Genomic DNA, 72089 nt, shown 5'->3' with positions numbered 1-72089 from the left:
ATGCGGATGCTGGAGTTTAGGATACTGGAGTTTAGGATACTGGAGTTTAGGATACTGGAGTTTAGGATACTGGACATGCGGATGCTGGAGTTTAGGATACTGGAGTTTAGGATACTGGAGTTTAGGATACTGGAGTTTAGGATACTGGAGTTTAGGATACTGGAGTTTAGGATACTGGAGTTTAGGATACTGGAGTTTAGGATACTGGACAGGCGGATGCTGGAGTTTAGGATACTGGACAGGCGGATGCTGGAGTTTAGGATACTGGACATGCGGATGCTGGAGTTTAGGATACTGGAGTTTAGGATGCTGGAGTTTAGGATACTGCACATGCGGATGCTGGAGTTTAGGATACTGGAGTTTAGGATACTGGAGTTTAGGATACTGGAGTTTAGGATACTGGAGTTTAGGATACTGGACATGCGGATGCTGGAGTTTAGGATACTGGAGTTTAGGATGCTGGAGTTTAGGATGCTGGAGTTTAGGATACTGGAGTTTAGGATACTGGAGTTTAGGATACTGGACATGCGGATACTGGAGTTTAGGATACTGGAGTTTAGGATACTGGAGTTTAGGATACTGGACATGCGGATGCTGGAGTTTAGGATACTGGAGTTTAGGATACTGGAGTTTAGAATACTGGACATGCGGATGCTGGAGTTTAGGATGCTGGAGTTTAGGATGCTGGAGTTTAGGATGCTGGAGTTTAGGATGCTGGAGTTTAGGATGCTGGAGTTTAGGATGCTGGACATGCGGATGCTGGACATGCGGATGCTGGACATGCGGATGCTGGAGTTTAGGATGCTGGAGTTTAGGATGCTGGAGTTTAGGATACTGGAGTTTAGGATACTGGAGTTTAGGATACTGGACATGCGGATGCTGGAGTTTAGGATACTTGAGTTAAGGATACTGGAGTTTAGGATACTGGACATGCGGATGCTGGAGTTTAGGATACTGGAGTTTAGGATACTGGAGTTTAGGATACTGGAGTTTAGGATACTGGAGTTTAGGATACTGGACATGCGGATGCTGGAGTTTAGGATACTGGAGTTTAGGATACTGGAGTTTAGGATACTGGAGTTTAGGATACTGGACATGCGGATGCTGGAGTTTAGGATACTGGAGATTAGGATACTGGAGATTAGGATACTGGAGATTAGGATACTGGACATGCGGATGCTGGAGTTTAGGATACTGGAGATTAGGATGCTGGAGTTTAGGATGCTGGAGTTTAGGATACTGGAGTTTAGGATACTGGAGTTTAGGATACTGGACATGCGGATGCTGGAGTTTAGGATACTGGAGTTTAGGATACTGGACATGCGGATGCTGGAGTTTAGGATACTGGAGTTTAGGATACTGGAGTTTAGGATACTGGACATGCGGATGCTGGAGTTTAGGATACTGGAGTTTAGGATACTGGAGTTTAGGATACTGGACATGCGGATGCTGGAGTTTAGGATACTGGAGTTTAGGATACTGGAGTTTAGGATACTGGACATGCGGATGCTGGAGTTTAGGATACTGGAGTTTAGGATACTGGACATGCGGATGCTGGAGTTTAGGATACTGGAGTTTAGGATACTGGAGTTTAGGATACTGGACATGCGGATGCTGGAGTTTAGGATACTGGAGTTTAGGATACTGGAGTTTAGGATACTGGAGTTTAGGATACTGGAGTTTAGGATACTGGACAGGCGGATGCTGGAGTTTAGGATACTGGACAGGCGGATGCTGGAGTTTAGGATACTGGACAGGCGGATGCTGGAGTTTAGGATACTGGACATGCGGATGCTGGAGTTTAGGATACTGGAGTTTAGGATACTGGACAGGCGGACGCTGGAGTTTAGGATACTGGAGTTTAGGATACTGGACATGCGGATGCTGGAGTTTAGGATACTGGAGTTTAGGATACTGGAGTTTAGGATACTGGAGTTTAGGATACTGGACATGCGGATGCTGGAGTTTAGGATACTGGAGTTTAGGATACTGGAGTTTAGGATACTGGACCTGCGGACGCTGGAGTTTAGGATACTGGAGTTTAGGATACTGGACAGGCGGATGCTGGAGTTTAGGATACTGGACATGCGGATGCTGGAGTTTAGGATACTGGAGTTTAGGATGCTGGAGTTTAGGATACTGGAGTTTAGGATACTGGAGTTTAGGATACTGGACATGCGGATGCTGGAGTTTAGGATACTGGAGTTTAGGATACTGGAGTTTAGGATACTGGAGTTTAGGATACTGGACATGCGGATGCTGGAGTTTAGGATACTGGAGTTTAGGATACTGGACATGCGGATGCTGGAGTTTAGGATACTGGAGTTTAGGATACTGGACAGGCGGATGCTGGAGTTTAGGATACTGGACATGCGGATGCTGGAGTTTAGGATACTGGAGTTTAGGATGCTGGAGTTTAGGATGCTGGAGTTTAGGATGCTGGAGTTTAGGATGCTGGAGTTTAGGATGCTGGAGTTTAGGATGCTGGAGTTTAGGATACTGGACATGCGGATGCTGGAGTTTAGGATACTGGAGTTTAGGATACTGGAGTTTAGGATACTGGAGTTTAGGATACTGGACATGCGGATGCTGGAGTTTAGGATACTGGAGTTTAGGATACTGGAGTTTAGGATACTGGAGTTTAGGATACTGGAGTTTAGGATACTGGAGTTTAGGATACTGGAGTTTAGGATACTGGACAGGCGGATGCTGGAGTTTAGGATACTGGACAGGCGGATGCTGGAGTTTAGGATACTGGACATGCGGATGCTGGAGTTTAGGATACTGGAGTTTAGGATGCTGGAGTTTAGGATACTGCACATGCGGATGCTGGAGTTTAGGATACTGGAGTTTAGGATACTGGAGTTTAGGATACTGGACATGCGGATGCTGGAGTTTAGGATACTGGAGTTTAGGATGCTGGAGTTTAGGATACTGGAGTTTAGGATACTGGAGTTTAGGATACTGGACATGCGGATACTGGACATGCGGATACTGGAGTTTAGGATACTGGAGTTTAGGATACTGGACATGCGGATGCTGGAGTTTAGGATACTGGAGTTTAGGATACTGGAGTTTAGAATACTGGACATGCGGATGCTGGAGTTTAGGATGCTGGAGTTTAGGATGCTGGAGTTTAGGATGCTGGAGTTTAGGATGCTGGAGTTTAGGATGCTGGAGTTTAGGATGCTGGACATGCGGATGCTGGAGTTTAGGATGCTGGAGTTTAGGATGCTGGAGTTTAGGATGCTGGAGTTTAGGATGCTGGAGTTTAGGATACTGGAGTTTAGGATGCTGGACATGCGGATGCTGGAGTTTAGGATGCTGGAGTTTAGGATGCTGGAGTTTAGGATGCTGGAGTTTAGGATACTGGAGTTTAGGATACTGGACATGCGGATGCTGGAGTTTAGGATACTTGAGTTAAGGATACTGGAGTTAAGGATACTGGACATGCGGATGCTGGAGTTTAGGATACTGGAGTTTAGGATACTGGAGTTTAGGATACTGGAGTTTAGGATACTGGAGTTTAGGATACTGGACATGCGGATGCTGGAGTTTAGGATACTGGAGTTTAGGATACTGGAGTTTAGGATACTGGACATGCGGATGCTGGAGTTTAGGATACTGGAGATTAGGATACTGGAGTTTAGGATACTGGACATGCGGATGCTGGAGTTTAGGATACTGGAGATTTGGATGCTGGAGTTTAGGATGCTGGAGTTTAGGATACTGGAGTTTAGGATACTGGACATGCGGATGCTGGAGTTTAGGATACTGGAGTTTAGGATACTGGACATGCGGATGCTGGAGTTTAGGATACTGGAGTTTAGGATACTGGAGTTTAGGATACTGGACATGCGGATGCTGGAGTTTAGGATACTGGAGTTTAGGATACTGGAGTTTAGGATACTGGAGTTTAGGATACTGGAGTTTAGGATACTGGACATGCGGATGCTGGAGTTTAGGATACTGGAGTTTAGGATACTGGAGTTTAGGATACTGGAGTTTAGGATACTGGACAGGCGGATGCTGGAGTTTAGGATACTGGACAGGCGGATGCTGGAGTTTAGGATACTGGACAGGCGGATGCTGGAGTTTAGGATACTGGACATGCGGATGCTGGAGTTTAGGATACTGGAGTTTAGGATACTGGACAGGCGGACGCTGGAGTTTAGGATACTGGAGTTTAGGATACTGGACATGCGGATGCTGGAGTTTAGGATACTGGAGTTTAGGATACTGGAGTTTAGGATACTGGAGTTTAGGATACTGGACATGCGGATGCTGGAGTTTAGGATACTGGAGTTTAGGATACTGGAGTTTAGGATACTGGACCTGCGGACGCTGGAGTTTAGGATACTGGAGTTTAGGATACTGGACAGGCGGATGCTGGAGTTTAGGATACTGGACATGCGGATGCTGGAGTTTAGGATACTGGAGTTTAGGATGCTGGAGTTTAGGATACTGGAGTTTAGGATACTGGAGTTTAGGATACTGGACATGCGGATGCTGGAGTTTAGGATACTGGAGTTTAGGATACTGGAGTTTAGGATACTGGAGTTTAGGATACTGGACATGCGGATGCTGGAGTTTAGGATACTGGAGTTTAGGATACTGGACATGCGGATGCTGGAGTTTAGGATACTGGAGTTTAGGATACTGGACAGGCGGATGCTGGAGTTTAGGATACTGGACATGCGGATGCTGGAGTTTAGGATACTGGAGTTTAGGATGCTGGAGTTTAGGATGCTGGAGTTTAGGATGCTGGGGTTTAGGATGCTGGAGTTTAGGATGCTGGAGTTTAGGATGCTGGAGTTTAGGATGCTGGAGTTTAGGATGCTGGAGTTTAGGATACTGGACATGCGGATGCTGGAGTTTAGGATACTGGAGTTTAGGATACTGGAGTTTAGGATACTGGAGTTTAGGATACTGGACATGCGGATGCTGGAGTTTAGGATACTGGAGTTTAGGATACTGGAGTTTAGGATACTGGAGTTTAGGATACTGGAGTTTAGGATACTGGAGTTTAGGATACTGGAGTTTAGGATACTGGACAGGCGGATGCTGGAGTTTAGGATACTGGACAGGCGGATGCTGGAGTTTAGGATACTGGACATGCGGATGCTGGAGTTTAGGATACTGGAGTTTAGGATGCTGGAGTTTAGGATACTGCACATGCGGATGCTGGAGTTTAGGATACTGGAGTTTAGGATACTGGAGTTTAGGATACTGGACATGCGGATGCTGGAGTTTAGGATACTGGAGTTTAGGATGCTGGAGTTTAGGATACTGGAGTTTAGGATACTGGAGTTTAGGATACTGGACATGCGGATACTGGACATGCGGATACTGGAGTTTAGGATACTGGAGTTTAGGATACTGGACATGCGGATGCTGGAGTTTAGGATACTGGAGTTTAGGATACTGGAGTTTAGAATACTGGACATGCGGATGCTGGAGTTTAGGATGCTGGAGTTTAGGATGCTGGAGTTTAGGATGCTGGAGTTTAGGATGCTGGAGTTTAGGATGCTGGAGTTTAGGATGCTGGACATGCGGATGCTGGAGTTTAGGATGCTGGAGTTTAGGATGCTGGAGTTTAGGATGCTGGAGTTTAGGATGCTGGAGTTTAGGATACTGGAGTTTAGGATGCTGGACATGCGGATGCTGGAGTTTAGGATGCTGGAGTTTAGGATGCTGGAGTTTAGGATGCTGGAGTTTAGGATACTGGAGTTTAGGATACTGGACATGCGGATGCTGGAGTTTAGGATACTTGAGTTAAGGATACTGGAGTTAAGGATACTGGACATGCGGATGCTGGAGTTTAGGATACTGGAGTTTAGGATACTGGAGTTTAGGATACTGGAGTTTAGGATACTGGAGTTTAGGATACTGGACATGCGGATGCTGGAGTTTAGGATACTGGAGTTTAGGATACTGGAGTTTAGGATACTGGACATGCGGATGCTGGAGTTTAGGATACTGGAGATTAGGATACTGGAGTTTAGGATACTGGACATGCGGATGCTGGAGTTTAGGATACTGGAGATTTGGATGCTGGAGTTTAGGATGCTGGAGTTTAGGATACTGGAGTTTAGGATACTGGACATGCGGATGCTGGAGTTTAGGATACTGGAGTTTAGGATACTGGACATGCGGATGCTGGAGTTTAGGATACTGGAGTTTAGGATACTGGAGTTTAGGATACTGGACATGCGGATGCTGGAGTTTAGGATACTGGAGTTTAGGATACTGGAGTTTAGGATACTGGAGTTTAGGATACTGGACATGCGGATGCTGGAGTTTAGGATACTGGAGTTTAGGATACTGGACATGCGGATGCTGGAGTTTAGGATACTGGAGTTTAGGATACTGGACATGCGGATGCTGGAGTTTAGGATACTGGAGTTTAGGATACTGGAGTTTAGGATACTGGACATGCGGATGCTGGAGTTTAGGATACTGGAGTTTAGGATACTGGAGTTTAGGATACTGGAGTTTAGGATACTGGAGTTTAGGATACTGGAGTTTAGGATACTGGAGTTTAGGATACTGGAGTTTAGGATACTGGAGTTTAGGATACTGGAGTTTAGGATGCTGGAGTTTAGGATACTGGACATGCGGATGCTGGAGTTTAGGATACTGGACATGCGGATGCTGGAGTTTAGGATACTGGAGTTTAGGATACTGGAGTTTAGGATACTGGAGTTTAGGATACTGGAGTTTAGGATACTGGAGTTTAGGATACTGGAGATTAGGATACTGGAGTTTAGGATACTGGAGTTTAGGATACTGGAGATTAGGATACTGGAGATTAGGATACTGGAGATTAGGATACTGGAGTTTAGGATACTGGACAGGCGGATGCTGGAGTTTAGGATACTGGACAGGCGGATGCTGGAGTTTAGGATACTGGACAGGCGGATGCTGGAGTTTAGGATACTGGAGTTTAGGATGCTGGAGTTTAGGATACTGGACAGGCGGACGCTGGAGTTTAGGATACTGGAGTTTAGGATACTGGACATGCGGATGCTGGAGTTTAGGATACTGGAGTTTAGGATACTGGACATGCGGATGCTGGAGTTTAGGATACTGGAGTTTAGGATACTGGAGTTTAGGATACTGGAGTTTAGGATACTGGACATGCGGATGCTGGAGTTTAGGATACTGGAGTTTAGGATACTGGACATGCGGATGCTGGAGTTTAGGATACTGGAGTTTAGGATACTGGAGTTTAGGATACTGGAGTTTAGGATACTGGACATGCGGATGCTGGAGTTTAGGATACTGGAGTTTAGGATACTGGACATGCGGATGCTGGAGTTTAGGATACTGGAGTTTAGGATACTGGAGTTTAGGATACTGGACATGCGGATGCTGGAGTTTAGGATACTGGAGTTTAGGATACTGGAGTTTAGGATACTGGAGTTTAGGATACTGGAGTTTAGGATACTGGAGTTTAGGATACTGGACATGCGGATGCTGGAGTTTAGGATACTGGAGTTTAGGATACTGGAGTTTAGGATACTGGACATGCGGATGCTGGAGTTTAGGATACTGGAGTTTAGGATACTGGAGTTTAGGATACTGGACATGCGGATGCTGGAGTTTAGGATACTGGAGTTTAGGATACTGGAGTTTAGGATACTGGAGTTTAGGATACTGGAGTTTAGGATACTGGAGTTTAGGATACTGGAGTTTAGGATACTGGAGTTTAGGATACTGGAGTTTAGGATACTGGAGTTTAGGATACTGGACATGCGGATGCTGGAGTTTAGGATGCTGGAGTTTAGGATGCTGGAGTTTAGGATGCTGGAGTTTAGGATGCTGGAGTTTAGGATACTGGACATGCGGATGCTGGAGTTTAGGATACTGGAGTTTAGGATACTGGAGTTTAGGATACTGGAGTTTAGGATACTGGAGTTTAGGATACTGGAGTTTAGGATACTGGAGTTTAGGATACTGGAGTTTAGGATGCTGGACATGCGGATGCTGGACATGCGGATGCTGGAGTTTAGGATACTGGAGTTTAGGATACTGGAGTTTAGGATACTGGACATGCGGATGCTGGAGTTTAGGATACTGGAGTTTAGGATACTGGAGTTTAGGATACTGGAGTTTAGGATACTGGAGTTTAGGATACTGGAGTTTAGGATACTGGAGTTTAGGATACTGGAGTTTAGGATACTGGAGTTTAGGATACTGGACATGCGGATGCTGGAGTTTAGGATGCTGGAGTTTAGGATGCTGGAGTTTAGGATGCTGGAGTTTAGGATGCTGGAGTTTAGGATGCTGGAGTTTAGGATACTGGAGTTTAGGATACTGGACATGCGGATGCTGGAGTTTAGGATACTGGAGTTTAGGATACTGGAGTTTAGGATACTGGAGTTTAGGATACTGGAGTTTAGGATACTGGAGTTTAGGATACTGGAGTTTAGGATACTGGAGTTTAGGATACTGGAGTTTAGGATACTGGAGTTTAGGATACTGGAGTTTAGGATACTGGACATGCGGATGCTGGAGTTTAGGATACTGGAGTTTAGGATGCTGGAGTTTAGGATACTGGAGTTTAGGATGCTGGAGTTTAGGATACTGGAGTTTAGGATACTGGACATGCGGATGCTGGAGTTTAGGATACTGGAGTTTAGGATACTGGAGTTTAGGATACTGGACATGCGGATGCTGGAGTTTAGGATGCTGGAGTTTAGGATGCTGGAGTTTAGGATGCTGGACATGCGGATGCTGGAGTTTAGGATGCTGGAGTTTAGGATGCTGGAGTTTAGGATGCTGGAGTTTAGGATGCTGGAGTTTAGGATGCTGGAGTTTAGGATGCTGGAGTTTAGGATGCTGGAGTTTAGGATACTGGAGTTTAGGATGCTGGAGTTTAGGATGCTGGAGTTTAGGATACTGGAGTTTAGGATACTGGACATGCGGATGCTGGAGTTTAGGATACTGGAGTTTAGGATACTGGAGTTTAGGATACTGGACATGCGGATGCTGGAGTTTAGGATACTGGAGTTAAGGATACTGGAGTTTAGGATACTGGACATGCGGATGCTGGAGTTTAGGATACTGGAGTTTAGAATACTGGAGTTTAGGATACTGGAGTTTAGGATACTGGAGTTTAGGATACTGGAGTTTAGGATACTGGAGTTTAGGATACTGGAGTTTAGGATACTGGAGTTTAGGATACTGGACATGCAGATGCTGGAGTTTAGGATACTGGAGTTTAGGATACTGGAGTTTAGGATACTGGACATGCGGATGCTGGAGTTTAGGATACTGGAGTTTAGGATACTGGACATGCGGATGCTGGAGTTTAGGATACTGGAGTTTAGGATGCTGGAGTTTAGGATGCTGGAGTTTAGGATACTGGAGTTTAGGATACTGGAGTTTAGGATACTGGACATGCGGATGCTGGAGTTTAGGATACTGGACATGCGGATTCTGGAGTTTAGGATACTGGAGTTTAGGATACTGGAGTTTAGGATACTGGAGTTTAGGATACTGGACATGCGGATGCTGGAGTTTAGGATACTGGAGTTTAGGATACTGGAGTTTAGGATACTGGAGTTTAGGATACTGGAGTTTAGGATACTGGAGTTTAGGATACTGGACATGCGGATGCTGGAGTTTAGGATACTGGAGTTTAGGATACTGGAGTTTAGGATCCTGGAGTTTAGGATACTGGACAGGCGGATGCTGGAGTTTAGGATACTGGACAGGCGGATGCTGGAGTTTAGGATACTGGACATGCGGATGCTGGAGTTTAGGATACTGGACATGCGGATGCTGGAGTTTAGGATACTGGAGTTTAGGATACTGGACATGCGGATGCTGGAGTTTAGGATACTGGAGTTTAGGATACTGGAGTTTAGGATACTGGACATGCGGATGCTGGAGTTTAGGATACTGGAGTTTAGGATACTGGAGTTTAGGATACTGGAGTTTAGGATACTGGACATGCGGATGCTGGAGTTTAGGATACTGGAGTTTAGGATACTGGAGTTTAGGATACTGGACATGCGGATGCTGGAGTTTAGGATACTGGACATGCGGATTCTGGAGTTTAGGATACTGGAGTTTAGGATACTGGAGTTTAGGATACTGGAGTTTAGGATACTGGACATGCGGATGCTGGAGTTTAGGATACTGGAGTTTAGGATACTGGAGTTTAGGATACTGGAGTTTAGGATACTGGAGTTTAGGATACTGGAGTTTAGGATACTGGAGTTTAGGATACTGGACATGCGGATGCTGGAGTTTAGGATACTGGAGTTTAGGATACTGGAGTTTAGGATACTGGAGTTTAGGATACTGGACAGGCGGATGCTGGAGTTTAGGATACTGGACAGGCGGATGCTGGAGTTTAGGATACTGGACAGGCGGATGCTGGAGTTTAGGATACTGGACATGCGGATGCTGGAGTTTAGGATACTGGACATGCGGATGCTGGAGTTTAGGATACTGGAGTTTAGGATACTGGAGTTTAGGATACTGGACATGCGGATGCTGGAGTTTAGGATACTGGAGTTTAGGATACTGGAGTTTAGGATACTGGGCATGCGGATGCTGGAGTTTAGGATACTGGAGTTTAGGATACTGGAGTTTAGGATACTGGAGTTTAGGATACTGGAGTTTAGGATACTGGAGTTTAGGATACTGGAGTTTAGGATACTGGAGTTTAGGATACTGGAGTTTAGGATACTGGAGTTTAGGATACTGGACATGCGGATGCTGGAGTTTAGGATACTGGAGTTTAGGATACTGGACAGGCGGATGCTGGAGTTTAGGATACTGGACAGGCGGATGCTGGAGTTTAGGATACTGGACATGCGGATGCTGGAGTTTAGGATACTGGACATGCGGATGCTGGAGTTTAGGATACTGGACATGCGGACGCTGGAGTTTAGGATACTGGACATGCGGATGCTGGAGTTTAGGATACTGGACATGCGGACGCTGGAGTTTAGGATACTGGAGTTTAGGATACTGTACATGCGGATGCTGGAGTTTAGGATGCTGGAGTTTAGGATGCTGGAGTTTAGGATACTGGACATGCGGATGCTGTAGTTTAGGATGCTGGAGTTTAGGATACTGGAGTTTAGGATACTGGAGTTTAGGATACTGGACAGGCGGATGCTGGAGTTTAGGATACTGGACATGCGGATGCTGGAGTTTAGGATACTGGAGTTTAGGATGCTGGAGTTTAGGATACTGGACATGCGGATGCTGGAGTTTAGGATACTGGACATGCGGATGCTGGAGTTTAGGATACTGGAGTTTAGGATACTGGACATGCGGATGCTGGAGTTTAGGATACTGGAGCTTAGGATACTGGAGTTTAGGATACTGGACATGCGGATGCTGGAGTTTAGGATACTGGAGTTTAGGATACTGGAGTTTAGGATACTGGAGTTTAGGATACTGGAGTTTAGGATACTGGACATGCGGACGCTGGAGTTTAGGATACTGGAGTTTAGGATACTGTACATGCGGATGCTGGAGTTTAGGATGCTGGAGTTTAGGATACTGGAGTTTAGGATACTGGACATGCGGATGCTGGAGTTTAGGATGCTGGAGTTTAGGATACTGGAGTTTAGGATACTGGAGTTTAGGATACTGGACAGGCGGATGCTGGAGTTTAGGATACTGGACAGGCGGATGCTGGAGTTTAGGATACTGGACAGGCGGATGCTGGAGTTTAGGATACTGGAGTTTAGGATGCTGGAGTTTAGGATACTGGAGTTTAGGATACTGGACATGCGGATGCTGGAGTTTAGGATACTGGAGTTTAGGATACTGGAGTTTAGGATACTGGACATGCGGATGCTGGAGTTTAGGATACTGGAGTTTAGGATACTGGACATGCGGATTCTGGAGTTTAGGATTCTGGAGTTTAGGATACTGGAGTTTAGGATACTGGAGTTTAGGATACTGGAGTTTAGGATACTGGAGTTTAGGATACTGGAGTTTAGGATACTGGAGTTTAGGATACTGGAGTTTAGGATACTGGAGTTTAGGATACTGGACATGCGGATGCTGGAGTTTAGGATACTGGAGTTTAGGATACTGGAGTTTAGGATACTGGAGTTTAGGATACTGGAGTTTAGGATACTGGACAGGCGGATGCTGGAGTTTAGGATACTGGACAGGCGGATGCTGGAGTTTAGGATACTGGACATGTGGATGCTATAGTTTAGGATACTGGAGTTTAGGATGCTGGAGTTTAGGATACTGGAGTTTAGGATGCTGGACAGGCGGACGCTGGAGTTTAGGATACTGGAGTTTAGGATACTGGACAGGCGGATGCTGGAGTTTCGGATACTGGAGTTTAGGATACTGGAGTTTAGGATACTGGAGTTTAGGAGACTGGACATGCGGATGCTGGAGTTTAGGATACTGGAGTTTAGGATACTGGACAGGCGGATGCTGGAGTTTAGGATACTGGACATGCGGATGCTGGAGTTTAGGATACTGGAGTTTAGGATACTGGACATGCACATGCTGGAGTTTAGGATACTGGAGTTTAGGATACTGGAGTTTAGGATACTGGACATGCGGATGCTGGAGTTTAGGATACTGGAGTTTAGGATACTGGAGTTTAGGATACTGGACATGCGGATGCTGGAGTTTAGGATACTGGAGTTTAGGATACTGGAGTTTAGGATACTGGACATGCGGATGCTGGAGTTTAGGATACTGGAGTTTAGGATACTGGACATGCGGATGCTGGAGTTTAGGATACTGGATTTTAAGATACTGGAGTTTAGGATACTGGACATGCGGATGCTGGAGTTTAGGATACTGGAGATTAGGATACTGGAGTTTAGGATACTGGAGTTTAGGATACTGGACAGGCGGATGCTGGAGTTTAGGATACTGGACAGGCGGATGCTGGAGTTTAGGATACTGGACATGCGGATGCTGGAGTTTAGGATACTGGAGTTAGGATGCTGGACTTTAGGATACTGGAGTTTAGGATACTGGACAGGCGGATGCTGGAGTTTAGGATACTGGACATGCGGATGCTGGAGTTTAGGATACTGGAGTTTAGGATACTGGACATGCGGATGCTGGAGTTTAGGATACTGGAGCTTAGGATACTGGAGTTTAGGATACTGGACATGCGGATGCTGGAGTTTAGGATACTGGAGTTTAGGATACTGGACATGCGGATGCTGGAGTTTAGGATACTGGAGTTTAGGATACTGGAGTTTAGGATACTGGAGTTTAGGATACTGGACATGCGGACGCTGGAGTTTAGGATACTGGAGTTTAGGATACTGGACATGCGGATGCTGGAGTTTAGGATACTTGACATGCGGATGCTGGAGTTTAGGATACTGGAGTTTAGGATACTGGAGTTTAGGATACTGGAGTTTAGGATACTGGAGTTTAGGATACTGGAGTTTAGGATACTGGAGTTTAGGATACTGGACATGCGGATGCTGGAGTTTAGGATACTGGAGTTTAGGATACTGGAGTTTAGGATCCTGGAGTTTAGGATACTGGACAGGCGGATGCTGGAGTTTAGGATACTGGACAGGCGGATGCTGGAGTTTAGGATACTGGACATGCGGATGCTGGAGTTTAGGATACTGGACATGCGGATGCTGGAGTTTAGGATACTGGAGTTTAGGATACTGGACATGCGGATGCTGGAGTTTAGGATACTGGAGTTTAGGATACTGGAGTTTAGGATACTGGACATGCGGATGCTGGAGTTTAGGATACTGGAGTTTAGGATACTGGAGTTTAGGATACTGGAGTTTAGGATACTGGACATGCGGATGCTGGAGTTTAGGATACTGGAGTTTAGGATACTGGAGTTTAGGATACTGGACATGCGGATGCTGGAGTTTAGGATACTGGACATGCGGATTCTGGAGTTTAGGATACTGGAGTTTAGGATACTGGAGTTTAGGATACTGGAGTTTAGGATACTGGACATGCGGATGCTGGAGTTTAGGATACTGGAGTTTAGGATACTGGAGTTTAGGATACTGGAGTTTAGGATACTGGAGTTTAGGATACTGGAGTTTAGGATACTGGAGTTTAGGATACTGGACATGCGGATGCTGGAGTTTAGGATACTGGAGTTTAGGATACTGGAGTTTAGGATACTGGAGTTTAGGATACTGGACAGGCGGATGCTGGAGTTTAGGATACTGGACAGGCGGATGCTGGAGTTTAGGATACTGGACAGGCGGATGCTGGAGTTTAGGATACTGGACATGCGGATGCTGGAGTTTAGGATACTGGACATGCGGATGCTGGAGTTTAGGATACTGGAGTTTAGGATACTGGAGTTTAGGATACTGGACATGCGGATGCTGGAGTTTAGGATACTGGAGTTTAGGATACTGGAGTTTAGGATACTGGGCATGCGGATGCTGGAGTTTAGGATACTGGAGTTTAGGATACTGGACATGCGGATTCTGGAGTTTAGGATACTGGAGTTTAGGATACTGGAGTTTAGGATACTGGAGTTTAGGATACTGGAGTTTAGGATACTGGAGTTTAGGATACTGGAGTTTAGGATACTGGAGTTTAGGATACTGGAGTTTAGGATACTGGAGTTTAGGATACTGGAGTTTAGGATACTGGACATGCGGATGCTGGAGTTTAGGATACTGGAGTTTAGGATACTGGACAGGCGGATGCTGGAGTTTAGGATACTGGACAGGCGGATGCTGGAGTTTAGGATACTGGACATGCGGATGCTGGAGTTTAGGATACTGGACATGCGGATGCTGGAGTTTAGGATACTGGACATGCGGACGCTGGAGTTTAGGATACTGGAGTTTAGGATACTGTACATGCGGATGCTGGAGTTTAGGATGCTGGAGTTTAGGATGCTGGAGTTTAGGATACTGGACATGCGGATGCTGTAGTTTAGGATGCTGGAGTTTAGGATACTGGAGTTTAGGATACTGGAGTTTAGGATACTGGACAGGCGGATGCTGGAGTTTAGGATACTGGACATGCGGATGCTGGAGTTTAGGATACTGGAGTTTAGGATGCTGGAGTTTAGGATACTGGACATGCGGATGCTGGAGTTTAGGATACTGGACATGCGGATGCTGGAGTTTAGGATACTGGAGTTTAGGATACTGGACATGCGGATGCTGGAGTTTAGGATACTGGAGCTTAGGATACTGGAGTTTAGGATACTGGACATGCGGATGCTGGAGTTTAGGATACTGGAGTTTAGGATACTGGACATGCGGATGCTGGAGTTTAGGATACTGGAGTTTAGGATACTGGAGTTTAGGATACTGGAGTTTAGGATACTGGACATGCGGACGCTGGAGTTTAGGATACTGGAGTTTAGGATACTGGACATGCGGATGCTGGAGTTTAGGATACTTGACATGCGGATGCTGGAGTTTAGGATACTGGAGTTTAGGATACTGGAGTTTAGGATACTGGAGTTTAGGATACTGGACATGCGGACGCTGGAGTTTAGGATACTGGAGTTTAGGATACTGTACATGCGGATGCTGGAGTTTAGGATGCTGGAGTTTAGGATACTGGAGTTTAGGATACTGGACATGCGGATGCTGGAGTTTAGGATGCTGGAGTTTAGGATACTGGAGTTTAGGATACTGGAGTTTAGGATACTGGACAGGCGGATGCTGGAGTTTAGGATACTGGACAGGCGGATGCTGGAGTTTAGGATACTGGACAGGCGGATGCTGGAGTTTAGGATACTGGAGTTTAGGATGCTGGAGTTTAGGATACTGGAGTTTAGGATACTGGACATGCGGATGCTGGAGTTTAGGATACTGGAGTTTAGGATACTGGAGTTTAGGATACTGGACATGCGGATGCTGGAGTTTAGGATACTGGAGTTTAGGATACTGGACATGCGGATTCTGGAGTTTAGGATTCTGGAGTTTAGGATACTGGAGTTTAGGATACTGGAGTTTAGGATACTGGAGTTTAGGATACTGGAGTTTAGGATACTGGAGTTTAGGATACTGGAGTTTAGGATACTGGAGTTTAGGATACTGGAGTTTAGGATACTGGACATGCGGATGCTGGAGTTTAGGATACTGGAGTTTAGGATACTGGAGTTTAGGATACTGGAGTTTAGGATACTGGAGTTTAGGATACTGGACAGGCGGATGCTGGAGTTTAGGATACTGGACAGGCGGATGCTGGAGTTTAGGATACTGGACATGTGGATGCTATAGTTTAGGATACTGGAGTTTAGGATGCTGGAGTTTAGGATACTGGAGTTTAGGATGCTGGACAGGCGGACGCTGGAGTTTAGGATACTGGAGTTTAGGATACTGGACAGGCGGATGCTGGAGTTTCGGATACTGGAGTTTAGGATACTGGAGTTTAGGATACTGGAGTTTAGGAGACTGGACATGCGGATGCTGGAGTTTAGGATACTGGAGTTTAGGATACTGGACAGGCGGATGCTGGAGTTTAGGATACTGGACATGCGGATGCTGGAGTTTAGGATACTGGAGTTTAGGATACTGGACATGCACATGCTGGAGTTTAGGATACTGGAGTTTAGGATACTGGAGTTTAGGATACTGGACATGCGGATGCTGGAGTTTAGGATACTGGAGTTTAGGATACTGGAGTTTAGGATACTGGACATGCGGATGCTGGAGTTTAGGATACTGGAGTTTAGGATACTGGAGTTTAGGATACTGGACATGCGGATGCTGGAGTTTAGGATACTGGAGTTTAGGATACTGGACATGCGGATGCTGGAGTTTAGGATACTGGATTTTAAGATACTGGAGTTTAGGATACTGGACATGCGGATGCTGGAGTTTAGGATACTGGAGATTAGGATACTGGAGTTTAGGATACTGGAGTTTAGGATACTGGACAGGCGGATGCTGGAGTTTAGGATACTGGACAGGCGGATGCTGGAGTTTAGGATACTGGACATGCGGATGCTGGAGTTTAGGATACTGGAGTTAGGATGCTGGACTTTAGGATACTGGAGTTTAGGATACTGGACAGGCGGATGCTGGAGTTTAGGATACTGGACATGCGGATGCTGGAGTTTAGGATACTGGAGTTTAGGATACTGGACATGCGGATGCTGGAGTTTAGGATACTGGAGCTTAGGATACTGGAGTTTAGGATACTGGACATGCGGATGCTGGAGTTTAGGATACTGGAGTTTAGGATACTGGACATGCGGATGCTGGAGTTTAGGATACTGGAGTTTAGGATACTGGAGTTTAGGATACTGGAGTTTAGGATACTGGACATGCGGACGCTGGAGTTTAGGATACTGGAGTTTAGGATACTGGACATGCGGATGCTGGAGTTTAGGATACTTGACATGCGGATGCTGGAGTTTAGGATACTGGAGTTTAGGATACTGGAGTTTAGGATACTGGAGTTTAGGATACTGGACATGCGGACGCTGGAGTTTAGGATACTGGAGTTTAGGATACTGGACATGCGGACGCTGGAGTTTAGGATGCTGAAGTTTAGGATACTGTACATGCGGATGCTGGAGTTTAGGATGCTGGAGTTTAGGATACTGGAGTTTAGGATACTGGACATGCGGATGCTGGAGTTTAGGATGCTGGAGTTTAGGATACTGGAGTTTAGGATACTGGAGTTTAGGATACTGGACAGGCGGATGCTGGAGTTTAGGATACTGGACATGCGGATGCTGGAGTTTAGGATACTGGACATGCGGATGCTGGAGTTTAGGATGCTGGAGTTTAGGATACTGGACATGCGGATGCTGGAGTTTAGGATACTGGAGTTTAGGATACTGGAGTTTAGGATACTGGACATGCGGATGCTGGAGTTTAGGATGCTGGAGTTTAGGATGCTGGAGTTTAGGATGCTGGAGTTTAGGATACTGGAGTTTAGGATACTGGACATGCGGATGCTGGAGTTTAGGATACTGGAGTTTAGGATACTGGAGTTTAGGATACTGGACATGCGGATGCTGGAGTTTAGGATACTGGAGTTTAGGATACTGGACATGCGGATGCTGGAGTTTAGGATACTGGAGTTTAGGATACTGGAGTTTAGGATACTGGACAGGCGGATGCTGGAGTTTAGGATGCTGGAGTTTAGGATGCTGGAGTTTAGGATGCTGGAGTTTAGGATGCTGGAGTTTAGGATACTGGACATGCGGATGCTGGAGTTTAGGATACTGGAGTTTAGGATACTGGAGTTTAGGATACTGGACATGCGGATGCTGGAGTTTAGGATACTGGAGTTTAGGATACTGGAGTTTAGGATACTGGACAGGCGGATGCTGGAGTTTAGGATACTGGAGTTTAGGATACTGGAGTTTAGGATACTGGAGTTTAGGATACTGGACATGCGGATGCTGGAGTTTAGGATGCTGGAGTTTAGGATGCTGGAGTTTAGGATGCTGGAGTTTAGGATGCTGGAGTTTAGGATGCTGGAGTTTAGGATGCTGGAGTTTAGGATGCTGGAGTTTAGGATACTGGACATGCGGATGCTGGAGTTTAGGATACTGGAGTTTAGGATACTGGAGTTTAGGATACTGGAGTTTAGGATGCTGGAGTTTAGGATGCTGGAGTTTAGGATGCTGGAGTTTAGGATGCTGGAGTTTAGGATACTGGACATGCGGATGCTGGAGTTTAGGATACTGGAGTTTAGGATACTGGAGTTTAGGATACTGGAGTTTAGGATACTGGAGTTTAGGATACTGGAGTTTAGGATACTGGACATGCGGATGCTGGAGTTTAGGATACTGGAGTTTAGGATACTGGAGTTTAGGATACTGGAGTTTAGGATACTGGAGTTCAGGATACTGGAGTTTAGGATACTGGAGTTTAGGATACTGGAGTTTAGGATACTGGACAGGCGGATGCTGGAGTTTAGGATACTGGACAGGCGGATGCTGGAGTTTAGGATACTGGACATGCGGATGCTGGAGTTTAGGATACTGGAGTTTAGGATGCTGGAGTTTAGGATACTGCACATGCGGATGCTGGAGTTTAGGATACTGGAGTTTAGGATACTGGAGTTTAGGATACTGGAGTTTAGGATACTGGACATGCGGATGCTGGAGTTTAGGATACTGGAGTTTAGGATGCTGGAGTTTAGGATACTGGAGTTTAGGATACTGGAGTTTAGGATACTGGACATGCGGATACTGGAGTTTAGGATACTGGAGTTTAGGATACTGGAGTTTAGGATACTGGACATGCGGATGCTGGAGTTTAGGATACTGGAGTTTAGGATACTGGAGTTTAGGATACTGGAGTTTAGAATACTGGACATGCGGATGCTGGAGTTTAGGATGCTGGAGTTTAGGATGCTGGAGTTTAGGATGCTGGAGTTTAGGATGCTGGACATGCGGATGCTGGAGTTTAGGATGCTGGAGTTTAGGATGGTGGAGTTTAGGATACTGGACATGCGGATGCTGGAGTTTAGGATACTGGAGTTTAGGATACTGGAGTTTAGGATACTGGACATGCGGATGCTGAAGTTTAGGATACTGGAGTTTAGGATACTGGAGTTTAGGATACTGGAGTTTAGGATACTGGACATGCGGATGCTGAAGTTTAGGATACTGGAGTTTAGGATACTGGAGTTTAGGATACTGGACATGCGGATGCTGGAGTTTAGGATACTGGAGTTTAGGATACTGGAGTTTAGGATACTGGAGTTTAGGATACTGGAGTTTAGGATACTGGAGTTTAGGATACTGGACATGCGGATGCTGGAGTTTAGGATACTGGAGTTTAGGATACTGGAGTTTAGGATACTGGAGTTTAGGATACTGGACAGGCGGATGCTGGAGTTTAGGATACTGGAGTTTAGGATACTGGAGTTTAGGATACTGGAGTTTAGGATACTGGACATGCGGATGCTGGAGTTTAGGATGCTGGAGTTTAGGATGCTGGAGTTTAGGATGCTGGAGTTTAGGATGCTGGAGTTTAGGATGCTGGAGTTTAGGATGCTGGAGTTTAGGATGCTGGAGTTTAGGATACTGGACATGCGGATGCTGGAGTTTAGGATACTGGAGTTTAGGATACTGGAGTTTAGGATACTGGAGTTTAGGATGCTGGAGTTTAGGATGCTGGAGTTTAGGATGCTGGAGTTTAGGATGCTGGAGTTTAGGATACTGGACATGCGGATGCTGGAGTTTAGGATACTGGAGTTTAGGATACTGGAGTTTAGGATACTGGAGTTTAGGATACTGGAGTTTAGGATACTGGAGTTTAGGATACTGGACATGCGGATGCTGGAGTTTAGGATACTGGAGTTTAGGATACTGGAGTTTAGGATACTGGAGTTTAGGATACTGGAGTTTAGGATACTGGAGTTTAGGATACAGGAGTTTAGGATACTGGAGTTTAGGATACTGGACAGGCGGATGCTGGAGTTTAGGATACTGGACAGGCGGATGCTGGAGTTTAGGATACTGGACATGCGGATGCTGGAGTTTAGGATACTGGAGTTTAGGATGCTGGAGTTTAGGATACTGCACATGCGGATGCTGGAGTTTAGGATACTGGAGTTTAGGATACTGGAGTTTAGGATACTGGAGTTTAGGATACTGGACATGCGGATGCTGGAGTTTAGGATACTGGAGTTTAGGATGCTGGAGTTTAGGATACTGGAGTTTAGGATACTGGAGTTTAGGATACTGGACATGCGGATACTGGAGTTTAGGATACTGGAGTTTAGGATACTGGAGTTTAGGATACTGGACATGCGGATGCTGGAGTTTAGGATACTGGAGTTTAGGATACTGGAGTTTAGGATACTGGAGTTTAGAATACTGGACATGCGGATGCTGGAGTTTAGGATGCTGGAGTTTAGGATGCTGGAGTTTAGGATGCTGGAGTTTAGGATGCTGGACATGCGGATGCTGGAGTTTAGGATGCTGGAGTTTAGGATGGTGGAGTTTAGGATACTGGACATGCGGATGCTGGAGTTTAGGATACTGGAGTTTAGGATACTGGAGTTTAGGATACTGGACATGCGGATGCTGAAGTTTAGGATACTGGAGTTTAGGATACTGGAGTTTAGGATACTGGACATGCGGATGCTGGAGTTTAGGATACTGGAGTTTAGGATACTGGAGTTTAGGATACTGGAGTTTAGGATACTGGAGCTTAGGATACTGGAGTTTAGGATACTGGAGTTTAGGATACTGGACATGCGGATGCTGGAGTTTAGGATACTGGAGTTTAGGATACTGGAGTTTAGGATACTGGAGTTTAGGATACTGGAGTTTAGGATACTGGAGTTTAGGATACTGGACATGCGGATGCTGGAGTTTAGGATACTGGAGTTTAGGATACTGGAGTTTAGGATACTGGAGTTTAGGATGCTGGACATGCGGATGCTGGACATGCGGATGCTGGACATGCGGATACTGGAGTTTAGGATACTGGAGTTTAGGATACTGGAGTTTAGGATACTGGAGTTTAGGATACTGGACATGCGGATGCTGGAGTTTAGGATACTGGAGTTTAGGATACTGGAGTTTAGGATACTGGAGTTTAGGATACTGGACATGCGGATGCTGGAGTTTAGGATACTGGAGTTTAGGATACTGGAGTTTAGGATACTGGACAGGGGGATGCTGGAGTTTAGGATACTGGACAGGCGGATGCTGGAGTTTAGGATACTGGACATGCGGATGCTGGAGTTTAGGATGCTGGAGTTTAGGATACTGGAGTTTAGGATACTGGAGTTTAGGAAACTGGAGTTTAGGATACTGGACATGCGGATGCTGGAGTTTAGGATACTGGAGTTTAGGATACTGGAGTTTAGGATACTGGAGTTTAGGATACTGGACAGGCGGATGCTGGAGTTTAGGATACTGGACAGGCGGATGCTGGAGTTTAGGATACTGGACATGCGGATGCTGGAGTTTAGGATACTGGAGTTTAGGATGCTGGAGTTTAGGATGCTGGAGTTTAGGATACTGGACAGGCGGACGCTGGAGTTTAGGATACTGGAGTTTAGGATACTGGACATGCGTATGCTGGAGTTTAGGATACTGGAGTTTAGGATACTGGAGTTTAGGATACTGGACATGCGGATGCTGGAGTTTAGGATACTGGAGTTTAGGATACTGGAGTTTAGGATACTGGACATGCGGATGCTGGAGTTTAGGATACTGGAGTTTAGGATACTGGAGTTTAGGATACTGGAGTTTAGGATACTGGACATGCGGATGCTGGAGTTTAGGATACTGGAGTTTAGGATACTGGAGTTTAGGATCCTGGAGTTTAGGATACTGGACAGGCGGATGCTGGAGTTTAGGATACTGGACAGGCGGATGCTGGAGTTTAGGATACTGGACATGCGGATGCTGGAGTTTAGGATACTGGACATGCGGATGCTGGAGTTTAGGATACTGGAGTTTAGGATACTGGACATGCGGATGCTGGAGTTTAGGATACTGGAGTTTAGGATACTGGAGTTTAGGATACTGGACATGCGGATGCTGGAGTTTAGGATACTGGAGTTTAGGATACTGGAGTTTAGGATACTGGAGTTTAGGATACTGGACATGCGGATGCTGGAGTTTAGGATACTGGAGTTTAGGATACTGGAGTTTAGGATACTGGACATGCGGATGCTGGAGTTTAGGATACTGGACATGCGGATTCTGGAGTTTAGGATACTGGAGTTTAGGATACTGGAGTTTAGGATACTGGAGTTTAGGATACTGGACATGCGGATGCTGGAGTTTAGGATACTGGAGTTTAGGATACTGGAGTTTAGGATACTGGAGTTTAGGATACTGGAGTTTAGGATACTGGAGTTTAGGATACTGGAGTTTAGGATACTGGACATGCGGATGCTGGAGTTTAGGATACTGGAGTTTAGGATACTGGAGTTTAGGATACTGGAGTTTAGGATACTGGACAGGCGGATGCTGGAGTTTAGGATACTGGACAGGCGGATGCTGGAGTTTAGGATACTGGACAGGCGGATGCTGGAGTTTAGGATACTGGACATGCGGATGCTGGAGTTTAGGATACTGGACATGCGGATGCTGGAGTTTAGGATACTGGAGTTTAGGATACTGGAGTTTAGGATACTGGACATGCGGATGCTGGAGTTTAGGATACTGGAGTTTAGGATACTGGAGTTTAGGATACTGGGCATGCGGATGCTGGAGTTTAGGATACTGGAGTTTAGGATACTGGACATGCGGATTCTGGAGTTTAGGATACTGGAGTTTAGGATACTGGAGTTTAGGATACTGGAGTTTAGGATACTGGAGTTTAGGATACTGGAGTTTAGGATACTGGAGTTTAGGATACTGGAGTTTAGGATACTGGAGTTTAGGATACTGGAGTTTAGGATACTGGACATGCGGATGCTGGAGTTTAGGATACTGGAGTTTAGGATACTGGAGTTTAGGATACTGGACAGGCGGATGCTGGAGTTTAGGATACTGGACAGGCGGATGCTGGAGTTTAGGATACTGGACATGCGGATGCTGGAGTTTAGGATACTGGACATGCGGATGCTGGAGTTTAGGATACTGGACATGCGGACGCTGGAGTTTAGGATACTGGAGTTTAGGATACTGTACATGCGGATGCTGGAGTTTAGGATGCTGGAGTTTAGGATGCTGGAGTTTAGGATACTGGACATGCGGATGCTGTAGTTTAGGATGCTGGAGTTTAGGATACTGGAGTTTAGGATACTGGAGATTAGGATACTGGACAGGCGGATGCTGGAGTTTAGGATACTGGACATGCGGATGCTGGAGTTTAGGATACTGGAGTTTAGGATGCTGGAGTTTAGGATACTGGACATGCGGATGCTGGAGTTTAGGATACTGGACATGCGGATGCTGGAGTTTAGGATACTGGAGTTTAGGATACTGGACATGCGGATGCTGGAGTTTAGGATACTGGAGCTTAGGATACTGGAGTTTAGGATACTGGACATGCGGATGCTGGAGTTTAGGATACTGGAGTTTAGGATACTGGACATGCGGATGCTGGAGTTTAGGATACTGGAGTTTAGGATACTGGAGTTTAGGATACTGGAGTTTAGGATACTGGACATGCGGACGCTGGAGTTTAGGATACTGGAGTTTAGGATACTGGACATGCGGATGCTGGAGTTTAGGATACTTGACATGCGGATGCTGGAGTTTAGGATACTGGAGTTTAGGATACTGGAGTTTAGGATACTGGAGTTTAGGATACTGGACATGCGGACGCTGGAGTTTAGGATACTGGAGTTTAGGATACTGTACATGCGGATGCTGGAGTTTAGGATGCTGGAGTTTAGGATACTGGAGTTTAGGATACTGGACATGCGGATGCTGGAGTTTAGGATGCTGGAGTTTAGGATACTGGAGTTTAGGATACTGGAGTTTAGGATACTGGACAGGCGGATGCTGGAGTTTAGGATACTGGACAGGCGGATGCTGGAGTTTAGGATACTGGACAGGCGGATGCTGGAGTTTAGGATACTGGAGTTTAGGATGCTGGAGTTTAGGATACTGGAGTTTAGGATACTGGACATGCGGATGCTGGAGTTTAGGATACTGGAGTTTAGGATACTGGAGTTTAGGATACTGGACATGCGGATGCTGGAGTTTAGGATACTGGAGTTTAGGATACTGGACATGCGGATTCTGGAGTTTAGGATTCTGGAGTTTAGGATACTGGAGTTTAGGATACTGGAGTTTAGGATACTGGAGTTTAGGATACTGGAGTTTAGGATACTGGAGTTTAGGATACTGGAGTTTAGGATACTGGAGTTTAGGATACTGGAGTTTAGGATACTGGACATGCGGATGCTGGAGTTTAGGATACTGGAGTTTAGGATACTGGAGTTTAGGATACTGGAGTTTAGGATACTGGACAGGCGGATGCTGGAGTTTAGGATACTGGACAGGCGGATGCTGGAGTTTAGGATACTGGACATGTGGATGCTATAGTTTAGGATACTGGAGTTTAGGATGCTGGAGTTTAGGATACTGGAGTTTAGGATGCTGGACAGGCGGACGCTGGAGTTTAGGATACTGGAGTTTAGGATACTGGACAGGCGGATGCTGGAGTTTCGGATACTGGAGTTTAGGATACTGGAGTTTAGGATACTGGAGTTTAGGAGACTGGACATGCGGATGCTGGAGTTTAGGATACTGGAGTTTAGGATACTGGACAGGCGGATGCTGGAGTTTAGGATACTGGACATGCGGATGCTGGAGTTTAGGATACTGGAGTTTAGGATACTGGACATGCACATGCTGGAGTTTAGGATACTGGAGTTTAGGATACTGGAGTTTAGGATACTGGACATGCGGATGCTGGAGTTTAGGATACTGGAGTTTAGGATACTGGAGTTTAGGATACTGGACATGCGGATGCTGGAGTTTAGGATACTGGAGTTTAGGATACTGGAGTTTAGGATACTGGACATGCGGATGCTGGAGTTTAGGATACTGGAGTTTAGGATACTGGACATGCGGATGCTGGAGTTTAGGATACTGGATTTTAAGATACTGGAGTTTAGGATACTGGACATGCGGATGCTGGAGTTTAGGATACTGGAGATTAGGATACTGGAGTTTAGGATACTGGAGTTTAGGATACTGGACAGGCGGATGCTGGAGTTTAGGATACTGGACAGGCGGATGCTGGAGTTTAGGATACTGGACATGCGGATGCTGGAGTTTAGGATACTGGAGTTAGGATGCTGGACTTTAGGATACTGGAGTTTAGGATACTGGACAGGCGGATGCTGGAGTTTAGGATACTGGACATGCGGATGCTGGAGTTTAGGATACTGGAGTTTAGGATACTGGACATGCGGATGCTGGAGTTTAGGATACTGGAGCTTAGGATACTGGAGTTTAGGATACTGGACATGCGGATGCTGGAGTTTAGGATACTGGAGTTTAGGATACTGGACATGCGGATGCTGGAGTTTAGGATACTGGAGTTTAGGATACTGGAGTTTAGGATACTGGAGTTTAGGATACTGGACATGCGGACGCTGGAGTTTAGGATACTGGAGTTTAGGATACTGGACATGCGGATGCTGGAGTTTAGGATACTTGACATGCGGATGCTGGAGTTTAGGATACTGGAGTTTAGGATACTGGAGTTTAGGATACTGGAGTTTAGGATACTGGACATGCGGACGCTGGAGTTTAGGATACTGGAGTTTAGGATACTGGACATGCGGACGCTGGAGTTTAGGATGCTGGAGTTTAGGATACTGTACATGCGGATGCTGGAGTTTAGGATGCTGGAGTTTAGGATACTGGAGTTTAGGATACTGGACATGCGGATGCTGGAGTTTAGGATGCTGGAGTTTAGGATACTGGAGTTTAGGATACTGGAGTTTAGGATACTGGACAGGCGGATGCTGGAGTTTAGGATACTGGACATGCGGATGCTGGAGTTTAGGATACTGGACATGCGGATGCTGGAGTTTAGGATGCTGGAGTTTAGGATACTGGACATGCGGATGCTGGAGTTTAGGATACTGGAGTTTAGGATACTGGAGTTTAGGATACTGGACATGCGGATGCTGGAGTTTAGGATGCTGGAGTTTAGGATGCTGGAGTTTAGGATGCTGGAGTTTAGGATACTGGAGTTTAGGATACTGGACATGCGGATGCTGGAGTTTAGGATACTGGAGTTTAGGATACTGGAGTTTAGGATACTGGACATGCGGATGCTGGAGTTTAGGATACTGGAGTTTAGGATACTGGACATGCGGATGCTGGAGTTTAGGATACTGGAGTTTAGGATACTGGAGTTTAGGATACTGGACAGGCGGATGCTGGAGTTTAGGATGCTGGAGTTTAGGATGCTGGAGTTTAGGATGCTGGAGTTTAGGATACTGGAGTTTAGGATACTGGACATGCGGATGCTGGAGTTTAGGATACTGGAGTTTAGGATACTGGAGTTTAGGATACTGGACATGCGGATGCTGGAGTTTAGGATACTGGAGTTTAGGATACTGGAGTTTAGGATACTGGACAGGCGGATGCTGGAGTTTAGGATACTGGAGTTTAGGATACTGGAGTTTAGGATACTGGAGTTTAGGATACTGGACATGCGGATGCTGGAGTTTAGGATGCTGGAGTTTAGGATGCTGGAGTTTAGGATGCTGGAGTTTAGGATGCTGGAGTTTAGGATGCTGGAGTTTAGGATGCTGGAGTTTAGGATACTGGACATGCGGATGCTGGAGTTTAGGATACTGGAGTTTAGGATACTGGAGTTTAGGATACTGGAGTTTAGGATGCTGGAGTTTAGGATGCTGGAGTTTAGGATGCTGGAGTTTAGGATGCTGGAGTTTAGGATACTGGACATGCGGATGCTGGAGTTTAGGATACTGGAGTTTAGGATACTGGAGTTTAGGATACTGGAGTTTAGGATACTGGAGTTTAGGATACTGGACATGCGGATGCTGGAGTTTAGGATACTGGAGTTTAGGATACTGGAGTTTAGGATACTGGAGTTTAGAATACTGGAGTTTAGGATACTGGAGTTTAGGATACTGGAGTTTAGGATACTGGAGTTTAGGATACTGGACAGGCGGATGCTGGAGTTTAGGATACTGGACAGGCGGATGCTGGAGTTTAGGATACTGGACATGCGGATGCTGGAGTTTAGGATACTGGAGTTTAGGATGCTGGAGTTTAGGATACTGCACATGCGGATGCTGGAGTTTAGGATACTGGAGTTTAGGATACTGGAGTTTAGGATACTGGAGTTTAGGATACTGGACATGCGGATGCTGGAGTTTAGGATACTGGAGTTTAGGATGCTGGAGTTTAGGATACTGGAGTTTAGGATACTGGAGTTTAGGATACTGGACATGCGGATACTGGAGTTTAGGATACTGGAGTTTAGGATACTGGACATGCGGATGCTGGAGTTTAGGATACTGGAGTTTAGGATACTGGAGTTTAGGATACTGGAGTTTAGAATACTGGACATGCGGATGCTGGAGTTTAGGATGCTGGAGTTTAGGATGCTGGAGTTTAGGATGCTGGAGTTTAGGATGCTGGACATGCGGATGCTGGAGTTTAGGATGCTGGAGTTTAGGATGGTGGAGTTTAGGATACTGGACATGCGGATGCTGGAGTTTAGGATACTGGAGTTTAGGATACTGGAGTTTAGGATACTGGACATGCGGATGCTGAAGTTTAGGATACTGGAGTTTAGGATACTGGAGTTTAGGATACTGGACATGCGGATGCTGGAGTTTAGGATACTGGAGTTTAGGATACTGGAGTTTAGGATACTGGAGTTTAGGATACTGGAGTTTAGGATACTGGAGTTTAGGATACTGGACATGCGGATGCTGGAGTTTAGGATACTGGAGTTTAGGATACTGGAGTTTAGGATACTGGACAGGCGGATGCTGGAGTTTAGGATACTGGAGTTTAGGATACTGGAGTTTAGGATACTGGAGTTTAGGATACTGGACATGCGGATGCTGGAGTTTAGGATGCTGGAGTTTAGGATGCTGGAGTTTAGGATGCTGGAGTTTAGGATGCTGGAGTTTAGGATACTGGACATGCGGATGCTGGAGTTTAGGATACTGGAGTTTAGGATACTGGAGTTTAGGATACTGGAGTTTAGGATACTGGAGTTTAGGATACTGGAGTTTAGGATACTGGACATGCGGATGCTGGAGTTTAGGATACTGGAGTTTAGGATACTGGAGTTTAGGATACTGGAGTTTAGGATACTGGACAGGCGGATGCTGGAGTTTAGGATACTGGAGTTTAGGATACTGGAGTTTAGGATACTGGAGTTTAGGATACTGGACATGCGGATGCTGGAGTTTAGGATGCTGGAGTTTAGGATGCTGGAGTTTAGGATGCTGGAGTTTAGGATGCTGGAGTTTAGGATGCTGGAGTTTAGGATGCTGGAGTTTAGGATGCTGGAGTTTAGGATGCTGGAGTTTAGGATACTGGACATGCGGATGCTGGAGTTTAGGATACTGGAGTTTAGGATACTGGAGTTTAGGATACTGGAGTTTAGGATGCTGGAGTTTAGGATGCTGGAGTTTAGGATGCTGGAGTTTAGGATGCTGGAGTTTAGGATACTGGACATGCGGATGCTGGAGTTTAGGATACTGGAGTTTAGGATACTGGAGTTTAGGATACTGGAGTTTAGGATACTGGAGTTTAGGATACTGGAGTTTAGGATACTGGACATGCGGATGCTGGAGTTTAGGATACTGGAGTTTAGGATACTGGAGTTTAGGATACTGGAGTTTAGGATACTGGAGTTTAGGATACTGGAGTTTAGGATACTGGAGTTTAGGATACTGGAGTTTAGGATACTGGACAGGCGGATGCTGGAGTTTAGGATACTGGACAGGCGGATGCTGGAGTTTAGGATACTGGACATGCGGATGCTGGAGTTTAGGATACTGGAGTTTAGGATGCTGGAGTTTAGGATACTGCACATGCGGATGCTGGAGTTTAGGATACTGGAGTTTAGGATACTGGAGTTTAGGATACTGGAGTTTAGGATACTGGACATGCGGATGCTGGAGTTTAGGATACTGGAGTTTAGGATGCTGGAGTTTAGGATACTGGAGTTTAGGATACTGGAGTTTAGGATACTGGACATGCGGATACTGGAGTTTAGGATACTGGAGTTTAGGATACTGGAGTTTAGGATACTGGACATGCGGATGCTGGAGTTTAGGATACTGGAGTTTAGGATACTGGAGTTTAGGATACTGGAGTTTAGAATATTGGACATGCGGATGCTGGAGTTTAGGATGCTGGAGTTTAGGATGCTGGAGTTTAGGATGCTGGAGTTTAGGATGCTGGACATGCGGATGCTGGAGTTTAGGATGCTGGAGTTTAGGATGGTGGAGTTTAGGATACTGGACATGCGGATGCTGGAGTTTAGGATACTGGAGTTTAGGATACTGGAGTTTAGGATACTGGACATGCGGATGCTGAAGTTTAGGATACTGGAGTTTAGGATACTGGAGTTTAGGATACTGGACATGCGGATGCTGGAGTTTAGGATACTGGAGTTTAGGATACTGGAGTTTAGGATACTGGAGTTTAGGATACTGGAGTTTAGGATACTGGACATGCGGATGCTGGAGTTTAGGATACTGGAGTTTAGGATACTGGAGTTTAGGATACTGGAGTTTAGGATACTGGAGTTTAGGATACTGGAGTTTAGGATACTGGAGTTTAGGATACTGGAGTTTAGGATGCTGGAGTTTAGGATGCTGGACATGCGGATGCTGGACATGCGGATGCTGGACATGCGGATACTGGAGTTTAGGATACTGGAGTTTAGGATACTGGAGTTTAGGATACTGGACATGCGGATGCTGGAGTTTAGGATACTGGAGTTTAGGATACTGGAGTTTAGGATACTGGACATGCGGATGCTGGAGTTTAGGATACTGGAGTTTAGGATACTGGAGTTTAGGATACTGGACAGGGGGATGCTGGAGTTTAGGATACTGGACAGGCGGATGCTGGAGTTTAGGATACTGGACATGCGGATGCTGGAGTTTAGGATGCTGGAGTTTAGGATACTGGAGTTTAGGATACTGGAGTTTAGGAAACTGGAGTTTAGGATACTGGACATGCGGATGCTGGAGTTTAGGATACTGGAGTTTAGGATACTGGAGTTTAGGATACTGGAGTTTAGGATACTGGACAGGCGGATGCTGGAGTTTAGGATACTGGACAGGCGGATGCTGGAGTTTAGGATACTGGACATGCGGATGCTGGAGTTTAGGATACTGGAGTTTAGGATGCTGGAGTTTAGGATGCTGGAGTTTAGGATACTGGACAGGCGGACGCTGGAGTTTAGGATACTGGAGTTTAGGATACTGGACATGCGTATGCTGGAGTTTAGGATACTGGAGTTTAGGATACTGGAGTTTAGGATACTGGACATGCGGATGCTGGAGTTTAGGATACTGGAGTTTAGGATACTGGAGTTTAGGATACTGGACATGCGGATGCTGGAGTTTAGGAAACTGGAGTTTAGGATACTGGACATGCGGATGCTGGAGTTTAGGATACTGGATTTTAAGATACTGGAGTTTAGGATACTGGACATGCGGATGCTGGAGTTTAGGATACTGGAGATTAGGATACTGGAGTTTAGGATACTGGAGTTTAGGATACTGGACAGGCGGATGCTGGAGTTTAGGATACTGGACAGGCGGATGCTGGAGTTTAGGATACTGGACATGCGGATGCTGGAGTTTGGGATACTGGAGTTAGGATGCTGGACTTTAGGATACTGGAGTTTAGGATACTGGACAGGCGGATGCTGGAGTTTAGGATACTGGACATGCGGATGCTGGAGTTTAGGATACTGGAGTTTAGGATACTGGACATGCGGATGCTGGAGTTTAGGATTCTGGAGCTTAGGATACTGGAGTTTAGGATACTGGACATGCGGATGCTGGAGTTTAGGATACTGGAGTTTAGGATACTGGACATGCGGATGCTGGAGTTTAGGATACTGGAGTTTAGGATACTGGAGTTTAGGATACTGGAGTTTAGGATACTGGACATGCGGAAGCTGGAGTTTAGGATACTGGAGTTTAGGATACTGGACATGCGGATGCTGGAGTTTAGGATACTGGACATGCGGATGCTGGAGTTTAGGATACTGGAGTTTAGGATACTGGAGTTTAGGATACTGGAGTTTAGGATACTGGAGTTTAGGATACTGGACATGCGGACGCTGGAGTTTAGGATACTGGAGTTTAGGATACTGTACATGCGGATGCTGGAGTTTAGGATGCTGGAGTTTAGGATACTGGAGTTTAGGATACTGTACATGCGGATGCTGGAGTTTAGGATGCTGGAGTTTAGGATACTGGAGTTTAGGATACTGGACATGCGGATGCTGGAGTTTAGGATGCTGGAGTTTAGGATACTGGAGTTTAGGATACTGGACAGGCGGATGCTGGAGTTTAGGATACTGGACATGCGGATGCTGGAGTTTAGGATACTGGAGTTTAGGATACTGGAGTTTAGGATACTGGACATGCGGATGCTGGAGTTTAGGATACTGGAGTTTAGGATACTGGAGTTTAGGATACTGGACATGCGGATGCTGGAGTTTAGGATACTGGAGTTTAGGATGCTGGAGTTTAGGATACTGGAGTTTAGGATACTGGAGTTTAGGATACTGGAGTTTAGGATACTGGAGTTTAGGATACTGGATATGCGGATGCTGGAGTTTAGGATACTGGAGTTTAGGATACTGGAGTTTAGGATACTGGACATGCGGATGCTGGAGTTTAGGATACTGGACATGCGGATGCTGGAGTTTAGGATACTGGAGTTTAGGATACTGGAGTTTAGGATACTGGACATGCGGACGCTGGAGTTTAGGATACTGGAGTTTAGGATACTGTACATGCGGATGCTGGAGTTTAGGATGCTGGAGTTTAGGATACTGGAGTTTAGGATACTGGACATGCGGATGCTGGAGTTTAGGATGCTGGAGTTTAGGATACTGGAGTTTAGGATACTGGACAGGCGGATGCTGGAGTTTAGGATACTGGACATGCGGATGCTGGAGTTTAGGATACTGGAGTTTAGGATACTGGACATGCGGATGCTGGAGTTTAGGATACTGGAGTTTAGGATACTGGAGTTTAGGATACTGGACATGCGGATGCTGGAGTTTAGGATACTGGAGTTTAGGATGCTGGAGTTTAGGATACTGGAGTTTAAGATACTGGAGTTTAGGATACTGGACATGCGGATGCTGGAGTTTAGGATACTGGAGTTTAGGATACTGGACATGCGGATGCTGGAGTTTAGGATACTGGAGTTTAGGATACTGGAGTTTAGGATACTGGACATGCGGATGCTGGAGTTTAGGATACTGGAGTTTAGGATACTGGAGTTTAGGATACTGGACATGCGGATGCTGGAGTTTAGGATACTGGAGTTTAGGATACTGGAGTTTAGGATACTGGAGTTTAGGATACTGGAGTTTAGGATACTGGAGTTTAGGATACTGGAGTTTAGGATACTGGACATGCGGATGCTGGAGTTTAGGATGCTGGAGTTTAGGATGCTGGAGTTTAGGATGCTGGAGTTTAGGATGCTGGAGTTTAGGATACTGGACATGCGGATGCTGGAGTTTAGGATACTGGAGTTTAGGATACTGGAGTTTAGGATACTGGAGTTTAGGATACTGGAGTTTAGGATACTGGAGTTTAGGATACTGGAGTTTAGGATACTGGACATGCGGATGCTGGAGTTTAGGATACTGGAGTTTAGGATACTGGAGTTTAGGATACTGGACATGCGGATGCTGGAGTTTAGGATACTGGAGTTTAGGATACTGGAGTTTAGGATACTGGAGTTTAGGATACTGGAGTTTAGGATACTGGAGTTTAGGATACTGGAGTTTAGGATACTGGAGTTTAGGATACTGGACATGCGGATGCTGGAGTTTAGGATGCTGGAGTTTAGGATGCTGGAGTTTAGGATGCTGGAGTTTAGGATGCTGGAGTTTAGGATGCTGGAGTTTAGGATGCTGGAGTTTAGGATGCTGGAGTTTAGGATGCTGGAGTTTAGGATGCTGGAGTTTAGGATACTGGACATGCGGATGCTGGAGTTTAGGATACTGGAGTTTAGGATACTGGAGTTTAGGATACTGGAGTTTAGGATACTGGAGTTTAGGATACTGGAGTTTAGGATACTGGAGTTTAGGATACTGGAGTTTAGGATACTGGAGTTTAGGATACTGGAGTTTAGGATACTGGAGTTTAGGATACTGGAGTTTAGGATACTGGACATGCGGATGCTGGAGTTTAGGATACTGGAGTTTAGGATGCTGGAGTTTAGGATACTGGAGTTTAGGATACTGGAGTTTAGGATACTGGAGTTTAGGATACTGGACATGCGGATGCTGGAGTTTAGGATACTGGAGTTTAGGATACTGGAGTTTAGGATACTGGACATGCGGATGCTGGAGTTTAGGATGCTGGAGTTTAGGATGCTGGAGTTTAGGATGCTGGACATGCGGATGCTGGAGTTTAGGATGCTGGAGTTTAGGATGCTGGAGTTTAGGATGCTGGAGTTTAGGATGCTGGAGTTTAGGATGCTGGAGTTTAGGATGCTGGAGTTTAGGATGCTGGAGTTTAGGATACTGGAGTTTAGGATGCTGGAGTTTAGGATGCTGGAGTTTAGGATACTGGAGTTTAGGATACTGGACATGCGGATGCTGGAGTTTAGGATACTGGAGTTTAGGATACTGGAGTTTAGGATACTGGACATGCGGATGCTGGAGTTTAGGATACTGGAGTTAAGGATACTGGAGTTTAGGATACTGGACATGCGGATGCTGGAGTTTAGGATACTGGAGTTTAGAATACTGGAGTTTAGGATACTGGAGTTTAGGATACTGGAGTTTAGGATACTGGAGTTTAGGATACTGGAGTTTAGGATACTGGAGTTTAGGATACTGGAGTTTAGGATACTGGACATGCAGATGCTGGAGTTTAGGATACTGGAGTTTAGGATACTGGAGTTTAGGATACTGGACATGCGGATGCTCTAGTTTAGGATACTGGAGTTTAGGATACTGGACATGCGGATGCTGGAGTTTAGGATACTGGAGTTTAGGATGCTGGAGTTTAGGATGCTGGAGTTTAGGATACTGGAGTTTAGGATACTGGACATGCGGATGCTGGAGTTTAGGATACTGGAGTTTAGGATACTGGACATGCGGATGCTGGAGTTTAGGATACTGGAGTTTAGGATACTGGAGTTTAGGATACTGGACATGCGGATGCTGGAGTTTAGGATACTGGAGTTTAGGATACTGGAGTTTAGGATACTGGAGTTTAGGATACTGGACATGCGGATGCTGGAGTTTAGGATACTGGAGTTTAGGATACTGGAGTTTAGGATACTGGACATGCGGATGCTGGAGTTTAGGATACTGGACATGCGGATTCTGGAGTTTAGGATACTGGAGTTTAGGATACTGGAGTTTAGGATACTGGAGTTTAGGATACTGGACATGCGGATGCTGGAGTTTAGGATACTGGAGTTTAGGATACTGGAGTTTAGGATACTGGAGTTTAGGATACTGGAGTTTAGGATACTGGAGTTTAGGATACTGGAGTTTAGGATACTGGAGTTTAGGATACTGGACATGCGGATGCTGGAGTTTAGGATACTGGAGTTTAGGATACTGGAGTTTAGGATCCTGGAGTTTAGGATACTGGACAGGCGGATGCTGGAGTTTAGGATACTGGACAGGCGGATGCTGGAGTTTAGGATACTGGACATGCGGATGCTGGAGTTTAGGATACTGGACATGCGGATGCTGGAGTTTAGGATACTGGAGTTTAGGATACTGGACATGCGGATGCTGGAGTTTAGGATACTGGAGTTTAGGATACTGGAGTTTAGGATACTGGACATGCGGATGCTGGAGTTTAGGATACTGGAGTTTAGGATACTGGAGTTTAGGATACTGGAGTTTAGGATACTGGACATGCGGATGCTGGAGTTTAGGATACTGGAGTTTAGGATACTGGAGTTTAGGATACTGGACATGCGGATGCTGGAGTTTAGGATACTGGACATGCGGATTCTGGAGTTTAGGATACTGGAGTTTAGGATACTGGAGTTTAGGATACTGGAGTTTAGGATACTGGACATGCGGATGCTGGAGTTTAGGATACTGGAGTTTAGGATACTGGAGTTTAGGATACTGGAGTTTAGGATACTGGAGTTTAGGATACTGGAGTTTAGGATACTGGAGTTTAGGATACTGGACATGCGGATGCTGGAGTTTAGGATACTGGAGTTTAGGATACTGGAGTTTAGGATACTGGAGTTTAGGATACTGGACAGGCGGATGCTGGAGTTTAGGATACTGGACAGGCGGATGCTGGAGTTTAGGATACTGGACAGGCGGATGCTGGAGTTTAGGATACTGGACATGCGGATGCTGGAGTTTAGGATACTGGACATGCGGATGCTGGAGTTTAGGATACTGGAGTTTAGGATACTGGAGTTTAGGATACTGGACATGCGGATGCTGGAGTTTAGGATACTGGAGTTTAGGATACTGGAGTTTAGGATACTGGGCATGCGGATGCTGGAGTTTAGGATACTGGAGTTTAGGATACTGGACATGCGGATTCTGGAGTTTAGGATACTGGAGTTTAGGATACTGGAGTTTAGGATACTGGAGTTTAGGATACTGGAGTTTAGGATACTGGAGTTTAGGATACTGGAGTTTAGGATACTGGAGTTTAGGATACTGGAGTTTAGGATACTGGAGTTTAGGATACTGGAGTTTAGGATACTGGAGTTTAGGATACTGGACATGCGGATGCTGGAGTTTAGGATACTGGAGTTTAGGATACTGGAGTTTAGGATACTGGACAGGCGGATGCTGGAGTTTAGGATACTGGACAGGCGGATGCTGGAGTTTAGGATACTGGACATGCGGATGCTGGAGTTTAGGATACTGGACATGCGGATGCTGGAGTTTAGGATACTGGACATGCGGACGCTGGAGTTTAGGATACTGGAGTTTAGGATACTGTACATGCGGATGCTGGAGTTTAGGATGCTGGAGTTTAGGATGCTGGAGTTTAGGATACTGGACATGCGGATGCTGTAGTTTAGGATGCTGGAGTTTAGGATACTGGAGTTTAGGATACTGGAGTTTAGGATACTGGACAGGCGGATGCTGGAGTTTAGGATACTGGACAGGCGGATGCTGGAGTTTAGGATACTGGAGTTTAGGATGCTGGAGTTTAGGATACTGGACATGCCGGATGCTGGAGTTTAGGATACTGGACATGCGGATGCTGGAGTTTAGGATACTGGAGTTTAGGATACTGGACATGCGGATGCTGGAGTTTAGGATACTGGAGCTTAGGATACTGGAGTTTAGGATACTGGACATGCGGATGCTGGAGTTTAGGATACTGGAGTTTAGGATACTGGACATGCGGATGCTGGAGTTTAGGATACTGGAGTTTAGGATACTGGAGTTTAGGATACTGGAGTTTAGGATACTGGACATGCGGACGCTGGAGTTTAGGATACTGGAGTTTAGGATACTGGACATGCGGATGCTGGAGTTTAGGATACTTGACATGCGGATGCTGGAGTTTAGGATACTGGAGTTTAGGATACTGGAGTTTAGGATACTGGAGTTTAGGATACTGGACATGCGGACGCTGGAGTTTAGGATACTGGAGTTTAGGATACTGTACATGCGGATGCTGGAGTTTAGGATGCTGGAGTTTAGGATACTGGAGTTTAGGATACTGGACATGCGGATGCTGGAGTTTAGGATGCTGGAGTTTAGGATACTGGAGTTTAGGATACTGGAGTTTAGGATACTGGACAGGCGGATGCTGGAGTTTAGGATACTGGACAGGCGGATGCTGGAGTTTAGGATACTGGACAGGCGGATGCTGTAGTTTAGGATACTGGAGTTTAGGATGCTGGAGTTTAGGATACTGGAGTTTAGGATACTGGACATGCGGATGCTGGAGTTTAGGATACTGGAGTTTAGGATACTGGAGTTTAGGATACTGGACATGCGGATGCTGGAGTTTAGGATACTGGAGTTTAGGATACTGGACATGCGGATTCTGGAGTTTAGGATTCTGGAGTTTAGGATACTGGAGTTTAGGATACTGGAGTTTAGGATACTGGAGTTTAGGATACTGGAGTTTAGGATACTGGAGTTTAGGATACTGGAGTTTAGGATACTGGACATGCGGATGCTGGAGTTTAGGATACTGGAGTTTAGGATACTGGAGTTTAGGATACTGGAGTTTAGGATACTGGACAGGCGGATGCTGGAGTTTAGGATACTGGACAGGCGGATGCTGGAGTTTAGGATACTGGACATGTGGATGCTATAGTTTAGGATACTGGAGTTTAGGATGCTGGAGTTTAGGATACTGGAGTTTAGGATGCTGGACAGGCGGACGCTGGAGTTTAGGATACTGGAGTTTAGGATACTGGACAGGCGGATGCTGGAGTTTCGGATACTGGAGTTTAGGATACTGGAGTTTAGGATACTGGAGTTTAGGATACTGGACATGCGGATGCTGGAGTTTAGGATACTGGAGTTTAGGATACTGGACAGGCGGATGCTGGAGTTTAGGATACTGGACATGCGGATGCTGGAGTTTAGGATACTGGAGTTTAGGATACTGGACATGCACATGCTGGAGTTTAGGATACTGGAGTTTAGGATACTGGAGTTTAGGATACTGGACATGCGGATGCTGGAGTTTAGGATACTGGAGTTTAGGATACTGGAGTTTAGGATACTGGACATGCGGATGCTGGAGTTTAGGATACTGGAGTTTAGGATACTGGAGTTTAGGATACTGGACATGCGGATGCTGGAGTTTAGGATACTGGAGTTTAGGATACTGGACATGCGGATGCTGGAGTTTAGGATGCTGGAGTTTAGGATGCTGGAGTTTAGGATGCTGGACATGCGGATGCTGGAGTTTAGGATGCTGGAGTTTAGGATGCTGGAGTTTAGGATGCTGGAGTTTAGGATGCTGGAGTTTAGGATGCTGGAGTTTAGGATGCTGGAGTTTAGGATGCTGGAGTTTAGGATACTGGAGTTTAGGATGCTGGAGTTTAGGATGCTGGAGTTTAGGATACTGGAGTTTAGGATACTGGACATGCGGATGCTGGAGTTTAGGATACTGGAGTTTAGGATACTGGAGTTTAGGATACTGGACATGCGGATGCTGGAGTTTAGGATACTGGAGTTAAGGATACTGGAGTTTAGGATACTGGACATGCGGATGCTGGAGTTTAGGATACTGGAGTTTAGAATACTGGAGTTTAGGATACTGGAGTTTAGGATACTGGAGTTTAGGATACTGGAGTTTAGGATACTGGAGTTTAGGATACTGGAGTTTAGGATACTGGAGTTTAGGATACTGGACATGCAGATGCTGGAGTTTAGGATACTGGAGTTTAGGATACTGGAGTTTAGGATACTGGACATGCGGATGCTCTAGTTTAGGATACTGGAGTTTAGGATACTGGACATGCGGATGCTGGAGTTTAGGATACTGGAGTTTAGGATGCTGGAGTTTAGGATGCTGGAGTTTAGGATACTGGAGTTTAGGATACTGGACATGCGGATGCTGGAGTTTAGGATACTGGAGTTTAGGATACTGGACATGCGGATGCTGGAGTTTAGGATACTGGAGTTTAGGATACTGGAGTTTAGGATACTGGACATGCGGATGCTGGAGTTTAGGATACTGGAGTTTAGGATACTGGAGTTTAGGATACTGGAGTTTAGGATACTGGACATGCGGATGCTGGAGTTTAGGATACTGGAGTTTAGGATACTGGAGTTTAGGATACTGGACATGCGGATGCTGGAGTTTAGGATACTGGACATGCGGATTCTGGAGTTTAGGATACTGGAGTTTAGGATACTGGAGTTTAGGATACTGGAGTTTAGGATACTGGACATGCGGATGCTGGAGTTTAGGATACTGGAGTTTAGGATACTGGAGTTTAGGATACTGGAGTTTAGGATACTGGAGTTTAGGATACTGGAGTTTAGGATACTGGAGTTTAGGATACTGGAGTTTAGGATACTGGACATGCGGATGCTGGAGTTTAGGATACTGGAGTTTAGGATACTGGAGTTTAGGATCCTGGAGTTTAGGATACTGGACAGGCGGATGCTGGAGTTTAGGATACTGGACAGGCGGATGCTGGAGTTTAGGATACTGGACATGCGGATGCTGGAGTTTAGGATACTGGACATGCGGATGCTGGAGTTTAGGATACTGGAGTTTAGGATACTGGACATGCGGATGCTGGAGTTTAGGATACTGGAGTTTAGGATACTGGAGTTTAGGATACTGGACATGCGGATGCTGGAGTTTAGGATACTGGAGTTTAGGATACTGGAGTTTAGGATACTGGAGTTTAGGATACTGGACATGCGGATGCTGGAGTTTAGGATACTGGAGTTTAGGATACTGGAGTTTAGGATACTGGACATGCGGATGCTGGAGTTTAGGATACTGGACATGCGGATTCTGGAGTTTAGGATACTGGAGTTTAGGATACTGGAGTTTAGGATACTGGAGTTTAGGATACTGGACATGCGGATGCTGGAGTTTAGGATACTGGAGTTTAGGATACTGGAGTTTAGGATACTGGAGTTTAGGATACTGGAGTTTAGGATACTGGAGTTTAGGATACTGGAGTTTAGGATACTGGAGTTTAGGATACTGGAGTTTAGGATACTGGACATGCGGATGCTGGAGTTTAGGATACTGGAGTTTAGGATACTGGAGTTTAGGATACTGGAGTTTAGGATACTGGACAGGCGGATGCTGGAGTTTAGGATACTGGACAGGCGGATGCTGGAGTTTAGGATACTGGACAGGCGGATGCTGGAGTTTAGGATACTGGACATGCGGATGCTGGAGTTTAGGATACTGGACATGCGGATGCTGGAGTTTAGGATACTGGAGTTTAGGATACTGGAGTTTAGGATACTGGACATGCGGATGCTGGAGTTTAGGATACTGGAGTTTAGGATACTGGAGTTTAGGATACTGGGCATGCGGATGCTGGAGTTTAGGATACTGGAGTTTAGGATACTGGACATGCGGATTCTGGAGTTTAGGATACTGGAGTTTAGGATACTGGAGTTTAGGATACTGGAGTTTAGGATACTGGAGTTTAGGATACTGGAGTTTAGGATACTGGAGTTTAGGATACTGGAGTTTAGGATACTGGAGTTTAGGATACTGGAGTTTAGGATACTGGAGTTTAGGATACTGGAGTTTAGGATACTGGACATGCGGATGCTGGAGTTTAGGATACTGGAGTTTAGGATACTGGAGTTTAGGATACTGGACAGGCGGATGCTGGAGTTTAGGATACTGGACAGGCGGATGCTGGAGTTTAGGATACTGGACATGCGGATGCTGGAGTTTAGGATACTGGACATGCGGATGCTGGAGTTTAGGATACTGGACATGCGGACGCTGGAGTTTAGGATACTGGAGTTTAGGATACTGTACATGCGGATGCTGGAGTTTAGGATGCTGGAGTTTAGGATGCTGGAGTTTAGGATACTGGACATGCGGATGCTGTAGTTTAGGATGCTGGAGTTTAGGATACTGGAGTTTAGGATACTGGAGTTTAGGATACTGGACAGGCGGATGCTGGAGTTTAGGATACTGGACAGGCGGATGCTGGAGTTTAGGATACTGGAGTTTAGGATGCTGGAGTTTAGGATACTGGACATGCGGATGCTGGAGTTTAGGATACTGGACATGCGGATGCTGGAGTTTAGGATACTGGAGTTTAGGATACTGGACATGCGGATGCTGGAGTTTAGGATACTGGAGCTTAGGATACTGGAGTTTAGGATACTGGACATGCGGATGCTGGAGTTTAGGATACTGGAGTTTAGGATACTGGACATGCGGATGCTGGAGTTTAGGATACTGGAGTTTAGGATACTGGAGTTTAGGATACTGGAGTTTAGGATACTGGACATGCGGACGCTGGAGTTTAGGATACTGGAGTTTAGGATACTGGACATGCGGATGCTGGAGTTTAGGATACTTGACATGCGGATGCTGGAGTTTAGGATACTGGAGTTTAGGATACTGGAGTTTAGGATACTGGAGTTTAGGATACTGGACATGCGGACGCTGGAGTTTAGGATACTGGAGTTTAGGATACTGTACATGCGGATGCTGGAGTTTAGGATGCTGGAGTTTAGGATACTGGAGTTTAGGATACTGGACATGCGGATGCTGGAGTTTAGGATGCTGGAGTTTAGGATACTGGAGTTTAGGATACTGGAGTTTAGGATACTGGACAGGCGGATGCTGGAGTTTAGGATACTGGACAGGCGGATGCTGGAGTTTAGGATACTGGACAGGCGGATGCTGGAGTTTAGGATACTGGAGTTTAGGATGCTGGAGTTTAGGATACTGGAGTTTAGGATACTGGACATGCGGATGCTGGAGTTTAGGATACTGGAGTTTAGGATACTGGAGTTTAGGATACTGGACATGCGGATGCTGGAGTTTAGGATACTGGAGTTTAGGATACTGGACATGCGGATTCTGGAGTTTAGGATTCTGGAGTTTAGGATACTGGAGTTTAGGATACTGGAGTTTAGGATACTGGAGTTTAGGATACTGGAGTTTAGGATACTGGAGTTTAGGATACTGGAGTTTAGGATACTGGACATGCGGATGCTGGAGTTTAGGATACTGGAGTTTAGGATACTGGAGTTTAGGATACTGGAGTTTAGGATACTGGACAGGCGGATGCTGGAGTTTAGGATACTGGACAGGCGGATGCTGGAGTTTAGGATACTGGACATGTGGATGCTATAGTTTAGGATACTGGAGTTTAGGATGCTGGAGTTTAGGATACTGGAGTTTAGGATGCTGGACAGGCGGACGCTGGAGTTTAGGATACTGGAGTTTAGGATACTGGACAGGCGGATGCTGGAGTTTCGGATACTGGAGTTTAGGATACTGGAGTTTAGGATACTGGAGTTTAGGATACTGGACATGCGGATGCTGGAGTTTAGGATACTGGAGTTTAGGATACTGGACAGGCGGATGCTGGAGTTTAGGATACTGGACATGCGGATGCTGGAGTTTAGGATACTGGAGTTTAGGATACTGGACATGCACATGCTGGAGTTTAGGATACTGGAGTTTAGGATACTGGAGTTTAGGATACTGGACATGCGGATGCTGGAGTTTAGGATACTGGAGTTTAGGATACTGGAGTTTAGGATACTGGACATGCGGATGCTGGAGTTTAGGATACTGGAGTTTAGGATACTGGAGTTTAGGATACTGGACATGCGGATGCTGGAGTTTAGGATACTGGAGTTTAGGATACTGGACATGCGGATGCTGGAGTTTAGGATACTGGATTTTAAGATACTGGAGTTTAGGATACTGGACATGCGGATGCTGGAGTTTAGGATACTGGAGATTAGGATACTGGAGTTTAGGATACTGGAGTTTAGGATACTGGACAGGCGGATGCTGGAGTTTAGGATACTGGACAGGCGGATGCTGGAGTTTAGGATACTGGACATGCGGATGCTGGAGTTTAGGATACTGGAGTTAGGATGCTGGACTTTAGGATACTGGAGTTTAGGATACTGGACAGGCGGATGCTGGAGTTTAGGATACTGGACATGCGGATGCTGGAGTTTAGGATACTGGAGTTTAGGATACTGGACATGCGGATGCTGGAGTTTAGGATACTGGAGCTTAGGATACTGGAGTTTAGGATACTGGACATGCGGATGCTGGAGTTTAGGATACTGGAGTTTAGGATACTGGACATGCGGATGCTGGAGTTTAGGATACTGGAGTTTAGGATACTGGAGTTTAGGATACTGGAGTTTAGGATACTGGACATGCGGACGCTGGAGTTTAGGATACTGGAGTTTAGGATACTGGACATGCGGATGCTGGAGTTTAGGATACTTGACATGCGGATGCTGGAGTTTAGGATACTGGAGTTTAGGATACTGGAGTTTAGGATACTGGAGTTTAGGATACTGGACATGCGGACGCTGGAGTTTAGGATACTGGAGTTTAGGATACTGGACATGCGGACGCTGGAGTTTAGGATGCTGGAGTTTAGGATACTGTACATGCGGATGCTGGAGTTTAGGATGCTGGAGTTTAGGATACTGGAGTTTAGGATACTGGAGTTTAGGATACTGGACATGCGGATGCTGGAGTTTAGGATGCTGGAGTTTAGGATACTGGAGTTTAGGATACTGGAGTTTAGGATACTGGACAGGCGGATGCTGGAGTTTAGGATACTGGACATGCGGATGCTGGAGTTTAGGATACTGGACATGCGGATGCTGGAGTTTAGGATGCTGGAGTTTAGGATACTGGACATGCGGATGCTGGAGTTTAGGATACTGGAGTTTAGGATACTGGAGTTTAGGATACTGGACATGCGGATGCTGGAGTTTAGGATGCTGGAGTTTAGGATGCTGGAGTTTAGGATGCTGGAGTTTAGGATACTGGAGTTTAGGATACTGGACATGCGGATGCTGGAGTTTAGGATACTGGAGTTTAGGATACTGGAGTTTAGGATACTGGACATGCGGATGCTGGAGTTTAGGATACTGGAGTTTAGGATACTGGACATGCGGATGCTGGAGTTTAGGATACTGGAGTTTAGGATACTGGAGTTTAGGATACTGGACAGGCGGATGCTGGAGTTTAGGATGCTGGAGTTTAGGATGCTGGAGTTTAGGATGCTGGAGTTTAGGATACTGGAGTTTAGGATACTGGACATGCGGATGCTGGAGTTTAGGATACTGGAGTTTAGGATACTGGAGTTTAGGATACTGGACATGCGGATGCTGGAGTTTAGGATACTGGAGTTTAGGATACTGGAGTTTAGGATACTGGACAGGCGGATGCTGGAGTTTAGGATACTGGAGTTTAGGATACTGGAGTTTAGGATACTGGAGTTTAGGATACTGGACATGCGGATGCTGGAGTTTAGGATGCTGGAGTTTAGGATGCTGGAGTTTAGGATGCTGGAGTTTAGGATGCTGGAGTTTAGGATGCTGGAGTTTAGGATGCTGGAGTTTAGGATGCTGGAGTTTAGGATACTGGACATGCGGATGCTGGAGTTTAGGATACTGGAGTTTAGGATACTGGAGTTTAGGATACTGGAGTTTAGGATGCTGGAGTTTAGGATGCTGGAGTTTAGGATGCTGGAGTTTAGGATGCTGGAGTTTAGGATACTGGACATGCGGATGCTGGAGTTTAGGATACTGGAGTTTAGGATACTGGAGTTTAGGATACTGGAGTTTAGGATACTGGAGTTTAGGATACTGGAGTTTAGGATACTGGACATGCGGATGCTGGAGTTTAGGATACTGGAGTTTAGGATACTGGAGTTTAGGATACTGGAGTTTAGGATACTGGAGTTTAGGATACTGGAGTTTAGGATACTGGAGTTTAGGATACTGGAGTTTAGGATACTGGACAGGCGGATGCTGGAGTTTAGGATACTGGACAGGCGGATGCTGGAGTTTAGGATACTGGACATGCGGATGCTGGAGTTTAGGATACTGGAGTTTAGGATGCTGGAGTTTAGGATACTGCACATGCGGATGCTGGAGTTTAGGATACTGGAGTTTAGGATACTGGAGTTTAGGATACTGGAGTTTAGGATACTGGACATGCGGATGCTGGAGTTTAGGATACTGGAGTTTAGGATGCTGGAGTTTAGGATACTGGAGTTTAGGATACTGGAGTTTAGGATACTGGACATGCGGATACTGGAGTTTAGGATACTGGAGTTTAGGATACTGGAGTTTAGGATACTGGACATGCGGATGCTGGAGTTTAGGATACTGGAGTTTAGGATACTGGAGTTTAGGATACTGGAGTTTAGAATACTGGACATGCGGATGCTGGAGTTTAGGATGCTGGAGTTTAGGATGCTGGAGTTTAGGATGCTGGAGTTTAGGATGCTGGACATGCGGATGCTGGAGTTTAGGATGCTGGAGTTTAGGATGGTGGAGTTTAGGATACTGGACATGCGGATGCTGGAGTTTAGGATACTGGAGTTTAGGATACTGGAGTTTAGGATACTGGACATGCGGATGCTGAAGTTTAGGATACTGGAGTTTAGGATACTGGAGTTTAGGATACTGGACATGCGGATGCTGGAGTTTAGGATACTGGAGTTTAGGATACTGGAGTTTAGGATACTGGAGTTTAGGATACTGGAGTTTAGGATACTGGAGTTTAGGATACTGGACATGCGGATGCTGGAGTTTAGGATACTGGAGTTTAGGATACTGGAGTTTAGGATACTGGAGTTTAGGATACTGGACAGGCGGATGCTGGAGTTTAGGATACTGGAGTTTAGGATACTGGAGTTTAGGATACTGGAGTTTAGGATACTGGACATGCGGATGCTGGAGTTTAGGATGCTGGAGTTTAGGATGCTGGAGTTTAGGATGCTGGAGTTTAGGATGCTGGAGTTTAGGATGCTGGAGTTTAGGATGCTGGAGTTTAGGATACTGGACATGCGGATGCTGGAGTTTAGGATACTGGAGTTTAGGATACTGGAGTTTAGGATACTGGAGTTTAGGATACTGGAGTTTAGGATGCTGGAGTTTAGGATGCTGGAGTTTAGGATGCTGGAGTTTAGGATGCTGGAGTTTAGGATGCTGGAGTTTAGGATACTGGACATGCGGATGCTGGAGTTTAGGATGCTGGAGTTTAGGATGCTGGAGTTTAGGATACTGGAGTTTAGGATACTGGAGTTTAGGATACTGGAGTTTAGGATAATGGACATGCGGATGCTGGAGTTTAGGATACTGGAGTTTAGGATACTGGAGTTTAGGATACTGGAGTTTAGGATACTGGAGTTTAGGATACTGGAGTTTAGGATACTGGAGTTTAGGATACTGGAGTTTAGGATACTGGAGTTTAGGATACTGGAGTTTAGGATACTGGACAGGCGGATGCTGGAGTTTAGGATACTGGACAGGCGGATGCTGGAGTTTAGGATACTGGACATGCGGATGCTGGAGTTTAGGATACTGGAGTTTAGGATGCTGGAGTTTAGGATACTGCACATGCGGATGCTGGAGTTTAGGATACTGGAGTTTAGGATACTGGAGTTTAGGATACTGGAGTTTAGGATACTGGACATGCGGATGCTGGAGTTTAGGATACTGGAGTTTAGGATGCTGGAGTTTAGGATACTGGAGTTTAGGATACTGGAGTTTAGGATACTGGACATGCGGATACTGGAGTTTAGGATACTGGAGTTTAGGATACTGGAGTTTAGGATACTGGACATGCGGATGCTGGAGTTTAGGATACTGGAGTTTAGGATACTGGAGTTTAGGATACTGGAGTTTAGAATACTGGACATGCGGATGCTGGAGTTTAGGATGCTGGAGTTTAGGATGCTGGAGTTTAGGATGCTGGAGTTTAGGATGCTGGACATGCGGATGCTGGAGTTTAGGATGCTGGAGTTTAGGATGGTGGAGTTTAGGATACTGGACATGCGGATGCTGGAGTTTAGGATACTGGAGTTTAGGATACTGGAGTTTAGGATACTGGACATGCGGATGCTGAAGTTTAGGATACTGGAGTTTAGGATACTGGAGTTTAGGATACTGGACATGCGGATGCTGGAGTTTAGGATACTGGAGTTTAGGATACTGGAGTTTAGGATACTGGAGTTTAGGATACTGGAGTTTAGGATACTGGAGTTTAGGATACTGGAGTTTAGGATACTGGACATGCGGATGCTGGAGTTTAGGATACTGGAGTTTAGGATACTGGAGTTTAGGATACTGGAGTTTAGGATACTGGAGTTTAGGATACTGGAGTTTAGGATACTGGACATGCGGATGCTGGAGTTTAGGATACTGGAGTTTAGGATACTGGAGTTTAGGATACTGGAGTTTAGGATGCTGGACATGCGGATGCTGGACATGCGGATGCTGGACATGCGGATACTGGAGTTTAGGATACTGGAGTTTAGGATACTGGAGTTTAGGATACTGGAGTTTAGGATACTGGACATGCGGATGCTGGAGTTTAGGATACTGGAGTTTAGGATACTGGAGTTTAGGATACTGGAGTTTAGGATACTGGACATGCGGATGCTGGAGTTTAGGATACTGGAGTTTAGGATACTGGAGTTTAGGATACTGGACAGGGGGATGCTGGAGTTTAGGATACTGGACAGGCGGATGCTGGAGTTTAGGATACTGGACATGCGGATGCTGGAGTTTAGGATGCTGGAGTTTAGGATACTGGAGTTTAGGATACTGGAGTTTAGGAAACTGGAGTTTAGGATACTGGACATGCGGATGCTGGAGTTTAGGATACTGGAGTTTAGGATACTGGAGTTTAGGATACTGGAGTTTAGGATACTGGACAGGCGGATGCTGGAGTTTAGGATACTGGACAGGCGGATGCTGGAGTTTAGGATACTGGACATGCGGATGCTGGAGTTTAGGATACTGGAGTTTAGGATGCTGGAGTTTAGGATGCTGGAGTTTAGGATACTGGACAGGCGGACGCTGGAGTTTAGGATACTGGAGTTTAGGATACTGGACATGCGTATGCTGGAGTTTAGGATACTGGAGTTTAGGATACTGGAGTTTAGGATACTGGACATGCGGATGCTGGAGTTTAGGATACTGGAGTTTAGGATACTGGAGTTTAGGATACTGGACATGCGGATGCTGGAGTTTAGGATACTGGAGTTTAGGATACTGGACATGCGGATGCTGGAGTTTAGGATACTGGATTTTAAGATACTGGAGTTTAGGATACTGGACATGCGGATGCTGGAGTTTAGGATACTGGAGATTAGGATACTGGAGTTTAGGATACTGGAGTTTAGGATACTGGACAGGCGGATGCTGGAGTTTAGGATACTGGACAGGCGGATGCTGGAGTTTAGGATACTGGACATGCGGATGCTGGAGTTTGGGATACTGGAGTTAGGATGCTGGACTTTAGGATACTGGAGTTTAGGATACTGGACAGGCGGATGCTGGAGTTTAGGATACTGGACATGCGGATGCTGGAGTTTAGGATACTGGAGTTTAGGATACTGGACATGCGGATGCTGGAGTTTAGGATTCTGGAGCTTAGGATACTGGAGTTTAGGATACTGGACATGCGGATGCTGGAGTTTAGGATACTGGAGTTTAGGATACTGGACATGCGGATGCTGGAGTTTAGGATACTGGAGTTTAGGATACTGGAGTTTAGGATACTGGAGTTTAGGATACTGGACATGCGGAAGCTGGAGTTTAGGATACTGGAGTTTAGGATACTGGACATGCGGATGCTGGAGTTTAGGATACTGGACATGCGGATGCTGGAGTTTAGGATACTGGAGTTTAGGATACTGGAGTTTAGGATACTGGAGTTTAGGATACTGGAGTTTAGGATACTGGACATGCGGACGCTGGAGTTTAGGATACTGGAGTTTAGGATACTGTACATGCGGATGCTGGAGTTTAGGATGCTGGAGTTTAGGATACTGGAGTTTAGGATACTGTACATGCGGATGCTGGAGTTTAGGATGCTGGAGTTTAGGATACTGGAGTTTAGGATACTGGACATGCGGATGCTGGAGTTTAGGATGCTGGAGTTTAGGATACTGGAGTTTAGGATACTGGAGTTTAGGATACTGGACAGGCGGATGCTGGAGTTTAGGATACTGGACATGCGGATGCTGGAGTTTAGGATACTGGAGTTTAGGATACTGGAGTTTAGGATACTGGACATGCGGATGCTGGAGTTTAGGATACTGGAGTTTAGGATACTGGAGTTTAGGATACTGGACATGCGGATGCTGGAGTTTAGGATACTGGAGTTTAGGATGCTGGAGTTTAGGATACTGGAGTTTAGGATACTGGAGTTTAGGATACTGGAGTTTAGGATACTGGAGTTTAGGATACTGGATATGCGGATGCTGGAGTTTAGGATACTGGAGTTTAGGATACTGGAGTTTAGGATACTGGACATGCGGATGCTGGAGTTTAGGATACTGGACATGCGGATGCTGGAGTTTAGGATACTGGAGTTTAGGATACTGGAGTTTAGGATACTGGACATGCGGACGCTGGAGTTTAGGATACTGGAGTTTAGGATACTGTACATGCGGATGCTGGAGTTTAGGATGCTGGAGTTTAGGATACTGGAGTTTAGGATACTGGACATGCGGATGCTGGAGTTTAGGATGCTGGAGTTTAGGATACTGGAGTTTAGGATACTGGACAGGCGGATGCTGGAGTTTAGGATACTGGACATGCGGATGCTGGAGTTTAGGATACTGGAGTTTAGGATACTGGACATGCGGATGCTGGAGTTTAGGATACTGGAGTTTAGGATACTGGAGTTTAGGATACTGGACATGCGGATGCTGGAGTTTAGGATACTGGAGTTTAGGATGCTGGAGTTTAGGATACTGGAGTTTAAGATACTGGAGTTTAGGATACTGGACATGCGGATGCTGGAGTTTAGGATACTGGAGTTTAGGATACTGGAGTTTAGGATACTGGAGTTTAGGATACTGGACATGCGGATGCTGGAGTTTAGGATACTGGAGTTTAGGATACTGGACAGGCGGATGCTGGAGTTTAGGATACTGGAGTTTAGGATACTGGACAGGCGGATGCTGGAGTTTAGGATACTGGACATGCGGATGCTGGAGTTTAGGATACTGGAGTTTAGGATGCTGGAGTTTAGGATGCTGGAGTTTAGGATGCTGGAGTTTAGGATGCTGGAGTTTAGGATGCTGGAGTTTAGGATACTGGACATGCGGATGCTGGAGTTTAGGATACTGGAGTTTAGGATACTGGAGTTTAGGATACTGGAGTTTAGGATACTGGACATGCGGATGCTGGAGTTTAGGATACTGGAGTTTAGGATACTGGAGTTTAGGATACTGGAGTTTAGGATACTGGAGTTTAGGATACTGGAGTTTAGGATACTGGAGTTTAGGATACTGGAGTTTAGGATACTGGACAGGCGGATGCTGGAGTTTAGGATACTGGACAGGCGGATGCTGGAGTTTAGGATACTGGACATGCGGATGCTGGAGTTTAGGATACTGGAGTTTAGGATGCTGGAGTTTAGGATACTGCACATGCGGATGCTGGAGTTTAGGATACTGGAGTTTAGGATACTGGAGTTTAGGATACTGGAGTTTAGGATACTGGAGTTTAGGATACTGGACATGCGGATGCTGGAGTTTAGGATACTGGAGTTTAGGATGCTGGAGTTTAGGATGCTGGAGTTTAGGATACTGGAGTTTAGGATACTGGAGTTTAGGATACTGGACATGCGGATACTGGAGTTTAGGATACTGGACATGCGGATGCTGGAGTTTAGGATACTGGAGTTTAGGATACTGGAGTTTAGGATACTGGACATGCGGATGCTGGAGTTTAGGATACTGGAGTTTAGGATACTGGAGTTAAGGATACTGGAGTTTAGGATACTGGACATGCGGATGCTGGAGTTTAGGATACTGGAGTTTAGAATACTGGAGTTTAGGATACTGGAGTTTAGGATACTGGAGTTTAGGATACTGGAGTTTAGGATACTGGAGTTTAGGATACTGGACATGCGGATGCTGGAGTTTAGGATACTGGAGTTTAGGATACTGGAGTTTAGGATACTGGAGTTTAGGATACTGGACATGCGGATGCTGGAGTTTAGGATACTGGAGTTTAGGATACTGGACATGCGGATGCTGGAGTTTAGGATACTGGAGTTTAGGATACTGGAGTTTAGGATACTGGACATGCGGATGCTGGAGTTTAGGATACTGGAGTTTAGGATACTGGAGTTTAGGATACTGGAGTTTAGGATACTGGAGTTTAGGATACTGGACAGGCGGATGCTGGAGTTTAGGATACTGGACAGGCGGATGCTGGAGTTTAGGATACTGGACAGGCGGATGCTGGAGTTTAGGATACTGGACATGCGGATGCTGGAGTTTAGGATACTGGAGTTTAGGATACTGGACAGGCGGACGCTGGAGTTTAGGATACTGGAGTTTAGGATACTGGACATGCGGATGCTGGAGTTTAGGATACTGGAGTTTAGGATACTGGAGTTTAGGATACTGGAGTTTAGGATACTGGACATGCGGATGCTGGAGTTTAGGATACTGGAGTTTAGGATACTGGAGTTTAGGATACTGGACAGGCGGACGCTGGAGTTTAGGATACTGGAGTTTAGGATACTGGACAGGCGGATGCTGGAGTTTAGGATACTGGACATGCGGATGCTGGAGTTTAGGATACTGGAGTTTAGGATGCTGGAGTTTAGGATACTGGAGTTTAGGATACTGGAGTTTAGGATACTGGACATGCGGATGCTGGAGTTTAGGATACTGGAGTTTAGGATACTGGAGTTTAGGATACTGGAGTTTAGGATACTGGACATGCGGATGCTGGAGTTTAGGATACTGGAGTTTAGGATACTGGACATGCGGATGCTGGAGTTTAGGATACTGGAGTTTAGGATACTGGACAGGCGGATGCTGGAGTTTAGGATACTGGACATGCGGATGCTGGAGTTTAGGATACTGGAGTTTAGGATGCTGGAGTTTAGGATGCTGGAGTTTAGGATGCTGGAGTTTAGGATGCTGGAGTTTAGGATGCTGGAGTTTAGGATGCTGGAGTTTAGGATACTGGACATGCGGATGCTGGAGTTTAGGATACTGGAGTTTAGGATACTGGAGTTTAGGATACTGGAGTTTAGGATACTGGACATGCGGATGCTGGAGTTTAGGATACTGGAGTTTAGGATACTGGAGTTTAGGATACTGGAGTTTAGGATACTGGAGTTTAGGATACTGGAGTTTAGGATACTGGACAGGCGGATGCTGGAGTTTAGGATACTGGACAGGCGGATGCTGGAGTTTAGGATACTGGACATGCGGATGCTGGAGTTTAGGATACTGGAGTTTAGGATGCTGGAGTTTAGGATACTGCACATGCGGATGCTGGAGTTTAGGATACTGGAGTTTAGGATACTGGAGTTTAGGATACTGGACATGCGGATGCTGGAGTTTAGGATACTGGAGTTTAGGATGCTGGAGTTTAGGATACTGGAGTTTAGGATACTGGAGTTTAGGATACTGGACATGCGGATACTGGACATGCGGATACTGGAGTTTAGGATACTGGAGTTTAGGATACTGGACATGCGGATGCTGGAGTTTAGGATACTGGAGTTTAGAATACTGGACATGCGGATGCTGGAGTTTAGGATGCTGGAGTTTAGGATGCTGGAGTTTAGGATGCTGGAGTTTAGGATGCTGGAGTTTAGGATGCTGGAGTTTAGGATGCTGGACATGCGGATGCTGGAGTTTAGGATGCTGGAGTTTAGGATGCTGGAGTTTAGGATGCTGGAGTTTAGGATGCTGGAGTTTAGGATGCTGGACATGCGGATGCTGGAGTTTAGGATGCTGGAGTTTAGGATGCTGGAGTTTAGGATGCTGGAGTTTAGGATACTGGAGTTTAGGATACTGGACATGCGGATGCTGGAGTTTAGGATACTTGAGTTAAGGATACTGGAGTTTAGGATACTGGACATGCGGATGCTGGAGTTTAGGATACTGGAGTTTAGGATACTGGAGTTTAGGATACTGGAGTTTAGGATACTGGAGTTTAGGATACTGGACATGCGGATACTGGAGTTTAGGATACTGGACATGCGGATGCTGGAGTTTAGGATACTGGAGTTTAGGATACTGGAGTTTAGGATACTGGACATGCGGATGCTGGAGTTTAGGATACTGGAGATTAGGATACTGGAGTTTAGGATACTGGACATGCGGATGCTGGAGTTTAGGATACTGGAGATTTGGATGCTGGAGTTTAGGATGCTGGAGTTTAGGATACTGGAGTTTAGGATACTGGACATGCGGATGCTGGAGTTTAGGATACTGGAGTTTAGGATACTGGACATGCGGATGCTGGAGTTTAGGATACTGGAGTTTAGGATACTGGAGTTTAGGATACTGGACATGCGGATGCTGGAGTTTAGGATACTGGAGTTTAGGATACTGGAGTTTAGGATACTGGAGTTTAGGATACTGGACATTCGGATGCTGGAGTTTAGGATACTGGAGTTTAGGATACTGGACATGCGGATGCTGGAGTTTAGGATACTGGAGTTTAGGATACTGGACATGCGGATGCTGGAGTTTAGGATACTGGAGTTTAGGATACTGGAGTTTAGGATACTGGACATGCGGATGCTGGAGTTTAGGATACTGGAGTTTAGGATACTGGAGTTTAGGATACTGGAGTTTAGGATACTGGAGTTTAGGATACTGGAGTTTAGGATACTGGAGTTTAGGATACTGGAGTTTAGGATGCTGGAGTTTAGGATGCTGGAGTTTAGGATACTGGACATGCGGATGCTGGAGTTTAGGATACTGGACATGCGGATGCTGGAGTTTAGGATACTGGAGTTTAGGATACTGGAGTTTAGGATACTGGAGTTTAGGATACTGGAGTTTAGGATACTGGAGTTTAGGATACTGGAGTTTAGGATACTGGAGTTTAGGATACTGGAGTTTAGGATACTGGAGTTTAGGATACTGGAGATTAGGATACTGGAGTTTAGGATACTGGAGATTAGGATACTGGAGATTAGGATACTGGAGTTTAGGATACTGGACAGGCGGATGCTGGAGTTTAGGATACTGGACAGGCGGATGCTGGAGTTTAGGATACTGGACAGGCGGATGCTGGAGTTTAGGATACTGGAGTTTAGGATGCTGGAGTTTAGGATACTGGACAGGCGGACGCTGGAGTTTAGGATACTGGAGTTTAGGATACTGGACATGCGGATGCTGGAGTTTAGGATACTGGAGTTTAGGATACTGGACATGCGGATGCTGGAGTTTAGGATACTGGAGTTTAGGATACTGGAGTTTAGGATACTGGACATGCGGATGCTGGAGTTTAGGATACTGGAGTTTAAGATACTGGACATGCGGATGCTGCAGTTTAGGATACTGGAGTTTAGGATACTGGAGTTTAGGATACTGGAGTTTAGGATACTGGACATGCGGATGCTGGAGTTTAGGATACTGGAGTTTAGGATACTGGACATGCGGATGCTGGAGTTTAGGATACTGGAGTTTAGGATACTGGAGTTTAGGATACTGGACATGCGGATGCTGGAGTTTAGGATACTGGAGTTTAGGATACTGGAGTTTAGGATACTGGAGTTTAGGATACTGGAGTTTAGGATACTGGAGTTTAGGATACTGGAGTTTAGGATACTGGAGTTTAGGATACTGGAGTTTAGGATACTGGACATGCGGATGCTGGAGTTTAGGATACTGGAGTTTAGGATACTGGAGTTTAGGATACTGGACATGCGGATGCTGGAGTTTAGGATACTGGAGTTTAGGATACTGGAGTTTAGGATACTGGACATGCGGATGCTGGAGTTTAGGATACTGGAGTTTAGGATACTGGAGTTTAGGATACTGGAGTTTAGGATACTGGAGTTTAGGATACTGGAGTTTAGGATACTGGAGTTTAGGATACTGGAGTTTAGGATACTGGACATGCGGATGCTGGAGTTTAGGATGCTGGAGTTTAGGATGCTGGAGTTTAGGATGCTGGAGTTTAGGATGCTGGAGTTTAGGATACTGGACATGCGGATGCTGGAGTTTAGGATACTGGAGTTTAGGATACTGGAGTTTAGGATACTGGAGTTTAGGATACTGGAGTTTAGGATACTGGAGTTTAGGATACTGGAGTTTAGGATACTGGAGTTTAGGATACTGGACATGCGGATGCTGGAGTTTAGGATACTGGAGTTTAGGATACTGGAGTTTAGGATACTGGACATGCGGATGCTGGAGTTTAGGATACTGGAGTTTAGGATACTGGAGTTTAGGATACTGGAGTTTAGGATACTGGAGTTTAGGATACTGGAGTTTAGGATACTGGAGTTTAGGATACTGGAGTTTAGGATACTGGAGTTTAGGATACTGGAGTTTAGGATACTGGAGTTTAGGATACTGGAGTTTAGGATACTGGAGTTTAGGATGCTGGAGTTTAGGATACTGGAGTTTAGGATACTGGAGTTTAGGATACTGGAGTTTAGGATACTGGACATGCGGATGCTGGAGTTTAGGATACTGGAGTTTAGGATACTGGAGTTTAGGATACTGGACATGTGGATGCTGGAGTTTAGGATGCTGGAGTTTAGGATGCTGGAGTTTAGGATGCTGGACATGCGGATGCTGGAGTTTAGGATGCTGGAGTTTAGGATGCTGGAGTTTAGGATGCTGGAGTTTAGGATGCTGGAGTTTAGGATGCTGGAGTTTAGGATGCTGGAGTTTAGGATGCTGGAGTTTAGGATGCTGGAGTTTAGGATACTGGAGTTTAGGATGCTGGAGTTTAGGATGCTGGAGTTTAGGATACTGGAGTTTAGGATACTGGACATGCGGATGCTGGAGTTTAGGATACTGGAGTTTAGGATACTGGAGTTTAGGATACTGGACATGCGGATGCTGGAGTTTAGGATACTGGAGTTAAGGATACTGGAGTTTAGGATACTGGACATGCGGATGCTGGAGTTTAGGATACTGGAGTTTAGAATACTGGAGTTTAGGATACTGGAGTTTAGGATACTGGAGTTTAGGATACTGGAGTTTAGGATACTGGAGTTTAGGATACTGGAGTTTAGGATACTGGACATGCAGATGCTGGAGTTTAGGATACTGGAGTTTAGGATACTGGAGTTTAGGATACTGGACATGCGGATGCTGGAGTTTAGGATACTGGAGTTTAGGATACTGGACATGCGGATGCTGGAGTTTAGGATACTGGAGTTTAGGATGCTGGAGTTTAGGATGCTGGAGTTTAGGATGCTGGAGTTTAGGATACTGGACATGCGGATGCTGGAGTTTAGGATACTGGAGTTTAGGATACTGGACATGCGGATGCTGGAGTTTAGGATACTGGAGTTTAGGATACTGGAGTTTAGGATACTGGACATGCGGATGCTGGAGTTTAGGATACTGGAGTTTAGGATACTGGAGTTTAGGATACTGGAGTTTAGGATACTGGACATGCGGATGCTGGAGTTTAGGATACTGGAGTTTAGGATACTGGAGTTTAGGATACTGGACATGCGGATGCTGGAGTTTAGGATACTGGACATGCGGATTCTGGAGTTTAGGATACTGGAGTTTAGGATACTGGAGTTTAGGATACTGGACATGCGGATGCTGGAGTTTAGGATACTGGAGTTTAGGATACTGGAGTTTAGGATACTGGAGTTTAGGATACTGGAGTTTAGGATACTGGAGTTTAGGATACTGGAGTTTAGGATACTGGACATGCGGATGCTGGAGTTTAGGATACTGGAGTTTAGGATACTGGAGTTTAGGATCCTGGAGTTTAGGATCCTGGAGTTTAGGATACTGGACAGGCGGATGCTGGAGTTTAGGATACTGGACAGGCGGATGCTGGAGTTTAGGATACTGGACATGCGGATGCTGGAGTTTAGGATACTGGACATGCGGATGCTGGAGTTTAGGATACTGGAGTTTAGGATACTGGACATGCGGATGCTGGAGTTTAGGATACTGGAGTTTAGGATACTGGAGTTTAGGATACTGGACATGCGGATGCTGGAGTTTAGGATACTGGAGTTTAGGATACTGGAGTTTAGGATACTGGAGTTTAGGATACTGGAGTTTAGGATACTGGACATGCGGATGCTGGAGTTTAGGATACTGGAGTTTAGGATACTGGAGTTTAGGATACTGGACATGCGGATGCTGGAGTTTAGGATACTGGACATGCGGATTCTGGAGTTTAGGATACTGGAGTTTAGGATACTGGAGTTTAGGATACTGGAGTTTAGGATACTGGACATGCGGATGCTGGAGTTTAGGATACTGGAGTTTAGGATACTGGAGTTTAGGATACTGGAGTTTAGGATACTGGAGTTTAGGATACTGGAGTTTAGGATACTGGACTTTAGGATACTGGACATGCGGATGCTGGAGTTTAGGATACTGGAGTTTAGGATACTGGAGTTTAGGATACTGGAGTTTAGGATACTGGACAGGCGGATGCTGGAGTTTAGGATACTGGACAGGCGGATGCTGGAGTTTAGGATACTGGACAGGCGGATGCTGGAGTTTAGGATACTGGACATGCGGATGCTGGAGTTTAGGATACTGGACATGCGGATGCTGGAGTTTAGGATACTGGAGTTTAGGATACTGGAGTTTAGGATACTGGACATGCGGATGCTGGAGTTTAGGATACTGGAGTTTAGGATACTGGAGTTTAGGATACTGGGCATGCGGATGCTGGAGTTTAGGATACTGGAGTTTAGGATACTGGACATGCGGATTCTGGAGTTTAGGATACTGGAGTTTAGGATACTGGAGTTTAGGATACTGGAGTTTAGGATACTGGAGTTTAGGATACTGGAGTTTAGGATACTGGAGTTTAGGATACTGGAGTTTAGGATACTGGAGTTTAGGATACTGGACATGCGGATGCTGGAGTTTAGGATACTGGAGTTTAGGATACTGGAGTTTAGGATACTGGAGTTTAGGATACTGGACAGGCGGATGCTGGAGTTTAGGATACTGGACAGGCGGATGCTGGAGTTTAGGATACTGGACATGCGGATGCTGGAGTTTAGGATACTGGACATGCGGATGCTGGAGTTTAGGATACTGGACATGCGGACGCTGGAGTTTAGGATACTGGAGTTTAGGATACTGTACATGCGGATGCTGGAGTTTAGGATGCTGGAGTTTAGGATGCTGGAGTTTAGGATACTGGACATGCGGATGCTGTAGTTTAGGATGCTGGAGTTTAGGATACTGGAGTTTAGGATACTGGAGTTTAGGATACTGGACAGGCGGATGCTGGAGTTTAGGATACTGGACATGCGGATGCTGGAGTTTAGGATACTGGAGTTTAGGATGCTGGAGTTTAGGATACTGGACATGCGGATGCTGGAGTTTAGGATACTGGACATGCGGATGCTGGAGTTTAGGATACTGGAGTTTAGGATACTGGACATGCGGATGCTGGAGTTTAGGATACTGGAGCTTAGGATACTGGAGTTTAGGATACTGGACATGCGGATGCTGGAGTTTAGGATACTGGAGTTTAGGATACTGGAGTTTAGGATACTGGAGTTTAGGATACTGGAGTTTAGGATACTGGACATGCGGACGCTGGAGTTTAGGATACTGGAGTTTAGGATACTGGACATGCGGATGCTGGAGTTTAGGATACTTGACATGCGGATGCTGGAGTTTAGGATACTGGAGTTTAGGATACTGGAGTTTAGGATACTGGAGTTTAGGATACTGGACATGCGGACGCTGGAGTTTAGGATACTGGAGTTTAGGATACTGTACATGCGGATGCTGGAGTTTAGGATGCTGGAGTTTAGGATACTGGAGTTTAGGATACTGGACATGCGGATGCTGGAGTTTAGGATGCTGGAGTTTAGGATACTGGAGTTTAGGATACTGGAGTTTAGGATACTGGACAGGCGGATGCTGGAGTTTAGGATACTGGACAGGCGGATGCTGGAGTTTAGGATACTGGACAGGCGGATGCTGGAGTTTAGGATACTGGAGTTTAGGATGCTGGAGTTTAGGATACTGGAGTTTAGGATACTGGACATGCGGATGCTGGAGTTTAGGATACTGGAGTTTAGGATACTGGAGTTTAGGATACTGGACATGCGGATGCTGGAGTTTAGGATACTGGAGTTTAGGATACTGGACATGCGGATTCTGGAGTTTAGGATTCTGGAGTTTAGGATACTGGAGTTTAGGATACTGGAGTTTAGGATACTGGAGTTTAGGATACTGGAGTTTAGGATACTGGAGTTTAGGATACTGGAGTTTAGGATACTGGAGTTTAGGATACTGGACATGCGGATGCTGGAGTTTAGGATACTGGAGTTTAGGATACTGGAGTTTAGGATACTGGACAGGCGGATGCTGGAGTTTAGGATACTGGACAGGCGGATGCTGGAGTTTAGGATACTGGACATGTGGATGCTGGAGTTTAGGATACTGGAGTTTAGGATGCTGGAGTTTAGGATACTGGAGTTTAGGATGCTGGACAGGCGGACGCTGGAGTTTAGGATACTGGAGTTTAGGATACTGGACAGGCGGATGCTGGAGTTTCGGATACTGGAGTTTAGGATACTGGAGTTTAGGATACTGGAGTTTAGGAGACTGGACATGCGGATGCTGGAGTTTAGGATACTGGAGTTTAGGATACTGGACAGGCGGATGCTGGAGTTTAGGATACTGGACATGCGGATGCTGGAGTTTAGGATACTGGAGTTTAGGATACTGGACATGCACATGCTGGAGTTTAGGATACTGGAGTTTAGGATACTGGAGTTTAGGATACTGGACATGCGGATGCTGGAGTTTAGGATACTGGAGTTTAGGATACTGGAGTTTAGGATACTGGACATGCGGATGCTGGAGTTTAGGATACTGGAGTTTAGGATACTGGAGTTTAGGATACTGGACATGCGGATGCTGGAGTTTAGGATACTGGAGTTTAGGATACTGGACATGCGGATGCTGGAGTTTAGGATACTGGATTTTAAGATACTGGAGTTTAGGATACTGGACATGCGGATGCTGGAGTTTAGGATACTGGAGATTAGGATACTGGAGTTTAGGATACTGGAGTTTAGGATACTGGACAGGCGGATGCTGGAGTTTAGGATACTGGACAGGCGGATGCTGGAGTTTAGGATACTGGACATGCGGATGCTGGAGTTTAGGATACTGGAGTTAGGATGCTGGACTTTAGGATACTGGAGTTTAGGATACTGGACAGGCGGATGCTGGAGTTTAGGATACTGGACATGCGGATGCTGGAGTTTAGGATACTGGAGTTTAGGATACTGGACATGCGGATGCTGGAGTTTAGGATACTGGAGCTTAGGATCCTGGAGTTTAGGATACTGGACATGCGGATGCTGGAGTTTAAGATACTGGAGTTTAGGATACTGGACATGCGGATGCTGGAGTTTAGGATACTGGAGTTTAGGATACTGGAGTTTAGGATACTGGAGTTTAGGATACTGGACATGCGGACGCTGGAGTTTAGGATACTGGAGTTTAGGATACTGGACATGCGGATGCTGGAGTTTAGGATACTTGACATGCGGATGCTGGAGTTTAGGATACTGGAGTTTAGGATACTGGAGTTTAGGATACTGGAGTTTAGGATACTGGACATGCGGACGCTGGAGTTTAGGATACTGGAGTTTAGGATACTGGACATGCGGACGCTGGAGTTTAGGATGCTGGAGTTTAGGATACTGTACATGCGGATGCTGGAGTTTAGGATGCTGGAGTTTAGGATACTGGAGTTTAGGATACTGGACATGCGGATGCTGGAGTTTAGGATGCTGGAGTTTAGGATACTGGAGTTTAGGATACTGGAGTTTAGGATACTGGACAGGCGGATGCTGGAGTTTAGGATACTGGACATGCGGATGCTGGAGTTTAGGATACTGGACATGCGGATGCTGGAGTTTAGGATGCTGGAGTTTAGGATACTGGACATGCGGATGCTGGAGTTTAGGATACTGGAGTTTAGGATACTGGAGTTTAGGATACTGGACATGCGGATGCTGGAGTTTAGGATGCTGGAGTTTAGGATGCTGGAGTTTAGGATGCTGGAGTTTAGGATACTGGAGTTTAGGATACTGGACATGCGGATGCTGGAGTTTAGGATACTGGAGTTTAGGATACTGGAGTTTAGGATACTGGACATGCGGATGCTGGAGTTTAGGATACTGGAGTTTAGGATACTGGACATGCGGATGCTGGAGTTTAGGATACTGGAGTTTAGGATACTGGAGTTTAGGATACTGGACAGGCGGATGCTGGAGTTTAGGATGCTGGAGTTTAGGATGCTGGAGTTTAGGATGCTGGAGTTTAGGATACTGGAGTTTAGGATACTGGACATGCGGATGCTGGAGTTTAGGATACTGGAGTTTAGGATACTGGAGTTTAGGATACTGGACATGCGGATGCTGGAGTTTAGGATACTGGAGTTTAGGATACTGGAGTTTAGGATACTGGACAGGCGGATGCTGGAGTTTAGGATACTGGAGTTTAGGATACTGGAGTTTAGGATACTGGAGTTTAGGATACTGGACATGCGGATGCTGGAGTTTAGGATGCTGGAGTTTAGGATGCTGGAGTTTAGGATGCTGGAGTTTAGGATGCTGGAGTTTAGGATGCTGGAGTTTAGGATGCTGGAGTTTAGGATACTGGACATGCGGATGCTGGAGTTTAGGATACTGGAGTTTAGGATACTGGAGTTTAGGATACTGGAGTTTAGGATGCTGGAGTTTAGGATGCTGGAGTTTAGGATGCTGGAGTTTAGGATGCTGGAGTTTAGGATGCTGGACTTTAGGATACTGGACATGCGGATGCTGGAGTTTAGGATACTGGAGTTTAGGATACTGGAGTTTAGGATACTGGAGTTTAGGATACTGGAGTTTAGGATACTGGACATGCGGATGCTGGAGTTTAGGATACTGGAGTTTAGGATACTGGAGTTTAGGATACTGGAGTTTAGGATACTGGAGTTTAGGATACTGGAGTTTAGGATACTGGAGTTTAGGATACTGGAGTTTAGGATACTGGACAGGCGGATGCTGGAGTTTAGGATACTGGACAGGCGGATGCTGGAGTTTAGGATACTGGACATGCGGATGCTGGAGTTTAGGATACTGGAGTTTAGGATGCTGGAGTTTAGGATACTGCACATGCGGATGCTGGAGTTTAGGATACTGGAGTTTAGGATACTGGAGTTTAGGATACTGGAGTTTAGGATACTGGACATGCGGATGCTGGAGTTTAGGATACTGGAGTTTAGGATGCTGGAGTTTAGGATACTGGAGTTTAGGATACTGGAGTTTAGGATACTGGACATGCGGATACTGGAGTTTAGGATACTGGAGTTTAGGATACTGGAGTTTAGGATACTGGACATGCGGATGCTGGAGTTTAGGATACTGGAGTTTAGGATACTGGAGTTTAGGATACTGGAGTTTAGAATACTGGAGTTTAGAATACTGGACATGCGGATGCTGGAGTTTAGGATGCTGGAGTTTAGGATGCTGGAGTTTAGGATGCTGGAGTTTAGGATGCTGGACATGCGGATGCTGGAGTTTAGGATGCTGGAGTTTAGGATGGTGGAGTTTAGGATACTGGACATGCGGATGCTGGAGTTTAGGATACTGGAGTTTAGGATACTGGACATGCGGATGCTGAAGTTTAGGATACTGGAGTTTAGGATACTGGAGTTTAGGATACTGGACATGCGGATGCTGGAGTTTAGGATACTGGAGTTTAGGATACTGGAGTTTAGGATACTGGACAGGCGGATGCTGGAGTTTAGGATACTGGAGTTTAGGATACTGGAGTTTAGGATACTGGAGTTTAGGATACTGGACATGCGGATGCTGGAGTTTAGGATGCTGGAGTTTAGGATGCTGGGGTTTAGGATGCTGGAGTTTAGGATGCTGGAGTTTAGGATGCTGGAGTTTAGGATGCTGGAGTTTAGGATACTGGACATGCGGATGCTGGAGTTTAGGATACTGGAGTTTAGGATACTGGAGTTTAGGATACTGGAGTTTAGGATGCTGGAGTTTAGGATGCTGGAGTTTAGGATGCTGGAGTTTAGGATGCTGGAGTTTAGGATGCTGGAGTTTAGGATACTGGACATGCGGATGCTGGAGTTTAGGATACTGGAGTTTAGGATACTGGAGTTTAGGATACTGGAGTTTAGGATACTGGAGTTTAGGATACTGGAGTTTAGGATACTGGAGTTTAGGATACTGGAGTTTAGGATACTGGACATGCGGATGCTGGAGTTTAGGATACTGGAGTTTAGGATACTGGAGTTTAGGATATTGGAGTTTAGGATACTGGAGTTTAGGATACTGGAGTTTAGGATACTGGAGTTTAGGATACTGGAGTTTAGGATACTGGACAGGCGGATGCTGGAGTTTAGGATACTGGACAGGCGGATGCTGGAGTTTAGGATACTGGACATGCGGATGCTGGAGTTTAGGATGCTGGAGTTTAGGATACTGCACATGCGGATGCTGGAGTTTAGGATACTGGAGTTTAGGATACTGGAGTTTAGGATACTGGAGTTTAGGATACTGGACATGCGGATGCTGGAGTTTAGGATACTGGAGTTTAGGATGCTGGAGTTTAGGATACTGGAGTTTAGGATACTGGAGTTTAGGATACTGGACATGCGGATACTGGAGTTTAGGATACTGGAGTTTAGGATACTGGAGTTTAGGATACTGGACATGCGGATGCTGGAGTTTAGGATACTGGAGTTTAGGATACTGGAGTTTAGGATACTGGAGTTTAGAATACTGGACATGCGGATGCTGGAGTTTAGGATGCTGGAGTTTAGGATGCTGGAGTTTAGGATGCTGGAGTTTAGGATGCTGGACATGCGGATGCTGGAGTTTAGGATGCTGGAGTTTAGGATGGTGGAGTTTAGGATACTGGACATGCGGATGCTGGAGTTTAGGATACTGGAGTTTAGGATACTGGACATGCGGATGCTGAAGTTTAGGATACTGGAGTTTAGGATACTGGAGTTTAGGATACTGGACATGCGGATGCTGGAGTTTAGGATACTGGAGTTTAGGATACTGGAGTTTAGGATACTGGAGTTTAGGATACTGGAGTTTAGGATACTGGAGTTTAGGATACTGGAGTTTAGGATACTGGACATGCGGATGCTGGAGTTTAGGATACTGGAGTTTAGGATACTGGAGTTTAGGATACTGGAGTTTAGGATACTGGAGTTTAGGATACTGGAGTTTAGGATACTGGAGTTTAGGATACTGGAGTTTAGGATACTGGACATGCGGATGCTGGAGTTTAGGATACTGGAGTTTAGGATACTGGAGTTTAGGATGCTGGACATGCGGATGCTGGACATGCGGATGCTGGACATGCGGATGCTGGACATGCGGATACTGGAGTTTAGGATACTGGAGTTTAGGATACTGGAGTTTAGGATACTGGAGTTTAGGATACTGGACATGCGGATGCTGGAGTTTAGGATACTGGAGTTTAGGATACTGGAGTTTAGGATACTGGAGTTTAGGATACTGGACATGCGGATGCTGGAGCTTAGGATACTGGAGTTTAGGATACTGGAGTTTAGGATACTGGACAGGGGGATGCTGGAGTTTAGGATACTGGACAGGCGGATGCTGGAGTTTAGGATACTGGACATGCGGATGCTGGAGTTTAGGATGCTGGAGTTTAGGATACTGGAGTTTAGGATACTGGAGTTTAGGAAACTGGAGTTTAGGAAACTGGACATGCGGATGCTGGAGTTTAGGATACTGGAGTTTAGGATACTGGAGTTTAGGATACTGGAGTTTAGGATACTGGACAGGCGGATGCTGGAGTTTAGGATACTGGACAGGCGGATGCTGGAGTTTAGGATACTGGACATGCGGATGCTGGAGTTTAGGATACTGGAGTTTAGGATGCTGGAGTTTAGGATGCTGGAGTTTAGGATACTGGACAGGCGGACGCTGGAGTTTAGGATACTGGAGTTTAGGATACTGGACATGCGTATGCTGGAGTTTAGGATACTGGAGTTTAGGATACTGGACGTGTGGATGCTGGAGTTTAGGATACTGGAGTTTAGGATACTGGAGTTTAGGATACTGGAGTTTAGGATACTGGAGTTTAGGATACTGGACAGGCGGACGCTGGAGTTTAGGATACTGGAGATTAGGATACTGGACAGGCGGATGCTGGAGTTTAGGATACTGGACATGCGGATGCTGGAGTTTAGGATACTGGAGTTTAGGATGCTGGAGTTTAGGATACTGGAGTTTAGGATACTGGACAGGCGGACGCTGGAGTTTAGGATACTGGAGTTTAGGATACTGGACAGGCGGATGCTGGAGTTTAGGATACTGGACATGCGGATGCTGGAGTTTAGGATACTGGAGTTTAGGATGCTGGAGTTTAGGATACTGGAGTTTAGGATACTGGACATGCGGATGCTGGAGTTTAGGATACTGGAGTTTAGGATACTGGAGTTTAGGATACTGGAGTTTAGGATACTGGAGTTTAGGATACTTGACAGGCGGATGCTGGAGTTTAGGATACTGGACATGCGGATGCTGGAGTTTAGGATGCTGGAGTTTAGGATACTGGAGTTTAGGATACTGGAGTTTAGGATACTGGAGTTTAGGATACTGGACATGCGGATGCTGGAGTTTAGGATACTGGAGTTTAGGATACTGGAGTTTAGGATACTGGACAGGCGGATGCTGGAGTTTAGGATACTGGACAGGCGGATGCTGGAGTTTAGGATACTGGACATGCGGATGCTGGAGTTTAGGATACTGGAGTTTAGGATGCTGGAGTTTAGGATGCTGGAGTTTAGGATACTGGACAGGCGGACGCTGGAGTTTAGGATACTGGAGTTTAGGATACTGGACATGCGTATGCTGGAGTTTAGGATACTGGAGTTTAGGATACTGGACGTGTGGATGCTGGAGTTTAGGATACTGGAGTTTAGGATACTGGAGTTTAGGATACTGGAGTTTAGGATACTGGACAGGCGGACGCTGGAGTTTAGGATACTGGAGATTAGGATACTGGACAGGCGGATGCTGGAGTTTAGGATACTGGACATGCGGATGCTGGAGTTTAGGATACTGGAGTTTAGGATGCTGGAGTTTAGGATACTGGAGTTTAGGATACTGGACAGGCGGACGCTGGAGTTTAGGATACTGGAGTTTAGGATACTGGACAGGCGGATGCTGGAGTTTAGGATACTGGACATGCGGATGCTGGAGTTTAGGATACTGGAGTTTAGGATGCTGGAGTTTAGGATACTGGAGTTTAGGATACTGGACAGGCGGACGCTGGAGTTTAGGATACTGGAGTTTAGGATACTGGACATGCGGATGCTGGAGTTTAGGATACTGGAGTTTAGGATACTGGACATGCGGATGCTGGAGTTTAGGATACTGGAGTTTAGGATACTGGAGTTTAGGATACTGGAGTTTAGGATACTAGAGTTTAGGATACTGGAGTTTAGGATACTGGAGTTTAGGATACTGGACATGCGGATGCTGGAGTTTAGGATACTGGAGTTTAGGATACTGGAGTTTAGGATACTGGAGTTTAGGATACTGGACAGGGGGATGCTGGAGTTTAGGATACTGGACAGGCGGATGCTGGAGTTTAGGATACTGGACAGGCGGATGCTGGAGTTTAGGATACTGGAGTTAGGATGCTGGACATGCGGATACTGGAGTTTAGGATACTGGACATGCGGATGCTGGAGTTTAGGATACTGGAGTTTAGGATACTGGAGTTTAGGATACTGGAGTTTAGGATACTGGAGTTTAGGATACTGGACATGCGGATGCTGGAGTTTAGGATACTGGAGTTTAGGATACTGGAGTTTAGGATACTGGACATGCGGATGCTGGAGTTTAGGATACTGGACATGCGGATGCTAGAGTTTAGGATACTGGAGATTAGGATACTGGAGTTTAGGATACTGGAGTTTAGGATACTTGACATGCGGATGCTGGAGTTTAGGATACTGGAGTTTAGGATACTGGAGTTTAGGATACTGGAGTTTAGGATACTGGAGTTTAGGATACTGGAGTTTAGGATACTGGACAGGCGGATGCTGGAGTTTAGGATACTGGACAGGCGGATGCTGGAGTTTAGGATACTGGACAGGCGGATGCTGGAGTTTAGGATACTGGACATGCGGATGCTGGAGTTTAGGATGCTGGAGTTTAGGATACTGGAGTTTAGGATACTGGAGTTTAGGATACTGGACAGGCGGACGCTGGAGTTTAGGATACTGGAGTTTAGGATACTGGACATGCGTATGCTGGAGTTTAGGATACTGGAGTTTAGGATACTGGACGTGCGGATGCTGGAGTTTAGGATACTGGAGTTTAGGATACTGGAGTTTAGGATACTGGAGTTTAGGATACTGGAGTTTAGGATACTGGAGATTAGGATACTGGACAGGCGGATGCTGGAGTTTAGGATACTGGACATGCGGATGCTGGAGTTTAGGATACTGGAGTTCAGGATGCTGGAGTTTAGGATACTGGAGTTTAGGATACTGGACAGGCGGACGCTGGAGTTTAGGATACTGGAGTTTAGGATACTGGACAGGCGGATGCTGGAGTTTAGGATACTGGACATGCGGATGCTGGAGTTTAGGATACTGGAGTTTAGGATGCTGGAGTTTAGGATACTGGAGTTTAGGATACTGGACAGGCGGATGCTGGAGTTTAGGATACTGGAGTTTAGGATACTGGACATGCGGATGCTGGAGTTTAGGATACTGGAGTTTAGGATACTGGACATGCGGATGCTGGAGTTTAGGATACTGGAGTTTAGGATACTGGACATGCGGATGCTGGAGTTTAGGATACTGGAGTTTAGGATACTGGAGTTTAGGATACTGGAGTTTAGGATACTGGACATGCGGATGCTGGAGTTTAGGATACTGGAGTTTAGGATACTGGAGTTTAGGATACTGGACATGCGGATGCTGGAGTTTAGGATACTGGAGTTTAGGATGCTGGAGTTTAGGATACTGGATATGCGGATGCTGGAGTTTAGGATGCTGGAGTTTAGGATGCTGGAGTTTAGGATGCTGGAGTTTAGGATACTGGAGTTTAGGATACTGGAGTTTAGGATACTGGACATGCGGATGCTGGAGTTTAGGATACTGGAGTTTAGGATACTGGAGTTTAGGATACTGGACATGCGGATGCTGGAGTTTAGGATACTGGAGTTTAGGATACTGGACATGCGGATGCTGGAGTTTAGGATACTGGAGTTTAGGATACTGGAGTTTAGGATACTGGAGTTTAGGATACTGGAGTTTAGGATACTGGACATGCGGATGCTGGAGTTTAGGATACTGGAGTTTAGGATACTGGAGTTTAGGATACTGGACATGCGGATGCTGGAGTTTAGGATACTGGAGTTTAGGATACTGGAGTTTAGGATACTGGACAGGCGGACGCTGGAGTTTAGGATACTGGAGTTTAGGATACTGGACAGGAGGATGCTGGAGTTTAGGATACTGGACATGCGGATGCTGGAGTTTAGGATACTGGAGTTTAGGATGCTGGAGTTTAGGATACTGGAGTTTAGGATACTGGACAGGCGGATGCTGGAGTTTAGGATACTGGAGTTTAGGATACTGGACATGCGGATGCTGGAGTTTAGGATACTGGAGTTTAGGATACTGGACATGCGGATGCTGGAGTTTAGGATACTGGAGTTTAGGATACTGGAGTTTAGGATACTGGAGTTTAGGATACTGGACATGCGGATGCTGGAGTTTAGGATACTGGAGTTTAGGATACTGGAGTTTAGGATACTGGACATGCGGATGCTGGAGTTTAGGATACTGGAGTTTAGGATGCTGGAGTTTAGGATACTGGATATGCGGATGCTGGAGTTTAGGATGCTGGAGTTTAGGATACTGGAGTTTAGGATACTGGACATGCGGATGCTGGAGTTTAGGATACTGGAGTTTAGGATACTGGACATGCGGATGCTGGAGTTTAGGATACTGGAGTTTAGGATACTGGACATGCGGATGCTGGAGTTTAGGATACTGGAGTTTAGGATACTGGAGTTTAGGATACTGGAGTTTAGGATACTGGAGTTTAGGATACTGGAGTTTAGGATACTGGACATGCGGATGCTGGAGTTTAGAATACTGGAGTTTAGGATACTGGACATGCGGATGCTGGAGTTTAGGATGCTGGAGTTTAGGATGCTGGAGTTTAGGATACTGGATATGCGGATGCTGGAGTTTAGGATGCTGGAGTTTAGGATGCTGGAGTTTAGGATGCTGGAGTTTAGGATGCTGGAGTTTAGGATACTGGAGTTTAGGATACTGGACATGCGGATGCTGGAGTTTAGGATACTGGAGTTTAGGATACTGGAGTTTAGGATACTGGAGTTTAGGATACTGGACATGCGGATGCTGGAGTTTAGGATACTGGAGTTTAGGATACTGGACATGCGGATGCTGGAGTTTAGGATACTGGAGTTTAGGATACTGGAGTTTAGGATACTGGAGTTTAGGATACTGGAGTTTAGGATACTGGACATGCGGATGCTGGAGTTTAGGATACTGGAGTTTAGGATACTGGACATGCGGATGCTGGAGTTTAGGATACTGGAGTTTAGGATACTGGAGTTTAGGATACTGTACATGCGGATGCTGGAGTTTAGGATACTGGAGTTTAGGATACTGGAGTTTAGGATACTGGAGTTTAGGATACTGGACATGTGGATGCTGGAGTTTAGGATACTGGAGTTTAGGATACTGGAGTTTAGGATACTGGAGTTTAGGATACTGGACATGCGGATGCTGGAGTTTAGGATACTGGAGTTTAGGATACTGGAGTTTAGGATACTGGAGTTTAGGATACTGGAGTTTAGGATACTGGACATGCGGATGCTGGAGTTTAGGTTACTGGAGTTTAGGATACTGGAGTTTAGGATACTGGAGTTTAGGATACTGGAGTTTAGGATGCTGGAGTTTAGGATGCTGGAGTTTAGGATACTGGACATGCGGATGCTGGAGTTTAGGATACTGGAGTTTAGGATACTGGAGTTTAGGATACTGGAGTTTAGGATACTGGAGTTTAGGATACTGGAGTTTAGGATACTGGAGTTTAGGATACTGGAGTTTAGGATACTGGAGTTTAGGATACTGGACATGCGGATGCTGGAGTTTAGGATACTGGAGTTTAGGATACTGGAGTTTAGGATACTGGAGTTTAGGATACTGGAGTTTAGGATACTGGACAGGCGGATGCTGGAGTTTAGGATACTGGACAGGCGGATGCTGGAGTTTAGGATACTGGACATGCGGATGCTGGAGTTTAGGATACTGGAGTTTAGGATACTGGACATGCGGATGCTGGAGTTTAGGATACTGGAGTTTAGGATACTGGACATGCGGATGCTGGAGTTTAGGATACTGGAGTTTAGGATACTGGAGTTTAGGATACTGGAGTTTAGGATACTGGAGTTTAGGATACTGGAGTTTAGGATACTGGACATGCGGATGCTGGAGTTTAGGATACTGGACATGCGGATGCTGGAGTTTAGGATACTGGAGTTTAGGATACTGGAGTTTAGGATACTGGAGTTTAGGATACTGGAGTTTAGGATACTGGAGTTTAGGATACTGGACATGCGGATGCTGGAGTTTTGGATACTGGAGTTTAGGATAATGGAGTTTAGGATACTGGACATGCGGACGCTGGAGTTTAGGATACTGGAGTTTAGGATACTGTACATGCGGACGCTGGAGTTTAGGATACTGGAGTTTAGGATACTGGAGTTTAGGATACTGGACATGCGGATGCTGGAGTTTAGGATGCTGGAGTTTAGGATGCTGGAGTTTAGGATGCTGGAGTTTAGGATACTGGAGTTTAGGATGCTGGACATGCGGATGCTGGAGTTTAGGATACTGGAGTTTAGGATACTGGAGTTTAGGATACTGGAGTTTAGGATACTGGAGTTTAGGATACTGGAGTTTAGGATACTGGACATGCAGATGCTGGAGTTTAGGATACTGGAGTTTAGGATACTGGAGTTTAGGATACTGGACATGCGGATGCTGGAGTTTAGGATACTGGAGTTTAGGATACTGGAGTTTAGGATACTGGACATGCGGATGCTGGAGTTTAGGATACTGGAGTTTAGGATACTGGAGTTTAGGATGCTGGACATGCGGATGCTGGAGTTTAGGATACTGGAGTTTAGGATACTGGACAGGCGGATGCTGGAGTTTAGGATACTGGACAGGCGGATGCTGGAGTTTAGGATACTGGACAGGCGGATGCTGGAGTTTAGGATACTGGACAGGCGGATGCTGGAGTTTAGGATACTGGATTTTAGGATGCTGGATTTTAGGATGCTGGAGTTTAGGATGCTGGAGTTTAGGATGCTGGAGTTTAGGATGCTGGAGTTTAGGATGCTGGAGTTTAGGATGCTGGAGTTTAGGATGCTGGAGTTTAGGATGCTGGAGTTTAGGATGCTGGAGTTTAGGATGCTGGAGTTTAGGATGCTGGAGTTTAGGATACTGGAGTTTAGGATACTGGACATGCGGATGCTGGAGTTTAGGATACTGGACATGCGGATGCTGGAGTTTAGGATACTGGAGTTTAGGATACTGGAGTTTAGGATACTGGAGTTTAGGATACTGGAGTTTAGGATACTGGAGTTTAGGATACTGGACATGCGGATGCTGGAGTTTTGGATACTGGAGTTTAGGATAATGGACATGCGGACGCTGGAGTTTAGGATACTGGAGTTTAGGATACTGTACATGCGGACGCTGGAGTTTAGGATACTGGAGTTTAGGATACTGGACATGCGGATGCTGGAGTTTAGG

This window comes from Paramisgurnus dabryanus, chromosome 14, assembly GCF_030506205.2.
Source record: "Paramisgurnus dabryanus chromosome 14, PD_genome_1.1, whole genome shotgun sequence".
Taxonomy (NCBI): Eukaryota; Metazoa; Chordata; class Actinopteri; order Cypriniformes; family Cobitidae; genus Paramisgurnus; species Paramisgurnus dabryanus.
Note: the sequence above shows the minus strand (reverse complement) of the source record.